The following is a 68,247-nucleotide window of genomic DNA, read 5'->3' as shown; positions in this document are numbered from 1 at the left end:
CCACATCCCCATTATCCCTGACCTCTGGCTGGTCCTCCGTCCACTCTGTACCTGTTAGATTCTGGCAGTTCTCTCAGAAGGATGGGGAGCCCTAGGACAGGGAGAGGGTGCTGTACTGCCCTTTAAACAGCAGCCTAATGCTAGGGGGTAGGTGGGATAAATAGCTCTTGGTATTATAGGATGTGGGTTTGGTTTTGATGGGGTGAAAATACCCTGATCTGAGCCTTTGTGAATGGGAGGCTGGGTTGTCTGGGAGTCCGTGGCCTAGAGGCAAGAGCAATGGAGGATGTGAGGCTCAAGAACAAGAACATCAGGAGAGTCAGGGCATTTTCTAGAGAGACACCCTCCGGCAATTTCGGGCTCAAGTGAGCGGGTGAGGGTGAAGAGTGATCACGGCTTGCACCCTGCAGATGTGGGCTGACCTGGCACTTGTGGTCCTGACGTGGCCCGGCTTGCATCAGTACCAAGCTACAGAACAGTCTCTACCCACGGAGACAGAGTTCTCTGCCCAGGTGCAGGCCTATTCAAATGCTTAGGCCTGAAGAAATGCAAACTAGGAGACCTTCTCCACTGAGGCTAGCCATTCAGCGGCTATTCAGCTAGCACCTGCAATACAGTGGAGGCTAGGGCTCCTGGATACTGGAACCTGAGGCCTGGACCCCGAGAAATTTTCTAATAGAGTAATTATCGGCTCCCCACAGGGTCCCATGCACTGTTTTATGAGATGCCCCTTTGAAGCTCTAGGGAAATATAGTAGCTTGACTACTATAATGGACTGTGTGGAACGCCCGGCCCTGCTAGCTCAGTCTTAATTATCATAAATCCATATATTTTATAAGACTTATCTTATTGGACGCCAGTGGCAAGCATCCTGTCTTCCCGGGCTCACATGGTGACTCTGGAGGAAGAGAGAAGGGGACCGACTTCCTTCCTGCCCTTGTTTATATGAGTTTCCTTGCTATGTCACTTCCTGCTTGGATTACCACTTCTTTACTACATTTCCCAGAATCCTCCTTGACTCCTAGTCCCGCCTAACTTGCTGCCTTATTGGCCAAACAGTACTTTATTTATCATCCAGTAAGACAAACACATACGCAGAAGCACTTTCCCTAGGCTAGGCCAGGAGCCTCCATTCTCCCTAGTGATGTCAGCCAAGACCATGCTCAGAGCCTGAACTGCATCCCCCTGTTGGGCAGGCGGATTGAAGTCAATCCTGGGGGACCGAGCACTCACTTGCTCTCAGGTTTGCTGTGTCACACACCAGGACAGAAGCCAGCCGGGGGGGCCTTACTTGTGCCTAAATTTTCTATCCCAGTTAGAGCTGGTGAGGGAAGAGCTGGAAGCTGTATTCTTGGGAAGTCAGGGTGGGGGTGGGGGGGCAGGACCAGGACCAGGACCAGGACCATATATTATGGTTCCCTCTTCCCGATGTGGCCACACAGGGTGGGAAGAAGTGTCAATATCTGCTAGTCTTTGGAACAAGAATCAGCCCAGGGTGGCTACCAGAGCCAGGACAGACCAGGACTCCAGTCACAACGACCCCAGTGTGTGTGGAGGGGACTGGAGAGGTTTCCTTTACTGCAAAAAGAGCAAGGGGAAGAAGGCCCAGGTCAGCTCCAGGGAAACCCTGAGGGGCCTTCATGGGAGGGGCCCAGCCGGCCAAGGTTGAAGGAACTAACATGGAGGTCCCTGTGAGATTGGTTGTTATCTTGGCATCCTCGGTACTCTGCTGCCATGGGCAGTGGCATCTCAACGTGTTTGAAAATCTTAGACTTGCTCCGAGTCTGTGACCATCCACATGTAGCCTGTGCCACATTTTGTCATATTTCTTTTGTGGTCTCGTCCTCTGTTCCTTCTTTTGTAGCTTATGACCATCCTAGAGGTCCAGTTCTGTGTGTCAGCCTGAGGCTAATTACTAATGAATGGAAACGTTTTTTTGGCGCCTTCTGTGTGCCAGGCACCGTGGATCACCATACTTACACCTCATCCCGTCAGCGATGCCAATGCCACTGTGCAGACTTAGACTCTTGACACTGACTTAAAGCAAAGCAGCGAAACCTGTAGAGTTGGCAGGCGATAGAGTGGAATCCTCCCCAGGTCTGCATCACTCAGCAGCAGATGAGGGTTATGGAGGGTTGTGTTTGATCGCTAGGCTGTACCTTGATCTTGTATAGGATCCTGCATTGAGGGTTTGAGTTCCTTTAACACCCATGGGATGACGGGCTTTGAGCCGGGCGTTGGTGGCGCACGCCTTTAATTCCAGCACTCGGGAGGCAGAGGCAGGCGGATCTCTGTGAGTTCGAGGCCAGCCTGGTCTACAGAGCGAGTGCCAGGATAGGCTCCAAAGCTGCACAGAGAAACCCTGTCTCGGAAACCCCCCAAAAAATGAGAGAGAGAGAGAGAGAGAGAGAGAGAGAGAGAGAGAGAGAGAGAGAGGAAACAGGTGTGGCCCGACGGACTCTTGAAGGCCAGAGAAGCAGTTTAGAGAAAATGAATTGAACATAGATTACCCTTCAACAGTAACAGATAACTTAGGGAGTGAGCCAAGGTGGGGATGGATTCTAACGGATGAGGGAACTCTTGTGTACTAATAAGACTCTCGTGGGCCATAAACTCTGGGTTGGCAATGGGGGGGGTGTCAGAGCGTTTGTAGAGTGAGGCAGTGTGCAGAGAGAAGCTGTGTTGGGTTCAACCCTGGAGGCAGATCTGGGTGGGGTGCCCCTGTGGGAAGCAGAGAGAAATGGAAGCTTTGAAGGAAAAGGTCTCGGGGTGGGGGTGGGAGTGGGGGTTGGGGAATGAGTGGGAGCAAATCACAGATCGGGTGAGGAGGGAACCTGAATGTGACATCTGGAGAAGCTGAGCCCTCATCATCTGGTCAGAGCAGGGGGCTTTGGCTGGAATGATGGGCAGGAGATAGATACAGTGGTCCCTCAGACAGAAGGGGCTTTTCTAGAGGAGCCAACTAGAGACTAGGAGGAGAGATTCATGAAGGAGGAGCGCCTGAAGGGAGGAGCCAGACAAGCCGAGAGATGTGTGAAAAGAGGGAGATAAAGTATTGAAAGCAAGGTACCTTACCTCCCTGTGCTAGTTTGCATGTAACTGGCTGCCATAAGCTCATAGGAATGGCACAATTAGGAGGCGTGGCTTTGTCAGAGGAAGTGTGTCACTGTGGGGGCAGGATTTGAGGTTCCCTATGCTCAGGATACTGCCCAATGCCTCAGTCGATTTCTTGCAAGCCAACACATAAACTCTCAGCACTACCACCATGGCTGTCTGCAAGCTGCCATGCTCTCCATCATGATGATAATGGACTGAACCTTTGAACCTGTAAGCCAGACCCAGTTCAATGCTTTTCTTATAAGAGTTGCCATGGTTGGGGGCTGGAGAGATGGCTCAGTAGTTAAGAAAGAGCCTTTGCTCTTCCAGAGAACCCTGGTTCAATTGCCAGCACTCACATGACAACTTACAACTATCTGTGACTCCAGTTCCAGAGCTCCTACACCTTCACATAGAACATATATAGGCAAACACCAGTGCATATTAAATAAATAAATTAATTAAAAAAAGAAAGCCAGGTGGTGATGATGGAGGCGGTGGTGGCGCACACCTTTAATCCCAGCACTCGGGAGGCAGAGGTGGATCTCTGTGAGTTGGAGACCAGCCTGGTCTACAAAGAGCCACAGAGAAACCCTGTCTTCAACTCCCCCCCCAAACAAAACAAAAAACAAACCCAAAACAAAACAAAAAGGAGTTGATGTGGTTATGGTGTCTTTTCATAGCAATAGAAACTCTAAGACACCCCCCTTTAATTTTAATTAAATTAATTATTTTGTAGCATAGTAGTGAAAGTGCAAGGTCCTTTTTTTGGGAGGGATATTTTGGTCAGGCCATGTCACGGCAGAACATGAGACACTGTGACTTAATGATTAATTTTTGGATGAAACATACCAAAGGAGAGTGTCTGTCAGCAGTTTCAGAGGATTGCTAGCCAATGCCTGTGAGGAGGGCAGCCAAGGAGACTTTTCCTGACCGAAAGCATGCCAGAAGGGATGGTATTTCCAGACCCAGTGGCTCTGTCTAGTCAAGGGCCAGTGAGAGGAGGGGGCTGTCCAGCTGGCACCAGGGTCCCTGAGAAGTCAGCCTGATGAGCTGTAAGCAAGGAAGGAGGGACACACATCTCAAAACTCACCAAAGCCAGGGACTGTGGTATAGATGTAACGAGGTGTCTGGTCCCTGCTAGGGTGGCTCAAGGGGAAGAGGGAGGGAGAAGAAAGCAGAGGAGAAACTCCTATTAGAGAGTCTACACGCTAGCCTCTGATGTGGGCCACCAAATGCAAAGCTGGCAAGGAGGACAGACAGACCAGGCAATGCCAGCAGCTCGATGACAGCTGGGGAGAAAAACATGCAGAAAGGTCTCTGAGGTAAGAATCAGGGACTAAGTCGGGTGGTGGTGGTGGTGGTGGTGGCGGCGGTGGCTGTGGCGGCGGCGGCAGCGGAGGCGCACACCTTTAATCCCGGCACTCAGGAGGCAGAGTCAGGAGGATCTCTGAGTTTGAGGCCAGCTTGCTCTTGAGTTCCAGGACAGCCAGGGCCACACAGGGAAACTGTATTGAAAAACAAGACTGTCAAAGGAGTGTAATGTCTGATGCCAGTATTCAGGAGGCAGAGGTAGACAAATCTTTGGAGTTTGAGGACAGCCAGGGTTACAAAACGAGGCACTCTGCCTCCTGAGTGCTCAGGTGGGTATGGACATATATATATATATATATATATATATTATATATATATATATATTCCTTTAACTAGTAGGTGTCCTGTCACCCCATTACAGGGTGCTTGTCAGTTTCCTGGTGAGCCTGCTGAACTCTTGGGTGAGGGTTGAAGACTCCCACTCACAGTAGAACGCTTGTCTTTTTGCTTGTTTCTTTTTTACAGAAGTGAGGGCAGAGAGAGGACACTGTGGGTGAACACTACCTAAGTATCCCCAACCTAGTTGGGTCAGTACTTCTCTTCCACGTACCAGGAGTTACTTTTGTCACACAAAGTAACAGCATGGGGATATCTACTCCTAGCCAAATGCTTTTTGTTACAAGTGTTACTTTACTCTAGTGACTCGCCAGCTGCTGCACGTTCAGTGAACTGCTCTTCCTACCATGCTCTAATAGGCAAATTCATTCCCCACCAACACCTTCCCCACCACTGTAACGACTGGTACCCAGTCTACTACATCCCTTTCAAGCATCTGTTGACCCTGAAGGACACAGCTTGGAGGGAACACCACCCCTGGGATCCCATGTGTTTAAAGACTGAGAGAGAGTCAGGGAAAGATACAGTGAAGTCAGCAGGACAGATCCCATCAGAGGGATCTTTTTTTTTTTTTTTTTCTTCAAAAAACCTTTCCTGTGACTGTTGGAGCATGGAGGCTGAAGCTGTGGTTTGGGTTGCCGGGCAGTGAAGTCCAGAATGGAATATGTGACTTCATCCACCTGAAAGTATGAGGGTTGATCAGTGACATCAGTCCCATGGGTCAGAGCCTCACCTTGCTGGTGATCTAGCACCACTGTGCTGTGGCGTCCTGCAAGGTGAGCCGTGGTGGACGATTCCTGTCACTCAGTGTCTGACATCCTGGTGCATGATCCCTAGAGGACACAGGTTGGTACCATGGGACAGGGTGAGACAGCAATGGGAACAGAGCCAGAATCAAGAGTCGTCCAGATGGGCTACAGAACAGCGACGAACAGAAGCCAGATGTGGGTCAGGATAGGCACCATCCTGACTGCCACCCCTCTTTGTAGGGAAGTGACGGCAAAGTGTGTTTTGGGAGGAGGGAGAGGTCATGTGTTCCTTGTGGGTGTGTCCCCTCTGACTTAAGGATTTTTGTGTATGTGGGTACTCTATTGTAATGCTAACATGAGAAGACCTCTATAAAGTTATTATAAAAAAGGCACTGGTGTTAGCTAGTTGTGATGAGGCACACTTTCTAGTCTTGTTATCAGAGCAGTTTTGTATTTCATTCTGTGGGAAGGAGTCTGCACCTACACACGGCTAATGGCTTGTTAAGAGCTAACTGCTAGATGGTAACCCTGTGGGAGGCTTGGGAGGAAGACAACACAGTGGCCTCAGTATATCCTACCTAGCTATTCACAGACAACCCTAAAGAGGGAAGTACCACAGCAAACATCTCAGAGAAGACTGGCCATCAGACCACAGGGAAAGACAACTTTGAAAACAAAGTCTCAATTGCTAAGAAGAATAGAGAGTTACAATGTGGCAGCAGCTTTCTGGCAAAGAACAGAGACACAATAGTCCCCTCCTTTAAGAGTCAACCCGCATGGTCTGTCCATGTCCTGCACAGGAAAACACACCTCAGCAAGGCTGTCAGTGCCAGAGACTTTAGAGGACACACACAAGCTTTTTTTTTTTTTAACATGAAGCCCATGGTCCCCTGGCCATTGTCCACTCTCGCTCCTTGAGGTCCTTCCATTTGCTGTGGACCCTTTGCCCGATGTCCACGCTCCCTCTTGAGCATGCCTCCTGTCATTCTCTGAGACCCCGCCAGTCTCCTACACCATCGGAGAGTCCGTCATGTGGAGCAGGCTGAGGACTGGTGACACTCAAAGGGAGAGAAAGCAGCTGTGCGATCCTTGGGGACAGCAAAAAGGAAGGGGTCTGGGAAGAGGAGCACAGGTCATCTCCGTGTGTGTGTGTGTGTGTGTGTGTGTGTGTGTGTGTGTGTGTGAGAGAGAGAGAGAGAGAGAGAGAGAGAGAGAGAGAGAGAGAGAGAGAGAGAGAGAGGCTCTCTCAGTGAATTGAGGTAGGTGAAAGTCACCCTGACAGCTGTCATGCACTTTGAGTCACACTCCCCTAATGGATGAGTACTGAATTTTCATGAGTCTGCTGCCCATTTTCACTTCCCGTACGTTTGCCTGTTGATTGGCCGGATGATTTGAGGTTCTTTTACTACCTGGTTCACTTTTGACACTTTCTATAGACCACGTGTCAATTCCTTGTCAGAGTGTATCTGGCAACCTTCTAGCCCACACCAGTAGAGGGTTCCCACACACATATGGCATTTACTCACACACACACACACACACACACACACACACACACACACACACACACACAGAGAGAGAGAGAGAGAGAGAGAGAGAGAGAGAGAGAGCGAGCTTGCTCTTCACTCTGCTGTTTCCTTTGCTGTGCAGAAACTTCTCAATTTCAATCCCACCTGCTACTTCTTTTTTTTGTCTTTTGTTTTGTTTTATTTCTCAAGATGGGGTTTCTCTGTGTAGCCCAGGCTATCCTGGAACTCACTCTATAGACCAGGTTGAGTTCACAGGGATCATCCTGCCTCTCTCTCCAAGTGATGGGATTAAAGGCCACCACTGCCTGGCTTCATCTGTCAATTCTTTTTTTTTTTTCTGACACAGGGAAACCCATTTAGAAAGTTCTCCATGCTGCACAGCTCTTGAAGTTTCTTCCTTCAGCAGTTTCAAAATTTCAGGTCAAACATGGGTTTTTGTGCAGATGAGGAATAGGGGTCTAGTTTGTTTTTCTATGTGGATATTGTTTCTCCACAAACATTAGTCAGAACCTGTCTTTACTAGGATGTATGTATGCTTTTGTCAATGTAGTTTCTACTGGTGGTTGCTAGTAGAAGGCACCATATCCCTCTTGTGGTGAAAGACAGATACTGGTTTCTATTCCTGTTTCTAGAAGAGACTATCCTTAAAATCTGGGCAGGTTCAGAAAACCGTGGGTCCACAGGTGACATGTGTACACCTACTAAGAAAATCAGTGTCACTTTGTGCGAGTGACTCCATATTGGCCTGGCTGATATGGCTTAGTCCAAAACCACTGGCTTATCACAGTTTTTAATTTCACATTTAGGAGATGCCTGCATCATTCCTAGGGTTCCCTTTCTTTCATAATCCATTTCTTTGGTACCTAATTCACAAGTGGGCACGAATCAAAGGCTATTTTCCTTCTTTTCAAATAACCATGGTTTTCCAGTTTTTCTGGTTGATTTTCCAATGTTAAACTTACCCACATTCCTGAGGAACATAGTTAAGGTTGTTAATTCTAAAATGCATTTTGGTGGGTTTCATTTAAGGGTTTTTGCCTTTCTAAGGTGACAGGGAGCTGAGGTTTTGCCTCCTCATTTGGTCTGGAATGGTTCTGACATGGTTATAAGGCCTCAGGAGATAAGTGCCCTAGCGCTCAGTTGTCTGTTAGAGTTGTGTAAGGAGGGCATGGACTGCTTGATGTTATTTGGGGACTGCTTTTTTTGTTTGTTTAAACTCCTTCACTGGGAAATAATATGATCACTGTCTCCTAGTTAGGTTTTCCATAGCTGTGACAAAGCACCATGGCCAAAAAGCAAGTTGGAGAGGACTGGGTTTATTTGGCTCAGACTTCTATATCATACTCTATCACTGAAGGAAGCCAGGATAGGAACTCAAACCGGAAAGGAACCTTGAGGCAGGAGCTGATGCAGAGGCCATGGAGGAGTTCTGTTTACTGACTTGCTCTTCATGGATTGTTCAGCTGCTTTCTTGAAGAATCCAGGACTGCCAGCCCAGGGATGGCACCACCCACCACGGCCCCTCCCCCATTAATCACTAATTAAGAAAATACCTCATAACTAGATCTTTTTTCTTATTAGATCAAATTAGGAACAAGCTTGCTTCACATGTCAATCCCTTCTCCCTCTCCCTCCCCCCCCCCCCGCCAGGCTCCTCTCCCTCCCCCTTGGCTCCTATGGAGGGTAGGGCCCTCCATGGGGGCTCCCCAAATTCCACAACATCATCCTGGGCTGGGCCTAGGCCCTTCCCCATGTGTCCAGGCCAAGAGAGCATCCCTTCACATGGGATGGGCTCTCAAAGTCCCTTCTTACACCAGGCAAAAATACTGATCCACTACCAGAGGCCCCATAGAGTGCCGAGGCCTCCTCATTGACATCCACTTTCAGGGATCTGAATCAGTCCTGTGATGGCCTCACAGACAGCAGTCTGGGGTGCGTGTGCTTGCCCTGTACAGGCCAGCTGTTTCTGTGGGTTTCACCAGCCTAGTCCAGACGCCTTTGATCTTCATTCCCCATTCTCTGTAACTGGGTTCCAGAGCTCAGTTCACACTGTGTAGCTGTGGATATCTGCCTCTGCTTCTATCAGCCACTGAATGAGGGCTCTAGGATGGCATATAAAGTAGTCATCAGTCTCATTATAGGGGAAGGACATTTAGGTTAGCCTCTCCACCATTGCCTAGATTGTCAGTTGGTGTCATCCTTGTAGATCTCTGGAAATCTCCCTAGTGCCAGATCTCTCCTTGGACCTATAATAGCTCCCTCTGTTAAGATATCTCTCATCCTGCTCTCCTCTATTCTTCCCACAACTCAACCTTTCTGCTCCTCCATTTCCTCCTCTCCCCTCCTCTTCTCCTCCTCTCATTCTGTCAGCTCCCTCTCCCCTACCCTCATGCTCCCAATTAGTGCAGGAGATCCCGGCCCTTCCCATTCTCCCGGACCACGCATTTTTCTCTTAGAGTCCTTCTTGTTTCCTAGTTTCTTTGGTGAGGAGGATTGTAGGCTGGTAATCCTTTGCTCTATGTATAAGATTCATATATGAGTGAGTACATACATGTTTGTCCATCCATTTGTGTGCGAATTTCAAGATTCCATTGTTTTTTTTTCTGCTGAGTACACAGAGACACCCTGTCTCAAAACACCAACGCCCCTCCATAAAAGTAAGTGCAGTTCAAAGTATGTAAATAGATTAACATAACAAATTAAGACTACCCCTCACATCCTTTTAGTTACCAAGCTTTTTCTGGACCAGGTATGAAGCAATACTCTTTGCCTGGACTTTTATGTTCCTTTTCTAGCCTGAGAGTTAGAAAAACAATGTTCACATTTTAGTAAGTGCTTTAACACATTATCAAAATGACCGTGATGTGAGGGAATACTCTCTGTACACAAAACTCAGAAAAGAAGGCACACATAGAGTCAAAAATACTGCCATGTTAGCTCTCACTACAGTTTTAGATCACAGAACACATTGGTTCCCCTTGTTTGAACTAGGATAGAGAGGAACTCTAGCCCCAGAGTAGACAAGTCATTTTCTCCTCTTCTAGTCCCATGCTTAAATCTATTAGAAGTTGCTGGTGTCACCCATAAAAAAGAACTCCAGGCCCTCCATTCCTCTTCAAAAGTCACGAGAGTGATTAGTTTTGCATTTTATCTTGGACACTTTTTTAGGTACCCAAATGTTTTATACAGGTGATGTTTATTAACCATCTTACAATTATTATATTAGATGGAGGGTTTTCTCAGTATTCTTTCCATGGACTGACTGTCATCAGTCTTTTAATTTGATTATTATTTATTTAGTACCTGTCATTCAGAGAATACAGAACACAGAAAACAGTAACATCTGAAAGAACTTGGGAAGGGGCATCAGGAGAATTTTCTTTCCTTAGCCTGTCTATGTCCTTGTAACTGTGAAGTGAATATAAAGGCAAGGTGTGGTGGTGTGAATAAAAATGGGCCCCATAGACATCCTGAAATTGAGAATCTTCTGTAAGGCAAAGGACATAGTCAGCAAAACAAAACAGCAGCCTACAGACTGGGAAAAGATATTCACCAACCCAACATCTGACAGAGGGCTGATCTCCAAAATATACAAAGAACTCAAGAAGCGAGTCTCCAAAACACCAAACAATCCAATTACAAAGTGGGGTTCAGAACTAAATAGAAAATTCTCAATAGAGGAATCTAAAATGGCTGAAAGACATAAGAAAGTGTTCAACATCCTTAGCCATCAGGGAAATACAAATCAAAACCACTCTGAGATACCATCTTACTCCTGTCAGAATGGCTAAAATCAAAAACACCAATGACAGTGTATGCTGGAGAGGATGTGGAGAAAGGGGAACACTCCTCCACTGCTGGTGGGAGTGCCAACTTGTATAGTCACTTTGGAAATCTGTATGGCGACGTCTCAGGAAAATGGGGATGAGTCTACCACAAGATCCAGTAATTCCATTCTTAGGCATATACCCAAAAGAAGCACATCCATACAACAAGGACATCTATTCAACGATGTTCATAGCAGAACTATTTGTAAGAGCCAGAACCTGGAAGCAACCTAGATAACCCTCAACTGAAGAATGGATAGAGAAAATGTGGTACATTTACACAATGGAGTACTACTCAGCAGAAAAAACAAAACAAAACAAAACAAAACAATGGAATCTCGAAATTTGCAGGCAAATGAATTGAACTAGAAGAAACCATTCTGAGTGAGGTTAACTCAGTCACAAAAAGACAAATATGGTATGTACTCACTCATATGTGGATTTTAGACATAAAGGATTACCAGCCTACAATCCACACTGCCAGAGAAGCTAGGAAACAAGGAGGACCCCAAGAGAGACATACATGATCCCCTGGAGAAGGGGAAAGGGACAAGATCCCCTGACCAAATTGGGAGCATGGAGGGATGAGAGGGGAAGCCAGGAGAATGAGAAGGGGAGAAGAGGAGGGTTGAGGAGGACATGAGGGAGCAGGAAGATTGAGTCGTGGGAAGAAGAAAACAAGAAAGGAGATACCATAATAGAGGGAGACATTTTAGGTCTACAGAGAAATCAGGCACTAGGGAAATGTCTGAAGATCTCCAAAGATGACACCAGCTAACAATCTAAGCAACAGAGGAGAGGCTACCTTAAATGCCCTCCCCGATAATGAGATTGATGACTGACTTATATGCCATTGTAGAGCCTTCATCCAGCAGCTGGTGGAGACAGAAGCAGACACCCACAACTAATGACTGAACTGAACTGGAATCCAGTTGCAGAGAAGGACGAGTGATGAGCAAAGGGGTCCAGACCAGACTGGTGAAACCCACAGAAACAGCTGACCTGAACAACAGGGATCTCTTGGTCCCCAGCCTGATAGCTGGGAAACCAGCATAGGACTGATCCAGACCCCAGGAATGTTGGTGTTAATGAAGAGACCTTGGAAATCTGTGGGGCCTCCTGGAGTAGATTAGTACTTATCCTGTTGTGCCAGGTTCGATGAGCCCAGAGACTAACCTAAGGAGTTGACACTCTGATGCAAAAGCAAAAGGTTTCTTTTTATTTCAAGCTGGCCAGCTAGGATCTCACTGCATGGTAGGCAAATGAGAAGCCACCCAGCCAAAAAGAGAAGCTTTTAAAGGGGCAGACCATAAGGTTGAAGGCAACAAATTATAGAGTTTCCATGGTTACTTAAGGTCATATAAAGCACAGAGTTAGTCAGTAACTATACATTTTAAGGGAGATACATTTGACTGAGATAAGACAGGGCAGGGGCTTGCAGGGTAACAGAGTCACAGGGTCTGTCAGTTATCCCCTGGGCTGGGGGATCTTTTGACCAGCAATTAGCAAAGGAATGTTAACAGGAGTGGTGGACAGTTACCTCTCCTCTGAGAGCAGGGGATCAGGCGCCAGTCATGGCACTCTTGATTTAAGGAGTTAAATTTTCCTTTATCATTAGACGTTCCCTTTCAGGGCCTAAGTTTTTAAAACTTTTATTAACTTGAATTTTTGGTCCCTCAATCCCTAGCATAGGTGTAAACTTTAGGAGCCCATTCCACATAGAGGGATACTCCCTGAGCTAAGACACATGGGCCAGGGCCTAGGCCTTAGGCTATGACAGACTCTGATGACCCCCTATGGAAGGCCTCACCCTCCCTGGGGAGCAGCAAGGATATGTGATAGGTAGGGTTTTAGTTGGGGGGGTGGTAGGAGAAGAGGGGGGGGAGAGGGAACTGGGATTGACATGTAAAACAATTTTTTTCTAATTCAAATAAAAATATCTGAAAAAAAGAAACACATAAAGAGGTGAGTGACCCTCTGCTCTTGCCTAACTCCTGTCCAAAGCCCCATTCACCCCAATCCATGGAGGACTGGGGGAGTAGTAGACCCACCCATCCATGGAGGAACTCCCTGAGTCTGGAAACACCTCACTCTTCCGTCCTGCTCCGACGTCAAGACCCCTACCGAAGCCTAACTCCTTCGGAGTGAGGAGACTACCAGGAGAGGTAAGACCATTCAGAGCTACGGACATTGAATCCCTGGCCCACACACACCACTGGGCCACAAGAGGAGATAGAGAGACCCCATCTGCACCCACTGGAAGAAGATATGGGAAGAAGACAGAATAAGAACTCACTCAACAACAGAAAGACCAATATGACACCACTAGAATCTAGGGACTCCACACCAGCAAGACCTGAAAAGCCCAACACAAATGATGAAGAAGAGATGGAACTCAAAATTTATCTCGGGAAGATGATAGAGACCTTTAAAGAGGAAACAAGAAAATCCCTTAAAGAAATAGAAGAAAAAGCAAACAAAAAATTACACGAAATGGAGGAAAAGACAAACCAAAAAGTTCAAGAAATAAACAAATCTCTTAAAGAATCTAAGGAAACCCAAGAAAAAACAACCAAACAAGTGAAGGAAGCACTTGAAACAGGCCAAAGCATGAAAGCTGAAGTAGACACAATAAAGAAAACACAGAACGAAGCGATGCTGGAAATGGAAAGGCTAGATAAACGAGCAGGATCTAAAGATGTGAGTATAACTAATAGAATTCAAGAGATGGACAAGAGAATCTCAGTTATTGAAGACTTGCTAGAGGATATACATTCATCAAACAAAGAAAATCTCAAGTCCAAAAAAATCCCTAACACAAAATATCCAGGAAATATGGGACACCGTGAAAAGACCAAACCTAAGTTTAATAGGCATAGAAGAAAGTGAAAAAACACTGCTCAAAGGTACAGAAAACATACTCAACAAAATCATAGAAGAAAACTTCCCCAACCTACAGAAAGATATGCCTATGAAAGTACAGGAATTTACAGAACACCAAACAGACTGGACCACAAAAAGAATCCCCCCCCCCTGACAAATAGTCAAAACAACAAATCTTCAGAATAAAGAGAAAATATTAAGAGCAGCAAAGGAAAAAGGCTAAGTAACATATAAAGGCAGACTGATCAGATTCACACCTGACTTCTCAATGGAAACTCTGAAAGCCAGTATGTCTTGGATAGATCCTACAAGCACTAAGAGCATGGATGTCAACCCAGACTACTGTACTCAGCAAAACTTTCAATCACTATAGATGGAGAAAACAAGATATTCCACGACAAAACAAGATTTAAACAATATGTATCCACAAATGCAGCACTACAGAAGGTTCTGGAAGGAAAACTCCAAGCCAATGAACATAATGACACTCACAAAATCACAGGCAATAGATAGTCTAATTTTACCAAACACAAGAAGAAACAGGATGGCGAAATCCACACACAATGACACCACCAACAATAAATCCCAAACAAACAAGAACAAACAATCAATGGACATTAATATCCCTAATGATACAGGCTAACAGAATGGATACGAAGACAGAATCCATCCTTCTGCTGTTTACAAGAAACACACCTCAACTTCAAAGACAGGCGTTAACTCAGAGTAAAGGGTTGGGAAAAGATTTTCCAATCAATGGACCCAAGAAACAAGCTGGTGTAGCAATCCTAATATCTAACAAATTAGACTTCAAACTAAAATCAATCAAAAGAGATGAAGAAGGGCATTTCATACTCATCACAGGAAAAGTCCATCAAGATGAAGTCTCAATCCTGAACATCTATGCCCCAAATACTAAGGCAGCCACATTTGTAAAAGAAACACTGCTAAAGCACAAACCACAAAGCACACACTCTTATAGAAGGAGACTTCAACACCCCCCTTACACCACTAGACAGGACGACCAGACATAAACTTAACAAAGAAACAAAGGATCTAACAGAAGTTATGACCCAACTAGGTTTAACAGATATCTGTAGAACATTCCATCCAAACACAAAAGAATATACCTTCTTCTCAGCGCCACATGGAACCTTCTCTAAAATTGACCACATAGTTGGCAGCAAAGCAAACCTCCACAGTTACAAAAGAATTGAAATACCCCCTGTATCTTATCAGATCACCATGCTTTAAAGCTAGAATTCAACAGCAATACAAATTGCAGAAAACCTACATATTCGTGGAAATTGAATAACACCCAATTGCATCATTCCTGAGTTGAGGAAGAAATAAAAAAAGAAATTAAAGACTTCCTAGAATTTAATGAGAATGTAGACACAACATACCCAAACTAATGGGACACTCTGAAAGTAGTGCTAAGAGGAAAGTTCATTGCACTAAGTGCGCACATGAAGAAACTGGAGAAAAGTCACACTAGATAATTGACAGAACAATTGAAAGCTTTAGAGCAAAAAGAAGCAAACTCAACCAAGGAGAAGTAGATGCCAGGAAATAATCAAACTGAGGGTTGAAATCAATAAAGTAGAAACTAGAAAAACATACAAAGAATCAATTGAAACAAAGAGTTGGTTCTTTGAGAAGGTCAACAAGATAGACAAACCTCTATCCAAACTAACCAAAAGGCAGAGAGAGAGCATGCTAATTAACAAAATCAGAAATGAAAAGGGGGATATAACAACGGACACTGAGGAAATCCAGAGAATCTTCAGGTCATAATTTGAAAACCTGTACTCCATAAAATTAAAAAAATCTAAAGGAAATGGACAGTTTTCTGGATAGATATCACTTACCAAAATTAAACCAAGAACAGATAAGCAGTTTAAATCGACCAATAACCTCTAATGAAATAGAAGCAGTCATCAAAAGGCTCCCAACCAAAAAAAGCCCAGGGCCAGATGGCTTCACTGCAGAATTCTACCAGAAATTCAAACAAGAGCTAATACCAGTACTCCTCAAAGTGTTCTGCACAATAGAAGCAGAAGGGACATTGCCAAACTCTTTTTACGAGGCTACAATCACTTTGATACCCAAGCCACACAAAGATACAAGTAAGAAAGAGAACTACAGACCATATCCCTCATGAACCTCGATGCCAAAATACTCAATAAAATATTGGCAAATCGAATCCAAGAACACATCAGAAAAATCATCCACCATGATCAAGTAGGCTTCATCCCAGGGATGCAAGGATGGTTTAACATACGAAAATCCATCAATGTAATCCACCATATAGACAAACTGAAAAAGAAAAACCACATGGCCATCTCACTAGATGCTGAAAAAGCCTTTGACAAAATCCAACATCCCTTCATGATAAAGATCTTGGAGAAAACAGGAATAACAGGAACATATCTAAACATGATAAACGCAATATACACCAAACCAACAGCCAACATCAAACTAAATGGAGAGAAACTCAAAGCGTTTCCTCTAAAATCAGGAACAAGACAAGTCTGTCCACTTTCTCCATATCTCTTTAATATTGTTCTTGAAGTTCTAGCTAGAGCAATAAGACAAGAAAAGGGGATCAAAGGGATACAAATTGGAAAGGACGAAGTCAAACTTTCACTATTTGCAGATGACATGATAGTCTACATAAGTGACCCGAAAAACTCTACCAGGGAACTCTACAGCTGATTAACACCTTCAGCAAGGTAGCAGGATACAAAATTAACTAAAAAAATCAGTAGCCCTACTATATACAGATGATAAATCCAATGAGAAAGAAATCAGAGAAACATCACCTTTCACAATATCCACAAGCAACATAAAATATCTTGGGGTAACACTAACCAAAAAAGTGAAAGACCTGTACAGTAAGAACTTTGAGACTTTAAAGAAAGAAATTAAAGAAATACCAGAAAATGGAAAGATCTCCCATGCTCTTGGATAGGTAGAATCAACATAGTAAAAATGGCAATCTTGCCAAAAGCAATCTACAGATTCAATGCAATCCCCATCAAAATCCCAACACAGTTCTTCACAGACATTGAAAGAACAATACTCAACTTTATATGGAAAAATAAAAAACCCAGGATAGCCAAAACAACTCTGTACAATAAAGGAACATCTGGAGGCATCACCATCCCTGACTTCAAGCTCTACTATAGAGCCATAGTTCTGAAAACAGCTTGGTATTGGCACAAAAATAGACAGATAGACCAATGGAATCAAATTGAAAACCCTGATATTAACCCACACACCTATGAACACCTTATTTTTCCGACAAAGATGCTAAATCTATACAATGGAAGAAAGATAGCATCTTCAACAAATGGTGCTGGCACAACTGGATTCGTACATGCAGAAGATTGCAGATAGATCCCTACCTGTCACCATGAACAAAACTTAAGTGCAAATGGATCAAAGATCTCAACATAAATCCATCCACACTGAATCTTCTAGAAGAGAAAATGGGAGCTACCCTTGAACAAATTGGCACAGGAGACGGCTTCCTGAACCAGTAGTACAGACACTGAGGTCTGCAATTAATAAATGGGACCTCCTGAAACTGAGAAGCTTCTGCAAGGCAAAGGAAACAGTCAGTAAGACAAAACGACCGCCCACAGAATGGGAAAAGGTCTTCACTGATCCCACATCTGACAGAGGGCTGATTTCCCAAAATATACAAGAATCTCAAGAAGCTAGCCACCAAAACACCAAACAATGAAATTAAAAAGTGGGGTGCAGAACTAAATAGAGAATTCTCAACAGAGGAATCTGAAATGGCTGAAAGACACTTAAGAAAGTGCTCAAAATCCTTGGCCATCAGAGAAATGCAACTCAAAACAACTCTGAGATACCATCTCACGCCTGTCAGAATGGCTAAAATCAAAAATAGCAATGACAATCTATGCTGGAGAGGATGTGGAGAAAAAGGAACACTCCTCCATTGCTGGTGGGAGTGCGAACTTGTAAGACCACTCTGGAAATCAGTATGGCGGTTGCTCAGAAAAATGGGAATCAGTCTACCTCAAGATCCAGCCATTCCTCTCTTGGGTATATACCCAAATAGTGCATGTTCATACAAGGACATATGTTCAACCATGTTCATAGCAGCATTGTTTGTAATAGCCAGAACCTGGAAGCAACCTAGATGCCCCTCAACTGAAGAATGGATAGAGAAAATGTGGTACATCTATACAATGGAGTACTACTCAGCAGAAAAAAGCAATGGAATATTGAAATTCCCAGGCAAATGGATGGAACTAGAGGAAACCATCCTGAGTGAGGTAACCCAGTCACAAAAAGACAATCATGGTATGTACTCACTGATATATGAATTTTAGACATAGAGCAAAGGATTACCAGTCTTTAACCCTCTTCACCAAAGAAACTAAGAAACATGAAGTTCTCTAAGGGATAAATGAATGGACCCCAGGAATGGGAAGGGGCAGGAACTCCTGAGCTAATTGGGAGCATGAGGGTAGGGGAGAGGGAGCTGCCAGAATTAGAGCAGGAGAAGAGGAGAGGAGGAAATGGAGGAGCAGAAATATTGAGTTGGGGGAAGAATAGAGGAGAGAGAGCAGGATGAGAGATACCACATTAGAGGGAGTCATTATAGGTCCGAGGAGAGATCTGGCACTGGGGAGATCTCCAGAGACCTACAAGGATGACACAAACTGACAATCCAGGCAATGGTGGAGAGGATAACCTAAAAACCCTTCCCTTAAAATGAGATTGATGACTTCTCTTTATGCCATCCTAGAGCCCTCACCCAGTGACTGACGGAAGCAGAGACAGACATCCACAGATATACACTGAGCTGAACTCTGGAACTTAGTTGCAGAGAGGGAGGGATGAAGATTGAAGGGGTCTGTACCAGGTTGGAGAAACCCACAGGAGCAGTTGACCTGAACAAGTGGGAGAGCATCCACCCCAGATGCTGTCGGGGAGGCCAGTACAAGACTGATCTAGACCCCTGAACATGGATGTCAATAAGGAGGCCTCCGCACTCTAGGGGGCCGCTGGTGGTGGGTTAGTATTTTTCCCTGGTGCAAGAAGGGACTTTGAGAGCCCATCCCACGTGAAGGGATACACTCTGGCCATGGACACATGGGGAAGGGCCCAGGACCAGCACAGGAAGATTTGGTGGACTTTGCAGAGTCCCCTTTGAGGGCCCCACCCTGCCTGGGGAGTGGAGGGTGGATGGGGTGGGGGGTAGGTCGTGGGTGGAGGAGGGGGAATGGGAGTGAGGGGAGGGAGAGGGAGAAGGGGACTTACATGTGAAGCAAGCTTGTTCCCTAACTAGAACTAATAAATAAATTTAAAAAAAAAAGAAACACAAAAATGGCCCCCATAGGCCCATATTTTCAACCAGTTAGTCACCAGGGAGGGACACTATTTGAAAGGATTAGTAGGATTAGGAGGTGTGGCCTTGCTGGAGGAAGTGTGTCACTGACGATGGGCTTTGAGGTTTCCAAAGCAGACGCCCATTGTCTTTCTCTCTGGCCCATAGATCAGGATGTAGACCTCTCAGCAATTTCTCCAGCACCATGTCTGTCTGTGTGCTGTCTTGCTTCCTACCCTAATGAAAATGGACTAACATCTGAAACTGTTAGCAAGCCCCGATTAAATGCTTTATTTTTTTAAGAGTTGTCTTGGTCATGGTGTCTCTTCCCAGCTGTTGCACGGCAACTAAGACACTGGGTACCCAGGCAGCAGGCACCCAAGTAGACAATAAACGTGGAGCAGAGCAGTCTTGAGAATGTAAAGAACGTTTTTACCTTTGAGAAAAGCAGGTCTAGCAGAGGCAGGATCTTAAGCCTCCTGCCCAAGCATGCTGCTCCTCCTTTGCACTGGTACCCAGCAGCAGCAGCTTGTCTGGTGCCTGGCAATCTAGCCTATGGGTCCTGTGTAATTGGTTTGTGCTACCTCAAAACTCAGCCCTTTTGGCTACTAAAACTGCCTTCCAAGGTCTAACCATTTCGAAGTGTTAGCTCCTGCTGTAGAGTTGAAGGCACATGGCTGGGAAACTCTTAAGTCTTCTCTAGAGAGCAGTGAATCTATCGTGCAAAACAGTGTGTCAAGCCCAAAAATGCACCATGCATTTTTGGATATTACTGGAAATCTGGAGATGGTGGTGCACATCTTTAATCCCAGAGTGTGGGAGGCAGACACATGCAGATCACAGTGAGTTCAAGGCCAGCCTGGTTTACAAATCAAATTCCAGGACATCCAGAGCTGTTATACAGAAAATCCCTGTGTTGAACCACTCCTTCACAAAAAAAAAAAAAAACCAAAAAAAAAAAAAACAACAAAAAAACCCTACATAAAACAGGAAATACTTTTGACTTTTTGTCCTGTGGTAATAGAGCCATGCTGGAGTCTCTCAATTCCATGATCCCACTAGGGATACAGGAAATGGAATTTAAATAGAAAAAATGGGGAGAAGAGGATTGGGGGGTGTGGTGAGTATTGTGTATGTGGTGTGTATGTATGGTGTGTGTATGGTGTGTGTGTGTGGTGTTGTGTGGTGTTGTGTGATGTGTATGTGTGTGTTGTATGTGTGTGGTCTGTGTATATCGGGTGTGTGTGGTGAGTATTGTGTATGTGGTGTGTGTGTGTGTGTATGTGTGTGTGTGTATGTGTGTGTGTGTATGTGTGTGTGTGTGTGTGTGTGTGTGTGTGTGTGTGTGTGTGTGTGTGTGTGATGTGTATGTGTGTGTTGTGTGTGTGTGGTCTGTGTATATCGGGTGTGTGTGGTGAGTATTGTGTATGTGTGGTGTGTGTGTGTGTGTGTGTGTGTGTGTGTGTGTATTTGTGGTGTGTGTGTGTGTGTGTGTGTGTGTGTGTGTGTGTGTGTGTGTGTATGGTCGTAGTGATGGGGGTGGTAGTGGTGATGGTAGTGGTGAGTGGTGGTGGTTTGTCAGCATTTCTGTCTATATATCATGTGTATGTCTGGTACCCACTGAGACCAGAAGATGGCATCAGATCCCATGACACTAGTTACAAAAGGTTGTGAGCTGTGTGTTTGATGGAATCTGAGTCCTCTGGAGGAGCAGCCAGTGCCTGTATCCACTGAAGCACCTCTCCAGCTCCTATCCCTGGCATCTCTTGAGTCCTCTCTACTGTATGAAGTCAGGTGGGGATGGACTTGTAATCTCCTTTGTCACCGGCCTTCTTTGCTGATGCAGCCTTTTCCGTCTCTGCTCTCCTGCACAGTAGTGAGGCAGAAGTGTCCAGGGAGACAGACAGAGGGAGAATGGAGGATCACACAGAGACTGGTGGTGACAAAGGGGAAGTGTGAGCCTGAGGCGAATCTGGAGTATGTGCTGGGACCCTGGACATTCCCCAGAAGGAGAAGGAGCTGGTCTCAGGGAGCTAAGGAGACAGCAGTGTGTGCAAGGAAGACCTGAGAGCAGAGTGGGCAAACGTCAGCGCACGGGCTTGCTGGAGGCCTGGCCACTTAGCTTTGTGGGACTAGGGAACAAGTCACAGCTGAGACGTGAAATGACTTCCCCGTGGGCATGCATTGGAGATTGTGGCTCTCCACCATGGATCTGCAAATGTGGCCAACCAGATTGTTCCTGTTGGCAGGACCCTGGATTTCATGGCCTGCCATTTATACAGCAGAATGGCGATGGCAGGAAGCAGGTGCAGAGTGGCTCCCACTGGACTCCTAAAACTGTACACAAGCCTATCTGTATTGTCACCCTTCTGATGGCAGAGATCACACGCCAGGAACCTGCACACACAGTCACCTAACTGTCAGAGGACTTTCCTCAGTGGATGTCACTGCCTACCGCAGCCCATTATTCTCTGCCACGGCAGTTATCTGGTTACTGATCAGCCGGCTCTCCTGCTACAGTGGACTCCATGAACCACTCTTGCTGTTGTGGTCTAAAGGTGCAGACCTTCCCCCACAATCCCTTTCCTGCCAGCCCCGGCCACCTAGTCCATTAGCTGCCTTTCTCTCTGCTGACTCTGAAGGCTGGGGCTGCAGGGTTGTGTCAGTGAGGGTATCTTCTCCTCCCCCTCCCTCCCCGCTAGTGAGGGTCAGGAGACTGGGAATAGATGAACAGCACAGCTAACGGGACAAGTCCCATCGCTGTGTTTTTACTTTGGAAGATGGTTGCTGGTGCTGGTGGAGATGGGCAGCCTGAAGTTAGCGGTTCTGGTTGCGAGGCTTTGATCTTCAGGATACAACATGAAGCTGTGTTCATCTGAAAAATATGATCATTACTGATTTAATTTTGGGAAGTGATATCTACCCAGAAAACTGTCCATTTCCTTTAGATTTTCCAATTTTGTGGAGTACCTGTTTTCAAAGTATGACCTGATGATTCTCTGGATTTCCCCAGTGTCTGTTGTTATATCCCCCTTTTCATTTCTAATTTTGTTAATTAGCATGCTCTCTCTCTCTCTCTCTGCCTTTGGTTAGTTTGGATAGAGGTTTGTCTATCTTGTTGATTTTCTCTAAGAACTAACTCTTTTTTTCATTGATTCTTTGTAATGTTTTCCTAGTTTCTACTTTTATTGAAATTTCAGCCCTAATAATTCAGTTTGATTATTTCCTTGTGTCTACTCCTCTGTGGTGAGTTTGCCTTTTTGTTCTAAAGCTTTCAGTTGTTCTGTCAATTCTCTAGTGTGACCATTCTCCAGTTTCTTCATGTGGGCATTTAGTGCTATGAACTTAGCACTGCTTTTAAAGTGTCCCATAAGTTTGGGCACGTTGTGTCTTCATTTTCATTAAAGTCTAGGAAGTCTTTAATTTCTTTTTTTTCTTAGTCAGAAGTCTTATTAGAAAGGGGAGGGAGGAGGAAGGAAAGAGAAAAGAGGTAAAGAGACATGGAAGAGGGAGACAGGATAAGTCCCATCTGCCCCGGGGAGCAGCAGGAAAGAGAGCTTTAATTTCTTTTTTTTTTTTTTTCTTCCTCAACCCAGAAATGGTGCAATTGGGCATTATTCAATTTCCATGAGTTTGTATGTTTTCTGCAGTTTGTGTTGTTGTTGAATTCTAACTTTAAAGCATGGTGGTCTGATAAGATACAGGGGATTATTTAAATTTTTTTGTAGCTGTGGGGGTTTGCTATGTTGCCAAGTATGTGGTCAATTTTAGAGAAGGTTCCATGGGGTGCTGAGAAGAAGGTATATGCTTTTGTGTTTGGATGGAATGTTCTATAGATGTCTGTTAATCCCAATTGGGTCATAAATTCTATTAGATTCTTTGTTTCTTTGTGAATTTTCTGTCTGGTGGTCCTGTCTAAAGGTGAGAGCAGGGTGTTGAAATCACCTACTGAAGTGTGTGTGGTTTTATGTGTGGTTTGAGCTTTAATAATGTTTCTTTTACAAATGTGGGTGCCTTCATATTTAGGGCATAGATGTTCAGGATTGAGACTTCAACTTGATGGACTTTTCCTTTTTCCTGTGACAAGTATGAAATGCCCTTCTTCATCTCTTTTGATTGATTTTAGTTCGAAGTCTAATTTGTTAGATATGAAGATTGCTACACCAGCAAGATAAGCAGCTTAAATCGACCAATAACCCCTAATGAAATAGAAGCAGTCATCAAAAGTCTACCAACCAAAAAAAGCCCAGGGCCAGATGGCTTCACTGCAGAATTCTACCGGAAAATCAAACATGAGCTAATACCAGTACTCCTCAAATTGTTCCACACAATAGAAACAGAAGGGACAATGCCAAACTCTTTTTACGAGGCTACTATTAACCTTGATACCCAAGCCACACAAACCAACAACTAAAAAAGAGAATTACAGACCAATATCTCTCATGAACATCAATGCAAAAATACTCCACAAAATACTGGCAAATAGAATCCAAGAACACATCAGAAAAATCATCCAGTATGATCAAGTAGGCTTTATCCCAGGGATGCAAGGATGATTCAATATACGAAAATCCATCAATGTAATCCACCATATAAACAAACTGAAAAAGAAAAACCACATGATCATCTCATTAGATGCTGTAAAAGCCTTTGACAAAATCCAACATCCCTTCATGATAAAGACCTTGGAGAGAACAGGAATAACAGGAACATATCTAAACATGATAAACGCAATATACACCAAACCAATAGCCAACATCAAAGTAAATGGAAAGAAACTCAAAGCATTTCCTCTAAAATCAGGAACAAGACAAGTCTGTCCACTCTCTCCATATCTCTTCAATATTGTCCTTGAAGTTCTAGCTAGAGCAATAAGACAAGAAAAGGGGATCAAAGGGATACAAATTGGAAAGGATGAAGTCAAACTTTCACTATTTGCAGATGATATGATAGTCTACATTAGTGACCCGAAAAACTCTACCAGGGAACTCTACAGCTGATTAACACCTTCAGTAAGGTAGCAGGATACAAAATTAACTAAAAAAATCAGTAGCCCTACTATATACAGATGATAAATGAAATGAGAAAGAAATCAGAGAAACATCACCCTTTACAATATCCACAAGCAACATAAAATATCTTATGGTATATTAACCAAAAAAGTGAAAGACCTGTACAGTAAGAACTTTGAGTCTTTAAAGAAAGAAATTTAAAGAAGATACCAGAAAATGGAAAGATCTCCCATGCTCTTGGATAGGTAGGATCAATATAGTAAAAATGGCAATCTTGCCAAAAGCAATCTACAGATTCAATGCGATTCCCATCAAAATCCCAACACAGTTCTTCACAGACCTTGAAAGACCAACACTCAACTTTATATGGAAAACCAAAAAAAAAAAACCCAGGATAGCCAAAACAACTCTGTACAATAAAGGAACTTCTGGAGGCATCACCATCCCTGACTTCAAGCTCTACTATAGAGCCATAGTCCTGAAAACAGCTTGATTTTGGCACAAAAGTTGACAGGTAGACCAATGGAATGGAGTTGAACACCCTGTTATTAACCTGCACACCTATGAACACTTGATTTTTGACAAAGAAGCTAAAGTTACATGATGGAAAAAAGAAAGCATCTTCAACAAAGTGTGCTGGCATAACTGGATTCTGGCATGTAGAAGTTTGCAGTTAGATCCATATCTGTCGCCATGCACAAATGGATCAAAGACCTCAACACAAATTCAGTTACACTGAACCTCTTAGATAAGAAAGTGGGAGGTACCCTTGAACGAATTTGTACAGGAGCCACTTCCTGAACATAACTCCAGTAGCACAGACACTGAGATCAACAATTGATAAATGGGACCTCTTGAAACTGAGAAACATCTGTAAGGCAAAGGACACAGTCAGTAAAGACAAAACGACAGCCCACAGACTGGGAAAAGATATTCACCAACCCCACATCTGACAGAGGGCTGATCAGCAAAATATACAATGAACACAAGAAGCTAGCTACCGAAACACCAAAAAATGCAATTAAAAAGTGGGGTGCGGAACTAAATAATTCTCAACAAAGGAATCTAAAATGTCTTAAAGACACTTTAAAAAAGTGCTCAAAATCCTTAGCCATCAGAGAAATGTAACTCAAAACAACTCTGAGATAACATCTTACACCCCTCATAATGGGTAAAATCAAAAACACCAATGACAGTCTATGCTGGAGAGGATGTGGAGAAAAAGGAACACTCCTCCATTGCTGGTGGGAGGGCAAACTTGTAAGACCACCTTGGAAATCAGTATGGTGGTTTCTCAGGAAAATGGGAATCAGTCTACCTCAAGATCCAGCAATTCCTCTCTTGGGCATATACCCAAAGAATGCGCATTCATACAAGTTCAACTATGTTCATAGTGAAGGAACCGGCTTCCCTTTTGGCAGCCATAATGGTCGAACATGTGCTTCTATGACCTTGTCCTAGAAACCAGAAAGTCAGATGCCTGTCTCGTGACAAGGAACCAATCAGAAGTTAGCTGGTGGCGCTATGCTTTATGGCTCTGGGTGTGCTTTACGGACAAGCGCACAGCAATGACGTAGAGAGCATAGCAACCACCCTGGGAGGGCCTATGAGCCATAACAACCAGTTGACCAATCAACACAGGGCAAGCCCTCCAAGCCTGGAAGCACACCAATCGTAAGCCTGTGCGTACCCCTAGACACTCCCCTTACGCTGCCCTATAAGATCTTTTGGGAGCCCGTAGGAGCCGTCTTTTCTAGCCGTCTGCCATGGCGGGTGGGTGAAAGGCCCGAGCTAACATGGGGTTAGTTCGTTAAATTACAATAAAGCCTCATGCAGTTTGCAGCAAGCTCTCGAATCCGCCTGGTGATTGGGGTGACCGCGAACCTGGCCTGAGACCCCGGATACTTGAGTTTTCGGGGGTCTAACAATAGCAGTGATGTTTGTAATAGCCAGAACCTGGAAGCAACCTAGTTGCCTCTCAACTGAAGAATGGATAAAGAAATTGTGGTACAAACTCAGCAGAAAAAAGCAATGGAATCTTGAAATTCACAGGCAAATGGATGGAACTAGAAGAAACCATCCTGAGTGATGTGACTCAGTCACAAAAAGACAAACATGGTATGTCCTCACTCATATATGAATCTGATACACAGAGCAAAGGATTACCAGCCTACAAAACACATCACCAGAGAAACTAGGAAACAAGGAGAACTCTGTAAGAAGAATGCATGGACCCTGGAGAAGGAGAAGGGGCCAGGATCTTCTGTGCTAATTGGCAGCATGAGGGTAAGGGAGAGTGATCTGGGAGAATGAGGGGAGGGGGTGTGGGGTGGGAAGAGGAGGGGAGAGGAGGAAGTGTGTAGGGAGCCGTCCCTGCATTCTCCATTACAAGATGGCGCCTGCATCCGGCAGGCACCGAATGTAAACAAGTTATTGCGCAGGCGCTGGGTAACTTTCCATTCCTTGATCTCTGCTTCTTCCATGACGTCATATGGTCCGATGAGCTACAGCCAATCATGGGGTGACACGTCCAAGGCGGCGGTTGCCAGCCTTTATTAGGGGACGGGATTCTTGGCTCGGGGTCTCTGCTCTATAAGCTTATGCTCTCTCTCTCAAGACGCATTAAAGCTTTACTACAGAAGGATCCGAGTGTCCTATGTCGTTCTTGCCGGCGAGACGATCGCGCGGGACAGAAGTGGGGTTATAGAAAGGTTGAGTGGGTAGAAGAACAGAGGAGAGCAGGATGAGAGATACCATAACAGAGGGATCCATTATAGGTTTGAGGAGAGATCTAGCACTAGGGAGATTTCCAGAGATCTACAAGGATGACACCAACTGACAACCTAGGCAATGGTGGAGAGGATAACCTAATTGCCCTTCCCCTATAATGAGACTGATGACTGCCTTATATGTCATCCTAGAGCCTTCATGCAGTGGCTGATGGAAGCAGAGGCAGACACCCACAGCTCAACACTGAACTGAGCTCTGGAACCCAGTTGCAGAGAGGGAGGAATGAAGAGCAAAGATGTCAAGACCGGGCTGTCGAAACTGACAGAATCAGCTGGCCTGAACAAGGGGGAGCGCATGGACCCCAGACTGATGTCTGGGAGCCCAGCACCGGACTGATCCAGACCCCTGAACGTGGATGTCAATGAGGAGGCCTCGGCACTCTATGGGGCCCCTGGTAGTGAATCACGATTCATCCCTGGCATAAGAAAGGACTTTGCGAGCCCATTCCACTTGCATGAATGCTCTCTCAGCCTGGAAACATGGGGGAGGGCCTAGGCCCTGTCCAGGATGATATGACAGACTTTGGGGAGCCCCCATGGAGCCTTACCCTCCCTGTGGAGCAGAGGGTGGATGAGCTGGAGGGCTAGTGGGGAAATGGGGGAAGAGAGGAGGGGTGGGGAGAAGGGATTGACATGGGAAGCCGGCTTGTTTATAACTTGAAGCAATAAAAATTGAAAAAAATATGATTGTTTCAGCCATTTCAAAGACAGACTGAGAAACAGACAGAGAGAAATGGACGCATCTCAAGGACAACAGGCAGCTGTGGTGTCTCCTTTGACATCAGGATCTATAGATTGAAGTCAGGTATCAGATTTGCAAACGACACTTTACCCACTAAACCATCTCATCTACCCGGACCCTGGTTTGTGTGTGTGTGTGTGTGAACCAGCTCCCATGGAGGCCAGGAGTCCCCACGTTCTCCAGGTCCCAAGTGCTGTGAGTGCAGGTGGGCACCCGTTTTCCTGCTTTCTGTGCTGCTGTGGATCAAACCTAGGCCAGGTCCAGCCAGGCACCTACATTTCCAGCCTTTTAAATTCTTGAAGTAACCATCTCAATTGCTAAGAAGAATAGAAAGTTACAATGTGGCAGCAGCTTTCTGGCAAAGGACAGAGACACAATAGTCCCCTCCTTTAAGAGTCAACCCGCATGGTCTGTCCATGTCCTGCACAGGAAAACACACCTCAGCAAGGCTGTCAGTGCCAGAGACTTTAGAGGACACACACAGGCTTTTTTTTTTTAACATGAAGCCCATGGTCCCCTGGCCATTGTCCACTCTCACTCCTTGAGGTCCTACAGTTTGCTGTGGACCCTTTGCCCGATGTCCACGCTCCCTCTTGAGCATGCCTCCCGCCATTCTCTGAGACCCCGCCAGTCTCCTACACCATCAGATGTGTCTGGTCTGAATCCATCTGCCAGACATCAAGGGACTAGGGCCTTGGGCACAAGAGCTGATCTGAATGGAGTCCTTCCTTTGAAGGCCAGAGCAGTTTGAGATGAGGAGAGACAAGGGAGAGGGGCGTGGCCCCTCCTCCTTTGGGTCTGTGCCGGGAGCTATAGTAGCTAACTCATGCACACCTATAGCCTCTGTAGCGGGCAGATGCAGGTGAGCAGGCTAAGGATGAAAGAGGGAAGCCCCTCGTCTGCTGCACGGGGAACTAAGGGCACACACTTGATCTCACAGTTGTGGCTCCAAGAGTCCCCAGTCCCTCCAGAGACATCTGAGAGGAAACAGGCAGGGAAATTGGCAGTGCTTACCTTGTTAGGAGAGTGGTCATGGGGGCTGTGACCTGTGGAAACCAGAGAAGAGTCACCAGAGCATGGAAATGCAAAGTGATCGAAGACTTGTGCTTTGTAGCTGAAGGTGGTGGCAGGAGGTGGTGGCAGATTTGGGGTTGGGGTTGAACAGGGGATGCCCGTGGCCAGTTAGAGGAATTGCCTCTACAGAGTCTGCTTTGCAGACATAGGTTATTAGGACCAGGGGAGAGGGAGCAAGGACAGAGACCTGGATTATTCAGTTCAGGAGACCTGCTGGTTCACAAAGCCTTGATTATCCCTTCCTCAGTGGTGGTCATCAGTGACATGCTCTGACCCCACCCCACACAGCAGAGAGTCTCCTAAGGGAGAATGAATGCTGTGACCTTCACATGCATCAGGGAAGGAATTAGGGCGAGAAACTTGCTCCTGGACACGTGGAACCCTCAGGCCAGTCTAGTCTAGTTGTACTGAGTCTCCCTTCAGCACTGGCTTGGTCTCCCGTGGCTGGGAATGGGGTGAAGACCTACAGCCCCTGAGGGCTGGTGTCACACAGTATTTGCTTAACTATGTAAAGATGTGCTGCTGTTTTACTTTGCCTGCCTAAGGCAGCTGATTGGGCGAATAAAAACCTGAAAGTCCAATAGCAAGGGAGGAGGTATAGATGGGACTTCTGGGCAGGGAAAATAAGTAGGAGGAGGAATTTAGCCTCAGAAAGAAAGAAAAGGAAGCACCAAGGAGATGCCTCGGGCCAGCCAGACACAGAGGAAGCAGGAAAGAAGGACATACAGAATGAGAGAAAGGTAAAAAGCCCTGAGGCAAAACGTAGATGACCAGAAACAGGTCACATTAAGGTAAAGGAGTTAGTGGGATAAGACTAAGCTAAGGCGGAGCATTCGTAACTAATAAGTCTCCATGTCTTTATTTGGGAGCTGGTTGGTGGCCCAAAGAAAATTCCAACTAGAGGCTGGGAAGAGAAGATCTGCTCTGTAAATCAGACAGGAGACCATGGCTGGTGTTTAGGATGCTAAGGAAGGACAGGTAGGTGGTGGAACCGTCTGGATTCCCTAGGGTCAGTGCCTTTACTTACTGTGGGGAGATGGTGTCCCGATTGTCCTCACTGAGATTGCTCTTATATCTTGGCCTAAATAAAGAGGAGACACTGTCACCGTTGTTTGGTTCCTGAGTTGGCCAGGACCCTGGGAGCTGCTTGGTGTCCTTGCTGTGTGTTCACAGCCTGGTGAGCACACTTCCTTTCTTGCTGCTGCCTCCTTTCCCAGCCTAAGGAGGCCCCTCCTAGTGTTTGATCCTTTCACCCTGTCACCCCTGCTGTCTTCCTGACTGGTGCTGGGGGTGGGACTTTGGTCGAGTGGGACATCCCGAGTCCTAAGAACTCTTCTTCTTTTCAGTGCTCATCACATTCTATCTTGACACCCACACCCCGTTTGTGTCCCCTGGCAGGATCTTTTTCTCACTGGTTGCCCCAGGGGGCTCTGATGCTTCTGCCTCCACTGGGCCATCTCAGTCCCTTCCTCCATCCCTGCTGCAGTGTTAATAGAGTATAGAGGACTTACTTTCTACTTCTTTCCCTTTTTTCCTTTGGCGTCCTTCTTTTTTCCTTTGGCGTCCTTCTTTTTTCCTTTGGCGTCCTTCTTTTTTCCTTTGGCGTCCTTTTTCTCTTTTTTCCCTTTGGCGGGTCCAGTGTCCACCTTGCCTGCCATATCCTCTATTTTTTCCTCCTTCATTTGGTTTTCTCCTTCCTCCTCATTTGGCTTCCTGGTGAAAGAGGAAGACAACGTTTCAACTTCACAGGGAAAGGAGCGACCATGACCAACAGACAGTGGGGTACAGGACACAGGAAGGCAGTGATGTGAGGACCACAGAAATTACTGAGAAGCAGACAAATAGCAAACAGAAGAAGATGAGGGGCGAAGGGCAGGTGGAGGAAGCCCTTCTCCTTCCCAAGCATGGAGAACATGGCATTGTAGGCAGAAGAGTGTAAGTCCCTGTACCTGCCACGACGGATGCTTTTGGTTGACAAGAAAATCAGTAGAATTATTAGCCCAATAAGCGCCAGCAGACATTGACCAACAATGCCAGTGATAACCCGTGAGGAGAGCCCACGTTTCATTTTTTGATGTTTACCTCTCATGGAGAGAAAAGATAAAAGCATCACAGTAAACTCATCCTCACTGGCCACCTGGAAAAGAACTCTGTGATGTTTCGAGATATCTGTGTGTTCCTTTGGGGGATGCACTTCCTATCAGTAGTTAGACTAGGAGAGATGAGGCAATCCCCAAGGTATGCTCTCCCAGTTTTCCCATAAGTACTGTGTTTCTAGGTTGACAAAGTATCTTCCCTCAAGTCCTTGCCTGTGGAGGGAGAAGGGAGTGTGCTTTAGCCGAAGCCTAGATCATATCCACTCTGGCAGTTCTTGGAAGGCTCTGAAGATGGGAAAAAATTCATATGGCTATTTTTATGTTAATACTAGTTTTTTAAATGAGCTAATCTTTTTTCTCGTTGTCCTAATTGTGGTAGATGTGAACAGTCACCTCTCTGGTTTCTTGTGGCCAGGAGTTAATAGAAAGAATGTCAAGGCTGAGTGTACTCTAAATGGCCACCTTTTCCTCTCAGGAACTCTGTCTTAGTTACTGTCTCTGCTGAGGTGATAAAATGCCACAATCCAGGGCCACCTCCCCAGGCTTGGCAGTATTTCCAGTGAGCTGGACCCATCCACACCAATCATCATTGAAGAAAATGTCCCACAGGTTTTCCCACAGGTCAGTCTGGTGGAAGGAAGGCGTCTTTTCTCAACAGGGGTTTCATGTCCCCAGATGAGTTAGTTTTTGAGTCAAGTTGATATAAAGCTTGCCAAACAGACACCCACTCCCAGAGTTTTCAGCCAGGGGTATGAAGACAAACCTTCTTTGGTGACTGACACAAAGTTGTAATATAGTGGGTGACTCTCATTTCTGAACCCAGCCTCCACCTGGACAAGACTGTTAGGCCTGTATTGCAGCCCAAACCACACTCCCTTCTCCCGCCAGAGGCATCAGAGCTGTGGGCACAACCCAGGGACTCTCCAGGCTCCTCCCACCAGTGAACAATCACTAAATAGATACTTTGTTTAAAACTATGAAATACGATGCCATCTGTGGGGTTTCATTCCTGTAACCCCAGGAGTTGAAAACTGAGGCAAGAGGATTGCCATGAGCTAAGGATCAGGCTAGATTACTGAGTGAGTTCCAAGGCAGACTGGGCCACATAGTAACACCCTGTCTCAAAAACAACCTCCTGCAGCAAAACCCATCACAGCACCAAGTCAGGCACCAAGTCAGAATATCCCTCCGTCCAGCTCCCCTGGCCAAATGAACTTTGACGAGTATGGTAAGAGTTGAGCAGTACAGCAGGTGATCAGGTGTTACGATAAATCTTTCTGCCAAAAGCTGCCTGAGCCCCACCATCACGTGTGAGGTTTACGCCAGCCGCCAGCCTGAGTTAGGCCCAAATGAATCACAGAAACTTGTATTAGGTACAACGCTGCTTGGCCAATGACTAGGAATCTCATCTGTTAGCTCAGTCTCAATTATCATACATCTATATATTTTATAAGACTTATCTTATCAGACACCTTATTGGCGTCCCTCCTTGCCGGTGGCTCACATCCTGCCACTGGAGGAGGTGAACGGGAAAAAGGGGCCCTTCCTGTTTCTCCTGCGCTTAAATATGAGTCTCCTTGCTATGTCACTTCCTGTCTGGATCAGCATTTCTCTACTACATTTCCCAGAATCCTCTTTGACTCCTAGTCCTGTCTAACTTGCTGTCTCATTGGTCAAACAGTATTTTATTCAACAATCAATAAGGTAAACATACACAGAAATACTTCCCCCATCACCTCCTCTTTTCCGTCTAAATAAAATGGCTAACTTATCTTTTATAATAACTGAAGAAAACTATAACCAACTCTATCTTCAACTCTATCAAAGACCACAGAAGGATAATATATACACTCTAGAATTGACAAAGACATCTCACTACCTGGACAGTCACCCAAAGTTTCTCTGTATCGTTGGGGCATCCATCTTCAGCCCATAGGCCACAGTGTGTCTGGCACACTTCTCCATTTCAACAGGAACCCTTTAGGGGCTGGCTGCAGGTGTGCCTAACCATGCTTGTGAGGGCGTGGTCAGGGTGACGTAGAGCGATACTGCGTTTTCTCTTTCAGTTTCTCTTTTGGGCTTGCGTACAGACCACTGCCACGCCGGCTAGGTCGCTCTGTAAGTAAGGCTTTTCCCTATTAAATACCCTTATATTTCTACTTGACTCTGTATTGGTAATTTCCCACTATAATCAGGGGAAGGGTTGTTCCATGCCCAAGTCCCATACTTTACTGCCTTATAGGAACATTTATTCTAAGTGGATCCAAGACCTGAATGTAAGAACTAAAATTATAAAATGTTTAGAAGAGAATGTGTGATGTAAGCTCCGTGACATTGGATTTGGTAACGATACTCTTGGCTGTGACACAAAGGCAGAGGTGGCAATAACAACCAAACAACACATTTGGCCCCTGAAGAGTAAATTTTTCTGTGCATCAAAGGCATTGCCAGCTGTGTGATCCAGCTGTCCCATTCTGGGGTGTGTAAAACCCAGGGACTGATGATCCGTTGAAGAGAGAGAAAAATCTATACTATTTCTTGCTTTATCACTTGAAGAAGGAAGACATGGAACGTTAAGTGTCCATCATTGGATGGGCGGATAAAGAAAATCTGACATATAAACAAACTGTAACACAATTGAGTTTTTAAAGAAGTAAATTCTGCATTTTGAGAACATGGATGGACCTTGAAAATAATATGTTAAGTGAACTAAGCTTTGTACAGAAAAATAAACACTTCATGATCTCAGTTCCAGGTGGAATGATAATGTGTGACTTTCCTGGGAGCTGTGAAGAAATGGCTTTCACCAAATATTCCGTAAGACAAAGAAAGTCTCCCCAAGGGAGATGTCCACATCCATAACACAGGCAGGAAGGAAGGCATCAGGATGATTCCTGGAAACATGACTTGTTTAGGCCTGCCTAGCCTAGGTGGAATGAGCTTCTCCAGGACTCTCTCAGGCAACTCCTCTGTAGCTAGGAAGGGTACGATTTATGGGATCCTTAGTGCTGGGAAGTGGAGACCCCTTCTGTAAAAATTCAGAAAGGAAGGCGTGGTCTGTGAGCCCAGGATCCCCTGACAGAGCAGGATTCGTGGTAGAACACCGACTCTCATTCTGTGAGTGGCTTTACTTACTGTGGTTGGAGGCTGAGGGTTTGTGCTCTGTGAGATTGCGCTGGTCAGTTCCCCTAAATAAATATCAGACACTGTGACCACTATTCCCACACACAGGGCCTTCACTCCTGGAGTCGGGAGGACTCTGTGGGCAGCTCATTCCTGGGCCCCTCGCTGACACGGATGCTCTGTCACTCCATGCTTGGCACTGCCTTCTCTCCTGGGGCCTCATTCTTTAATCTATTTGATCCCGCTACAGTTTGTCTTTGTCTTTGCTGGACTCCGAATTTGCTCTTTGTTTCCTGGTGCTGGGAGCACACCCAGGGCTGGTGCTTTACTTCTGAGCTGTATCCCTGGTGCTGTACCTCTCTTATCTTTGATGCTGTTGCACCTGTCCTACTTAACACCTACCCTGTTTTGTTTTACACAGGTGGTTCTTTTTTAATATACTTTTTTTCTTTCTTTTTTATGTGGGTGGGGGTTGGTTTTTTGTTTTTGTTTTGTGTTGGTTTTTGATTTTTAAAGACAAGAGTTTTTCCATGTATCTCTGACTGTCCTAGAGCTCACTCTATAGACCAGGCTGGCCTTGAACTCACAGATCCCCCTGTCTCCCGAGCACTGGGATTAAAGGCGTGTGCCACCACCGCCCAGCTTTTTGCTACTCGTTTCTACTTTACTGCTTTTGCTGCTACATCTTAGGGTCTCTGGTTCCCCTATCCCTACATCCTTCCTCCTGCTGCAGTCACGGGGCAATGCCTCCTGTATCCTCTTGCTGCTCCTTGGAGTCCCTCACTTCTCTTTCATCTGGGACTTTGGCTTCCTGACTGGAGAATAGAGATATAATTGCATCTGTTCTCTAGGTGGGAATAGACTCCAAGAAACAGGAGTACGGGGATCCTGAAGACAGGGAGTCTGAACCCACAGGGTCAGTGCTGAGAAGCAGAGGATAAGGGCAGAGGGCAGAAGAGGCCCAGCTGAGAGGCAGAGGGAGAGAAGTCCTTGCCCAATCCCAAGCATGATGCTAAAACTTGGAGAACACAGAAGAGGCAAGTCGTTCCTACCGGCCAGTCTTCCTGAAACAAAGGAAATACACCAGGGCTGCTAACAGAATCAACCCAGCCAGAGATTCAATCGCGATGCTGGCGATGGCACTCGCAGAGAGACGAAAATGGTTTTTTTGGGGGTCAGCTGTCGGGGAAAGAAAAGACAAGAAGGAATAAAGTGTAAGTGTTTTCCAGTGGTGTGTCCTGGGGAATTCTCAGCATGAACTGATTTCTGTTCTCCCTTTTGGGGAACATCTTTTCTGTGGGGAGGTTTGCTGGGTGAGTTGAAGTGAGGGGCTCTACCCTCACTGCGTTTCTAAGTCCCCTCTTCCTTCCAATCCGTGATGCCACCAGTCACATCCAGGCAATCTTGGGAAGCTGTGGGGATGTGAGACAGGGCGTCTTTATGGCTGCATGTTTTCTTTCTGGGTCTCAGCTGTGGCAGCCATGAATAAGAGGTCTCTTGTGGCCATGATCTAAGTGACTGAAGGCCCTGGCTAGTGACTCGCCATGTACCAGCTCCTCTGCACAGAGACCATGGTTTCTGCAGTGGGGTAGGGAAGCAGGGCAGACCTTGTAGGGCCCTGTTCCCCTCTGCTGGGTGACTGTGGGGAACTCAGCCCCAACCTTGCAGCAAGTCTGTTGGAACCGTACTGTGATCTAAGATGCATCTTCTCTGCCTCCACAGGGATCATATCTGCATGTGGCCCGAGGGCTAGCTCAGGCTCACCTTCACAAGTGTTTTCCTCCACTAATACCATGCTTGTCTAAGTCCATCATGGCCACATCCTGGAGGATGAAGTCTAGTACCTAGCCAAGTCTGAAATTTTGCATCACACCACCCCCTCCTTTTTCTCTCCTCTTTTTCTTCAGTAGCTATGTTACAGTGGTTTCACTGTTTGGATAACATGTGTCTCCCCACACCCCTTATGTAATAATACCTTCCTCACCTCTTTACTCCTTGTTGTAACCACCTGAGGCTCAACCCTCACCAGCCTGCTGAAAAGTGGTTATTAATATTAATGTTGACCAGTGTGGTATGGTATTTATGATGCGGCTGGCTCTGTATTTGTATATGGTTCCATCTATATGATGAGTCTGTCACATAAAAGCTATTTCCATTTAAAGGATAAAAAACCTGAGGCTTAAAGTACTTTTTAATAAGTGCTTAAATCTGTATGGTTAATTAGAGATAGACCTGGCTACCTGACTGCAAGGCTAATACTAGCGGTAGGAATAATTGCAGGTAACCATTATTTTATTTCCTGTGTGTGTTCTATTTGCCAAGAAGTCATTTGATTATTATATGTAGTCTTTAAAAACTGCTATGAGGTAGATGAAAGATGTAATGTAACCTAGAACCCTAACATCAGAGGCTGGGGCAGGAGGATTGAGTTTGAGTTGAGTCTGGGTTACACAATGAGACCCTTGCCTCCCTAAAAGCTCCCCCAGGCTAGTGGAAGGAGGGAAATAAGGATCAGAATGAAGATAAACAAAACAGAGATGAGAGTAACAGCAGAGAAAGTGGATTCACCAAAAGTTGGTTCTTCAAACATGACTAACAATATTGGCAACCTTTTCCCAGATTAACTTTGAAAAAAAAAAAGAGATGGATATTACTAAATTCTGAGACCTTACCATCAATTCTCAAGAATACTAAGAATTTCAAGAGCACTCAATAGTTATATGCTAACTGTTGGGTGGCCTAGATGCACCGGACAAATTCCTAGAAACCTGGATTCTTCAGAGATGGAACTGTGAAAGTTCCATTATAAAATCGAATAGATGCTTAACCAATAAGACTGAATAAAAAAATTGACAAAACTTCCCAGACTTTAATCGAAGTCCAGCTTAGTGTAACAAAGGCCACATATGGGAACCCAGAGCCAACAATATTCTGTGGGGACACAACAGAGTTCCCTCTAAGATCAGGAGGAACACAGGACGTTGCTGTGATCACTTCTGTTCAAGAGACTCTTAGGAGTGTTATACAGAGCTATTAGGCTGGACAATGAAATAAAAGGTGTCTGATTATAAGGTGGTTATAATATATGTATATATGACATGATCTCGTCTGTAGAAAATCCTTAGCATTCTAAAGAAAGTTCTCAGAACTAAATGAGCAAATCTAGCAAAATTGTCAGCTCACAAAATGAACATGGCCAAGTAAACTGTATTTCTGTATACTAATATTGACCATGGACAATTAGATTTCTATTGTTTCCTGGTTGTAGTGGAGCTTGAACCTAGGGCCTCACGCATGCTAGGCAAGTGTTCAGCCACTGAGCAATAGTCTCAGCCTTAAAATAGTCAGAATTAACTCTACCAAAGAATTAAAAGACTTGTGCCCAGAAAACTACCAAATAAGAGGTGATGAAAGGAGACAAGAAAGGAGTGCCACTGGGGTTGATGGGTGGAAGACTATGTTGTTATTGTTGTTGTGCAGTACTGGGGATTGAACCCAGGGCCCTGTGCATGGTAAATGAAGCTCTACCATTGAGCTATATTCCAAGCTCTGCCTTTTAATTTTGATTTTGAAACAGAATGTCACTAAATTGACCAGGCTGGCCTTGAACTGGCTGTGTTAGGCAGTCTTTGACTTTGGTACTGCTGCCTCAGCTTCTTGAGTGGCTAGAATTACAGGCATGAGCCAGTTTGCCTGAAAGACTTGTTTTTAACAGATGACAATATTACTGAGTAGTCTATCAGTTCTATATGCACATCAGATCAAAACCCCAGTGGCATTTTGTACAGAAATAGAAAAGTCCATTCTAGCTGTCCTGGAACCTACTTGAGACCAGGCTGGTCTCAAACTCTTGGAGATCCTCCTATCTCTGCTCCCAAGAGCTGGGGTTAGAGGTGAGTGCCACCACACACGACCTTAAAAGTATCTGGAAAAAGAAGAAAAAAAATTGTGCACGTCCTTCATGATTTCATAATTTCAGTACAAAGCTGCAGTAATCAAAACAGTATGCTACCGACATAAAGGCAGACAGACAGGTCAGTGAAATAGAATCGGAAAGCCCAGAACCGCTCATGTACACTGGCCAGTGATTAAATTAAAGATTTGTTGATACGATGAATATGTGTGTTTATGGAGAGTTTCTGCATCTATATTATAATGTGCTGTCAGACATGAGCAGTTGGCGTATCATCACTTCATTTGTCACTTTTTCTGTTTGTTAGAACATTCATCTCTGCTGGATGAATTAGTTTGTGTAACCCAGAGTTGTCCTATTGAGTTACACAACTTGGGAAGGCGTTCTGGAATCCAACTGCACCTCCGTGACCAGATGAGTTTTGATCAGGCTGCTAAGATTGTTCAATGATGGAAAAATGATGTTTGAAACAAGGGATGTTGGGAAAATAGTTTATCCAGGCAAAAAGAATGAAGCTAAGCCTTCACCTGACATCATATAAAAATCAACTCTAAATGGATTAAAGATCTAAAAAAGTGGATCAGGAGCCAGGGTGAAAGCATCTTGAAATTAGATTTGGCATGGTTTCTTTGTTATGAGGCCAGATGCATAGGCAACAACCAAATGGATATTTGGACTTTAGCACAATTGAAAATGTTTGTGCATCAGAGGATGTTGTGTGACATGTGACCCAGCAGGTCTCTGTGACATTTATTTATTTATTTATTTATTTACTTTTATTTTTACAATAATCAAGGGCACTAAATGTCTATCTGAGGAGGAAAAAGTAAAGAAAATGTGATGTGTATTTGCACGGCAGTGATGTTAAACCTTTGAAAAGAACACGGTTCTGTCAATGTGACTATGCGCAAGACCCTAGAGGACTTGATGCTGAGTGAGAAAACCACGCACAGAAAGACAATACCACATGAGCCCCCTCAGGAGAATCTGAAAATCGCTGTGGAAGTAGAGAGAAGAATGATGACAGTTACAGAGACTGATGGCAGCAGGAGGGAATGGGGAGTTGGTGCCCAAGGGACACAAGGTTTCACGTAGACCAGGGGTTAAGTTTTGAGAAGTCTGACACAGCAGGAGAATTGTTGTCCACTGTAATGGATTGCAAAGAAATGAACAATAAATTTCAAATGTCATAGCCTAAAATGATAAGGGAAGAAACATGTGTTGATTAACTTGGTCTAATCATTTCTAATTGTATCTAAATATTATTTCTCCTATATGTATTCAGTTATGATATCAATTTAAAAACCATTAGTAACACTAAACAAAGAACTTCACCAGGAAAGTGAAAGTCTACTTCCAGAATGACAGAAAATATTTGTAAATCAAACATCTGGCAAGAGGTTAATGTTCAGCGTGTACAAGAAATTCCAGCATAGCAAACAAACAAACAAACAAACAGAAAACAAACAACCCAACAGAAACACAGGAGGGCTGGTCCAGGTAGGCCAGCAACTGTTTCCGGCCCCTGATCGTCTCACTGCTCAGAGTCACCTGACGCAAGCGACCTGTTTGCCGCCAGACCAGTTCGACGGTGGGTTCCGAACTCCGAACACCCAGAGGCAGCCCGCCTCCATCCGCCGCCCCAGGACCCTGCTTGCCCGAACACTGCCAACACCCTGGGAACAGTGACACCTCCATTCACGAGAAGAGGACCGACATCAGAGTATTGGATCTTTTTGCATCTACCAGAAGAGAACCTTGGTCCCACACCCACCAGGAGAACAAGAAACTCTTGCTACACCCACCAGAAGAAAGGATGAGAAGAGGACAAGGTAAAAACACATCCAACAACAGAAAACCCAACATGACACCACCGGAGACTAGGAACCATACACCAGTAAGACCTGAACATCACAATGCAGATGAACCAGAAGAGAATGAGAGAGGATCTCAAAGAGGACATGAGAAAATCCCTTAAAGAAATGGAAGAAAAAACTAACCAAAAAATACAAGATATCAATCTTCAAGTCAATCAATATCAGTCTCTAAAGGAAACAGTTCATGACCTAAAATCTGAAATAGAGACAATGAAGAAAGCACAATCTGAGGGAATGCAGGAAATAGAAAAGCTGGGTAAATGATCAGGAACTACAGATGTAAGAATAACCAACAGAATACAAGAGATGGAAGAGAGAATCTCAGGGGTTGAGGACACACTAGCGGAAATAGATTCATCAACCAAAGAAAGTCTTAAGTCCAACAAATCCCTATCACAAAATATCCAGGTACTATGGGATACTGTGAAAAGACCAAACCTAAGAATAATAGGTATAGAAGAAGGTGAAGAAAACCAACTCAAAGGCGCAGAAAACATATTCAACAAAATCATAGAAGAAAACTTTCCCAACCTAAAGAAAGACATACCAATGAAAATACAAGAAGCCTACAGAACACCAAATAGACTGAACAAAAAAAAGGTCACCTCGCCACATAATAATCAAAACACCAAACATACACAACAAAGAGAAAATATTAAAAGCAGCAAAGGAAAAAGGCAAACCTATCAGAATCACACCTGACTTTTCCTTGGAAACTCTGAAAGCCAGAAGATCCTGGATAGATATTCTACCTACACTAAGAAACCATGGATGCCAGCCCAGACTACTATACTATACTACTATACCCATCAAAGCTGTCAATCATTATAGATGGAGAAATCAAGATATTCCATGACAAAAGCAGATTTAAACAATACATATCCACCAATCCAGCCCTACAGAAAGTATTGGAAGGAAAACTCCAATCTACGGAAGTTAACTACAACCAGAAAAACATAGGCAATAGAGAATCCCAACTTACCAACAGTAAAAGAAAAAGGGATAGAATCCCACACAATATCTCCACCATCACCAAATCAAAAACAAACAAGAATGAACAATAATCAGTGGTGATTAATATCCATCAACATTAATGGTCTCAACTCCCCTATAAATAGACACAGATTAGCAGAATGGATAAGAAAACAGAATCCTTCCTTCTGTTGCTTACAAGACACTCACCCCAACCTCAAAGACAGACTGTACCTAAGAATTAAAGGTGGGGAAAGATCTTCCAAACAAATGGACCCAAGAAACAAGCAGGAGTAGCAATCCTAATATCCAATAAATTGGACTTTAAACTAAAGTTAGTCAAAAGAGATGAAGAAGGTCACTTCCTACTCATCACAGGAGAAATCCATCAGGATGAAGTCTCAATTCCGAACATTTATGCCCCAAATACAAAGGCATCCACATTTGTAAAAGAAACATTACTAAAACTCAAATCACACATAAAACCGCAAACACTTATAGTGGGAGATTTCAACACCCCACTCTCACCACTGGACAGAAACACCAGACAGAAACTTAACAAAGAAACAAAAGATCTAATAGAAGTTATGGCGCAATTGGACTTAACAGATATCTATAGAATATTCCACCCAAATACAAAACAATTTACCTTCTTCTCAGCGCCACATGGAACCTTCTCTAATTGACCACATACTTGGCAACATAGCAAACCTCAACAGGCACAAAAAAATTGAAATAACCCCCTGTGTCTTATCAGACCACCATGTTTTAAAATTAGAATTCAACAACAACATGAACTGCAAAACACCTACAAACTCATGGAAATTAAGTAACACCCAATTGCACAATTCATGGGTCCAGGAAGAAATAAAAAAAGAAATTAAAGATTTCCTAGAATTCAATGAGAATGCAGACACAACATACCCAAACCTATGCGATACTTTGAAAGCAGTGCTAAGAGGAAAGTTCATAGCGCTAAATGCCCACATGAAGAAACAGGAGAATAATCACACTAGAGAATTAACAGCACAACTGAAAGCTTTAGAAAACAAAGAAGCCAATACACCCTGGAGGAGCAGACATCAGGAAACAATCAAATTGAGGGCTGATATCAATAAAATGGAAACTAGGAGAACAATACAAAGAATCAATATAACAAAAAGTTGGTTCTTGGAGAAAATCAACAAGATAGACATACTTTTATCCAAACTTACCAACCAACAAAGAGTGAACATGCAAATTAATAAAATCAGGAATGGAAAGGAAAACATAACAACAGACACAGAGGAAATCCAGAGAATCATCAGGCCATACTTTGAAAACCTATATTCCTCAAAAATTGAAAATCTAAAGGAAATGGACAATTTTCTGGACAGATTCACTTTCCAAAATTAAATCAAGATCAGATAAGCAACTTAAATAAACCTATAACCGCTAATGAAATTGAAGCAGTAATTAGAAGTCTCCCAACCAAAAAGAGCCCAGGGCCAGCTGGCTTCAGTGCAGAATTCTACCAGAAATTCAAAGTACAGCTAATACCAATTCTCCTCAAAGTATTCCACACAATAGAAGCAGAAGGGTCATTACCAAACTTTTTATGAGGCCACAATAACCTTGATACCCAACCCACACAAAGACACAACTAAGAAAGAGAACTACAGACCAATATCCCTCATGAACATTGATGCAAAAATTCTCAATAAAATATTGGCAAATCGAATCCAAGAACACATCAGAGAAATTATCCATCCCATTCAAGTAGGCTTCATCTCAGGGATACAAGGATGGTTCAACATATGAAAATCCATCAATGTAATCCACCATATAAACAGACTGAGGAAAAAAATCACATGATAATCTCACTAGATGCCTAAAAAGCCTTTGACAAAATCCAACACCCCTTCATGATAAAGGTCCTGGAGAAATCAGAGATAATAGGAACATACCTCAACATTTTAAAAGCAATATACAGCAAGCCAACAGCCAACATCAAATTAAATGGTGAGAAACTCAATGCAATTCCTCTAAAATCAGGAACAAGGCAAGGTTGTCCACTCTCTCCATACCTCTTCAATATTGTCCTTGAAGGTCTAGCTAGAGCAATAAGACAACAAAAGGAGATTAAGGGAATACAAATCGGAAAGGAAGAAGTCAAACTTTCACTATTTGCAGATGAAATGATAGTCTACATAAGTGACCCGAAAAACTCAACAAGAGAACTCCTACAGCTTATAAAACACCTTCAGCAAAGCGGCAGGATACAAGATTAACTCAAAAAAATCTGTAGCCCTACTATATACAGATGACAAATTGGGGGAGAAAGAAATCAGGGAAACATCACCCTTTACAATTGCCACAAACAACATAAAATACCTTGGAATAACACTAACCAAAAAAGTGAAAGACCTGTACCGTAAGAATTTTGAGTCTCTAAAGAAAGAAATTAAAGAAGATACCAGAAAATGGAAAGATCTCCCATGCTCTTGGATAGGCAGGATCAACATAGTAAAAATGGCAATCTTACCAAAAGCAATCTACAGATTCAATGCAATCCCCATCAAAATCCCAACACAGTTCTTCACTGACCTTGAAAAAACAATTCTCAACTTTATATAGAGAAACAAAAGACCCAGGATAGCCAAAACAACCCTGTACAATAAAGGAACTTCTGGAGGCATCACCATGCCTGACTTCAAGCTCTGTTACAGAGCTTGAAAACAGCTTGGTATTGGCACAAAAATAGATAGGTAGACCAATGGAATAGAGTTGAAAACCCTGATATTAAACCACACACCTATGAACACCTGATTTTTGACAAACAATCCAAATATATACGCTGGAACAAAGAGAGCATCTTCAACAAATGGTGCTGGCATAACTGGATGCAAACATGTAGAAGACTACAGATAGACCCAAGCCTTTTGCCCTGCACAAAACTTAAGTCAAAATGGATCAAAAACCTTAACATAAACCCAGCCACACTGAACCTACTAGAAGATAAAATGGGAAATACCCTTGAATTAATCAGTACAGGAGACTGCTTTTTCCTGAACATAACACCAGTAGCACAGACACTGAGATCAACAATTAATAAATGAGACCTCCTGAAACTGAGAAGATTCTGTAAGGCAAAGGACATAGTCAGCAAGACAAAACGACAGCCCACAGACTGGGAAAAGATATTCACCAACCCCACATCTGACAGAGGGCTGATCTCCAAAATATACAAAGAACTCAAGAAGCTAATCTTGAGTTCCAAACAATCCAATTAAAAAAGAGAATAACAATCCAATTAAAACAATCCAATTAAAATTAAATTAAAAAATTAAACAATCCAATTAAAAAATGGGGTACAGAACTAAATAGACAATTCTCAATAGAGGAATCTAAAATGGCTGAAAGACACATGAGAAAGTGTTCAACATCCTTAGTCATCAGGGAAATGCAAATCAAAACAACTCTGAGATACCATCTTACTCCTGTCAGAATGGCTAAAATCATAAATACCAATGACAGTTTATGCTGGAGAGGATGCAGAGAAAGAGGAACACTTCTCCACTGCTGGTGGGAGTGCCAACTTGTACAGCCACTGTGGAAATCAGTATGGCAACTCCTCAAGAAAATGGGAATGAGTCTACCACAAGATTCAGCAATTCCACTCTTAGGCATATACCCAAAAGAAGCACATTCATATAACAGGGACATCTGTTCAACCATGTTCATAGCAGCACTATTTGTAACAGCCAGAAACTGGAAGCAGCCTAGATGCCCCTCAACCGAAGAATGGATAGAGAAAATGTGGTACATTTACACAATGGAGTACTACTCAGCAGAAAATAAACAATGGAATCTTGAAATTTGCCGGAAAATGGATGGAACTCGAGGAAACCATTCTGAGCGAGGTCACCCAGTCACAAAGAGACAAACATGATATGTACTCACTCATATGTGGACCTGCTTTATTATCATAGCAGTGACCATGCTTTATCAGAGCTGTTTTTAATGATGTTGTTCAGAATGGTTTCCTCCCAGATGATGATTGAGAAGCTAATTAAAAAAAAAATGGTGCCAAGTACCACAAGAGTAACAGAACTGTGCTGTTTTCTGGGATTTTGTTGTTTTACTTTCTTTTTCTTGTTGTTGTTTTTGTTGTTTGTTTTTTTTGTTTTTGTTTTTTTTTTAAATGGAGTGTGCTGGATGTCTCTACAATTTTTTTCAAAGGACTGCAGAACCTGGAAAAGCTGTTGCTGTTATTGATGCATAACATACTGCCATTATTGGTCTATTGAAACTCAAATATGTGATGAACCCAACGTGTTACAGTGAGTGCTCTCCTGTGCATGCAAATTTGATGTCATCTTTAGTAAGTAGTAAAGTTATATGCTTGCCAAAAAAAAAAATAAGTGACACACTGAAAAAAAAAAAAAGAAACACAGGAGGAGGTGAGTGGTAAGGAATAGACTTGACAGGAAGTGTGTGCATGGCCAATGAGCACAGGGAAAGATGCTCCACTTCCTTCTCAGTCATTGGCAAAAGGGAAATGAAAATCACAGTAAAGAACCAACTCCCATCTCTTAGGATTCCCTCCATTAAAAACAAAGATGGGAAACAGGAGTTTTGAAATATAAAGCAGTTAGCACTCTGGGGCATTGCTGAATGGTAGGATAAAATGTAACCAGGAGACATGGCACTGAGGCTCCCCAAAGAGTAAAGACATGCTTGCAACTCAGTAAGTCTACATGCAGGATTGTAGGGGGTGGAGTGGATTCACAAGAAGTGTTTGCAATGGACAATGATGGTGGTTACACAGAAATAGGAATAGACCTCATGACGCTGAACTATACATTTCAGAATGTCTAAAATCTTATATATCAAAATATTTATAGGATGGGTGTTTTGCCTGCTCGAATTTCTCTACACCACATTCTTTCATGGTACCTGAGGAAGACAGAAGAGGATGCTGAATTCCTTGGAGCTTCAGTTATAGACAATAATAAGCTATAATAGATAATGGGAATTGAACCCCTATCCATCGGAAGAGAAGCTAGTGCTCTTAACTGTTGAGCCACCTCTCCAGTCCCATAACACTCTCTCTCTCTCTCTCTCTCTCTCTCTCTCTCTCTCTCTCTCTCTCTCTCTCTCTCTCTCACACACACACACACACACACACACACACACACACACACACACAGAAACCCAACACACTACTACACACTGCCAAAAATATCAGAAAAAGAGTCTTTGCAAGGAGGTCATGTTGTAAATGTCAGCATGAGGATAAGAAACTTATGGGCCAACAAGATGCTCATTTGGTAATAGTGCCTGCCATGCTGCTTCCCAGTACCTAACCCCCAGCTGCCACAGATTAATAAATGTACAAACAAATTTGGGCCAGTCAAGTGGCTTAGCAGACAAGGAGCTTGCTCAGCCTCCTGAGTTCAATCCCCAGTCCCCAGAGAACTGGCTCCCACAAATGGTCCTCTGACCTTCACATGGGCATGGAGCATGCACAGAAAGTGAATAAATAAGCAAATGTAGTGAGAAACTCAATACAGGTCCTTTCTATGCATGGACTTTTTATTTATGGATCCAACAAACCTTGGAAACAAACTTCTTGGAAAAAATGTGTTTCCAGTGAAAAATGTATTGTTTCCTTCTTTATTTCCCCCTGATTTAACACAATAACACTAGTGCCTATGCAGTATTCTTATTAGGTGTTGGAAATAATCTAAAGAGGATTTGAATGTTTGTGAAGGTGTGTAGAGTAACATGAATATTTGACTAGATTCTGAGAGTTGACTGTGTGTTGGACGCAGACCCTAAACTCTGAATCCCTGTGTGTTTCTATTTGCTGTTTTGATATCTATTTTTGTTGTTTTTGACAGGCTATCTCAAGGTTACTTGGGCTGGCCTTGGAATCCATTTCTACCTGCTTCCTCTGCTCTCTCGTTCTGTCTCTCATTCTCTCTGTCTCCTCTTTCTGTCTTTGTCTCTCTCATAGACATGGTTTGCTTCATAGCCCCGGCTAACCTGGAGCTCACTACAGTGACCAGGGCGATTGGGAACTCATAGAGATCCAGCCGTCTCTGCCCTGGTTTGCTGGGTTAGAGGCATGGGGCACCATGCTCAGCTTGCTTGGTGTGTTATCATGAGATGAACGTGCCTCCATCACCAAGCTGACTGTTTTTGTATCTTGAGCAAGGGTTTTTCTCCTTGTGACTTTTGCCCGTTTTGTTGATAAAGAAATTGCCCCACCCCAACACTGTGGAGTAAATGAGGGAGGAGAGGGCACTCACGTATTACGTCCAGCTGGATGGGATCACTCTTCTTGGAAACGGCTGAATTGAAGACCTCACACTCATACAGCCCAGAATCCTCTTCCCTAACAGATTGGATGCTGAGGATGCCACCATTCTGGTACAGCATCATCCTGTCTGGTAATTGCAGGACATGGCCATTGAAGTGCCAACGGATGGAGTTCTTAGGGTCGTCTGTGACACAGGTTATGTTCACAGCTTCATATTCTTTGACTGTGGTGTTGAAGATTTGGATGGTGGGCTTAGCCATTGCATCTGTGGAGAAATAGTAGAGGGGGCCAGTTGAGAGTCCTCAATATCTCAAATATCTCAGCCAGCTCACAGGGACGACAGAATGAAGGGGCCCCCTGCAAGATCACCTGCCCAGGTGATGCACAGTGACTCCTGACTCGGGGTGTGTGTGTAGATTCCACACTCAAAGCCTCTTATCCAGAAACCTCATAGTGGGGGGGATGTTTTGCCAGTTGATTTTTGTGCCAATTCTTGTCTCACACTTTTTGTGAGTGTGAACAGTCAGGTCCCTCCGTTATAAAATAGCCTTCGGTTGATTTTTCATGAAATAATTTGTCATAGGGTCAAGATGGCCCACCTAATTTTAGAGGTGTTAAATCCTAGACATGAGGACTGGGAGAAATCCCAAAGTTAATAATTTCAGCTGGAAGAAAGATTTTCTTTTCTGCCCCATGGATATGGATTAAACACATGGAGAAGTGGTGATTGCCAAAGTGTTGATAACACCCTGTTACTTTAATCCTTGACTCTGACTTTTTTTTTTTTTTTTTTGAGGCCGGTGTCAGTGTATCATGCTGGCTAACCTCGTTCTTGCCATGTTGACCACACTGTCCTTAAACTCAAAGAGAATTACCTGCCTCAGCCTCCCAACTGCTATAACTAGAGGTCCACCATCCTTAGATCTTACCATAGAGATCTCCTGGTGCTTTCCTTGTGCACTCCTCTACATGGAGACTCCACAGAGGGGTGTCTGTTCTCCAAACCAGTGTACTCCACCGTTCTCAGTGATTACCTCAGGTGCTGGTGCTCAGAGCTCACATGGACTTTCAGAGCCAAGACAGTTCAGAGCCGGCTAACCTGTGGCTCCTCTTTCCACTTTCCCATCTCTGAATTCAAGGACTCTTGAGGTTCATCACTGAGACTATTTTACTTTTATTTTTGATTTTTTTTTCAGGCAGGATCTCACTTGTAGCTTTGAGTGACCTGGAACTTTGTATGTAGACCAGGCTGACCTTGAACTCATCCTACCTACATGCATCTTCCTCCTTAGTGCTATTATTAAAGGTGTGCTCAACCACTCTCAGCTGACATTTGTTTTTTAAACCTTGAGAAGAGCAAGCACTATCAAATAGTCAGTGACATGGTTCACTCAGGCTCAGAGCAGGGCTCCCAGGCACCTTCTCCACCCACCCTTCCTATACCAAGGAGTCAGAGTTGAGCCAGACAGCTATGAGATAGGAGCAGAGCTCTGTCCCCATCTGTGCAGAGTTTCCCCCTCACATTTGGAGAAAAAGAATGTGAGCACAGTTGAAAGCCCTGGATGTTTCTTCTAGGTCATGTTGACCATAAGAAGAAAATGGAGGGGACAGGAAGGCTTGTTTTAGTGACAGAAAGGTATTAAGGGACATTAAGGGGAGGGGCATTAAGACTGTCCCTCCCCTGGGAGGTCTCTCACACAACCTGAGGTTTTCCAAGGCTGGAAGAACCCTCCTCCTCACCTTCCAAGCTCCATTCCTATCAGCCAAGAGAGGTCAGAGAATCAGGAGGCCATTAGACATAGGGATAGAGCAGGAAGCCAGGGGGGTGGGGGGAGGATTGGGTTTTGCTTCTTCCCGTAGACATGGGCTCAAAATTAAATCCTTCTGCATCTTCCCAGAAAGTCAAAAGACTCCACTCTAAACCTGGTGCTGACATTACAGAGATCCAATGACAAAGAACTGTAATGTTCTTGACTGTGGTCCTATTGAGGCCAGTGCCAGAGTTATAGACGAGGCAGGTATAGGATCCACTCTTATTAGTAGAGGTGTTGGGATAAAGAGGCCGTGGGACCAAGATTACTGTGCAGGTGGGTTAGCGGCTTCCTGACAGGAGAGGCTGAGGTTGTCTTTGAATGGAAATGAGTATTTGAGGGGGAGATGATGGGGACATATGGGCCATCTGGAGCCACATGTGATGTCATCAGAGGGAAGGGGAAACCCTGGTCTGCAGAAGGCCATTGTATCTCTTTATCTGCGCTATAACATTAGATGAACAGCCACCATCCAGAAGTAGGTGCCGATTAGTAGAAGAGTCTGCCTGCAGCATGCACAAGCCCTGGCCTATCCTGAGCACAATGGACAAACAGCCCCACGGTACGTCATGTGTGTACTGAGCATGAGTCTGAGATGTCCCTTGTCTCCATCACCCTGAGTCTCTCTAAGGCAGGAGTTCCTCCAGCCATTCCAGCTCAGTGCTATGCCTAGGATGACCTGGGCCAGCCTAGGTATGTGTGTCCTGGGCCTTTCATGAACACAAGGGGACCGAGAATCCTAACTCTAGCTTATGTGTATTTAGGCAGTCTTAGCCAGGATGAAACAGGCAATTCTCAGAGGTAATGGTCACTTCGGGAGTTGCTCACTAGATTCCGGGTTTCACCCTTAGAGGGTTCTGTGTCAGGTATCACAACAGTGAATAAAGTGAGAGTCCTGTTACCCTCAGACAGCTTCAGCCTATCATCTTCTGAGAGTCTTTGGCCATTTATCCGCCACAAGTAGGTTGTCTTCTTAGTCTTGGGCTCACTCATTAATGTTACTGAGTCCTCACCCTCCATGGCATTGGAATTGTTGCTTGTGATGTTGGACAGGGGTGCTGTGCAGACAACAGAGAAGATTGTCTTGTTTGGTACCTCTGATTCTTGCAAGGGCCTCCCCCAACCAGACACAGTCTCTTATCACCCCGCCTACCCTGATCTTTAAAGAATCATGTAGGAAACAATTTACATGCAGATGGAGTATCTGAGTTCTCAGAGATAACGAGGCCTCCTGAGCTATGCATGGGAGAAGCAAGGGCTTTCTCATGAGTGAGTTGAGCTGCAGTGTTTGGGGATGGACAGACTCAAGCCTTGGAATCAGGGACCTCATTTCACCTCCTGGTCCTCACCGACCCATTGCAGCCTTGACACACAATGCTCGAGTCCTCCCAGCTGCAGTGACCTCCACTGCTCAGTGTAGACCAGTGTCCTCCAAGCCTTTGCTGTTCAGGGCTGTCCTACACATACGTCATGATTAGTCTTCCCATTGGGTTCCCTGAGAAACCTGACAGGCTGTCAGAGATCTCACACAGATCACCATCTGGCTAAGCAGTATCTGTTACCATTTGCCTGCATGAAATAATCCCTGGGTTGGACCCCTAGAGGCCAAGGGGCTACACTTTTCCTCCTATCTCTTTAGGGAACTTGACCTTCCTGTGAGGTCTCAGAAGACCATCAGATCAGCTGGCTGACTGCCTGGAACACCTCCTCACCTAGGCTGAGCACACAGATTCTCAGGAGGAGTTGTCTGGGTGACCTACCTCAGACATGGCTCTCATAGGTTGACAGTCAGCAGCTCACCAGCCTACAATCAATCATTGTCCCCTGTCAGCTCCAAAGGGAGGTCAAACTCCAACCCAGTCTATAAGCTTCCCAGGTTTCCTGGTCCAGCCTGGGATGGAGGTCTGGAGCAAACCTTTGGGTGCTCATCTCTCTGTGAGAATTGGATGGTTTCCTCAGGCATGCCCTGCCTGAATCTTGAAGGGTCTTTCTGAAGGCCATGTTCCCCATGAGCATTTAAGGCCCTGGACAGAGTCTGTCTTGCCTGGGTTCAGGAACCAAACTCCCTCTTCTCTGAGGGCGGATTCCAGTGAGACATCCTGATTTATTTCTCCACTCTGTGTCCTCTACTAAATGTTGAATCACAATGTGGGGACCATAACAGAGTCATCCAGGACTGAGACCCCTATGTGTGAAGTAGGATTACCTCCACCCCGTCCCAGAGGTTACAGAGAATTACTTACCGTTTACTTTTAAGTTCACAGTCCCCGTGAGAGTATCAAAGGATTTCAATAGAAGATGTACTGTGTAGGTTCCAGCGTCTTTCTTAGTGACTTTCTGTAAGAGCAGGGATCCATTCTGGTATACTTTCTCTCTGCCACTGTTTAGAGGCCCTGGAATAGATTTACTACTGGAATTTATGAACCGTGCAATTTCACTTTCTGCATTGTCTTTGTTCCCCTTGTACCAGTAAGTGACTTGGGCTTCCGATGGCAGATTTGGGATCTGTAGATAAACGTTTTCCCCTTCTTCAACTTTGAGTGGATTTACTTCAACAATGACTTGGGCAGTGGCAAGAGAGATCCAATAGGTTAAAAGTGAGGCTAAGAGGGAACAGAGAAAAATCATTAACGTTAGGACCTTTTCATTTGGTAGAAATATGAAACCTGAGTACACCCCATCTCAGTCTTGGTGTGTGTGTGTGTGTGTGTGTGTGTGTGTGTGTGTGTGTGTGTGTGTGTGTGTCCTGTGGGGGGAGGTCAGCAGCATCACCTCCATTCCTCAGAACCCCCGAATTTGTCCCCTGAATGACAGTGTCTTCTTGGGTGTCTACCCAGCTCACCCCTCACTCCCTCAGATCCCTGCTCAGAATCTTGGCAGTGTAGGCATGTCTTCTCTGACCTCCTCCTATACAGACTCTGTGCCTTCATTTTCTGCCCTTTCCCTACTCTTTGTCTTCTTATGTGCTTGTCAACCCCTGAGGCCACCTTCTAGGTGTCCTTGCTGCTCTGTCCTCGTGCCCAGTAGCACTAGGACTGTGTGAGGAGAACTAGTTTGATGCTGGTTTAAACCCCACTGCCTGAAACAGGCTCAGATACCTGTGAGCAAATCAGTGTCCCAGAGCCTGGGGTTTATTTGCAGGTTTCTCAGGGTCATATGTCATGTTGCTGTTTACTGGCCCCAGTTTAGGTTTACTTGGAGAGTCACCCTGACAGAGTTGTGATTGTCGTCTTCAGGGTACAGTGGCCAGTGCTGATAAACTTACAAGGGGGAACAACTGACTTTTCCCCCCCTAGTTACCAATTTGCATTCACGGCAAGCTTCCTGTTGCTCTCAGGCTTCAAGCAGAAGCCAGATGGCCTTTCTCAGACCCTTTCCCTCTTCCAAAGACCCCACCCAGTCTCTGAGCTCCCCTGCTCTCCACCATGAGGAATGTCTCCTTACCTGCAAGCAGGAGTCCCTTCCAGGGGACCTGCCCTTTATGGAGAGATGCTAAGGTGAGCTCCATGGTCTCTGCTGCCCTCTAGGCTCTTCCTCAGGAGATGTCTCAGGCTGCTGTCAAGCCTGGCTGCTCTGGTGTCTGCTCTGTGTTTCTTCCCAGACCTGAGCCTCCTCCCAGAGGAGGGCACCTCCTGCAGTCACATGGGCTGGGGGTGGAGTCTGTGTGCCAGTTCTGCCTCCCATCCTTCTATTCCTTTCTGGTTCAGTGTTCTAGAACCTCTTTGAGTCACAAGACTGAGAAGTGTCCTGTGTCCCGAGAGAACAGCAGCTCACCCCAGGGCTGCCCTCTGCTGTGTCCTGGCCTGGTCTGTTACCACCAGAGGGAGTCCCTGCATTTCTATAGCCAAGAGTGTATGGCACAGAAACCCAGTAGAGCCCAGTCTGCTCTGTGTTTCCAAAGCTCTGGGAAGGAGGGAGTTATCTCTAGTGGTTGGAAAAGCTAGCTGAGCGATGACTGTGGAGGACCCAGATCTGTCATCGCTGCTGTTACCAGTCAGGTGTCTGATCCAGGGATACGAGTTATCTCAGGGGTTGCATATCCTGGCGTGTAAAAGGAGTCGACCTGTGTGTCCTAGAACGAGGACTGTGTGTTCAGACTTCCTATGGAGGGCACCAGGGAGACACCCCTCATCCCCATCCTCCTGTGCTGTCTGAATGTAACTCAGGTCTGCCCATGAGTCTCCCTGACCTTTCTGGGATGACTTAGTTCTCCTTAGTGTTTTCCCTGTGATCTTCCCACCTTTCCTCATGGATGAGGTGAGTGGGGAGGGGACTACATAGTGTCTCCTTGCAGAGTGGGCTTCTCAGAGACACAGGAAATGACTATGTGAGGGAGCTCCAGCTCTGTTGAAACTGGGATGGAGCCAAGGCTGCAAGATAGCTTCACACCTCAGGTTTTTTCCCGTTGATTTGTGGTTTATTGTTGCCCCCCAGTGTGCATGAGGAGACCTGCAGCTCACGTCTGGGCTGCCACAAGGATGATAGCCAAGCTCCAAGTGCTGTTAGGAGCGGAGCAGTAAGTTTCCCAGGATAGGTCCCAGTTTGAGGATCTAGTTAGATTTTTGCTGAAGTTTTATAACACCTGCCATTTTGATCTGCAGTTCCATGAAGACTGGTGATGTTGAAACCCCTTTTCCTGTGTATTTATCAGCTTTTTGTACATCTTGTTCCGGGGCAGGAGTATCCAAGTCCATTTCTCACTCTAAAATAGTTTTGTTCCAGCTTTTACATTAAAAAAAAAGTACATTCATCCATCAACAATACCACTTTTTAGAAGTATAAGGTAAAATGAAAACCAAACCAAACCAAACCCTGCAATCTTCTCAGTGTGTTGGTTCAGGGTCAGCAAGTCGGTATTCTCAGGAGTTCTCAAAAATCCCCAATGATGATGGTATAATCACACTTCTGTCAGCCTTCAGTCTCTATAACTTTTATAGCTGGAATTCCTATTTAAATAGGAATGCACCCTACATTGGTCGTACTTATAAGAACTGCATTGTACAGGGATATTTAAACAACTTAAACCATGCCTTTACATGTGGGAATTGCTGGCTAAGGATTTACCTTAACACTGTTTTACCTTAACACTGTTTTACATGTTGAGAGAGCATTCAGAGGACCCACACAAAGTACAGCATTGTGCGAACTCACTCTTTAAAATTTCCCTTTCATGTTCTCCTTGCTTACTGTTGTACTATACCTCTGAATATTTAATCACATATGTGCATGCATACATTACATCTTGGAATCAGATACAAGAAAGAACATTCTCCCTCTCCCCCGAGATTGGGTGAGCTCATGTGACATTATATATTCTAAGTTCATCCACTTCCCTGTCAATTTTGTGATTTCGTTTTTCTCCAGAGAGGACTATTTCTCCTGCTCTATGCACTAGACTTGCATTGTGCAGTCATCTGTTGATGGGCATCTAGAGTGAGGGGCTCCATCTCCTTGCTATACTGAATAGAGCAGCAGTAATCACGGGGGTGCAAATATCTCTATGGTAGGGTACAGGATCTCTGGGGATATGCCCAGTGAAATCACTGAGTCACATGGCATTTCTAATGATTTGAAGGACTTCCACAAGCTTTATATAGCGACTGTAGTAATTTGCACGCCCACCAACAGTGAACAAGTGATCCTCTTCTCCACATCCTCTGCAATCTGTGTTGCCAGTTATTTGGATGAGAGCCATTCTACCTGGGGTGAGCTGGTGTCTCACAATAGTTTTAATCTGCGCTTCCCTGATGACTTAGGGATCACTTTTTCTCCTGTTATTTATTCCGAACACAAAATCCATATCATATATATGACTTACAAATATTTTATTTTTTTCTGTTCAGTTTAACGCATTAACTTACTCTCTTAGGTTGACTATTGCTGTGATTAAACACATGATCAAATGGAATCTGGGGGAGGAAAGGATTTAATAACTTACACTTCCATATCATTGTTCATCATTGAAGGAAGTCAGGGAAGGAACTCAAACAGGACAGAACCAGGAGGCAGGAGCAGATGCTGAGGCCATGGGGTGGGTGTGGCTTACTGGCTTGCTCCTTATGGCTATATCCATCGGCTTTCTTATAGAACCTAGGACTTTGAGCCCAGGGGTAATTCTACCTACAATGGGCTTGGTTCCCCCATTAATCACCAATTAAGAAAATGCTCTTCAGGCTTGCCTATGGCCCCATCTTATGGAGGCATGTTCTCACATAAGTCTAGCCTGTGTCAAGTGGATGTAAAATTAACCTGTACACCTACTAAGTAAATTTGACTAAAGCATGAATGTTAATACTCATTCACAAAACCAACTTTATGCCTTTATAATAAATTCTTCCAGAATTTAAAAGCAAATTAATTTTTCACATTTGAAAATCTTTAAAAATATTTGTTGTGTCCTTTTGCTTCTCAGAAAGCCTTTGGGAGGTAGAGCAGTTCTCTGTTCTTATTTTTCAATGTTTTATAGGAAGGGTTAGGGGAGGCAATTTTGTGTTTTAACTATTTTTCTTTTCTTCAAAGAGTGAAGAGAATGGGTTCACTTACTTTACAAAATATTTAAAATTCATTATTTGACAATTCCATGCACATACAGGTGTGCACACACGGGTAAAGGTATTTTGGTCATATACAAGCCTATCACTCTCTCAATACCTCCCACTCCTGCTAATCCCTTCTTCCTAAAATGCTCTCTTGTACATGCCTCATGTGTGCACATGCGAGTTTTTATTGTTCTGTGTATACTTGTGTGTGTGCATGTGTGTGTGTGTGTGTGTGTGTGTGTGTGTGTGTGTGCGCATGTGCGTGCGTCTATGTGTGTCTGTGTGAAGGAGTGTGGGCATGCACCATAGTGTGCAGAGTTCAGATGGTCACTTTCAGGAGATGCTTCTCTCCTTCCATCTTTACATGAGTTCTGGAGATTAATCTCAGGTCATCTGGCTTGCGCAGCAAGTGCTTTCACTAGGTGAGCCATCTCACTGGGCTTCTATCTTTTTCTTTGTGTTCCACACTGTGTTTAATTAAGGTTTCTTGCATGGTGGGGTGCTTAGTTACCATAGTATAGGCAATTAAGCACTGAAGAAAATTATTTCCCACCCCTTGGTGACCATCAGGTGCCAATGGGATATGAGGAAGGAGTGTGGCCCCTCAAGTACCCCCCTGGTCCATGGTGTGCTGTTGTTGGGCCAGTCTCACACAGGTCTTGTGTTGCTGTGTTTTCATGAGTTTATGGGCATACCGTGTGCAAGCGTCAGAGGCGTACCTCACTCTTCATCCGAAGCCTTACCTTATGTCATCTCACCTGCTCCACCATGTTCCCTGAGTGGGTTATATAGACGTTCTGTTCATGGCTGAGTACTCAGCTGTCGTTTATTCTCCGACTGTTCACCTTGCCTGAGGTGTTCCTCAGACACAAGAGAAGCAGAGTGGATTCCTGACTGGATGGGAACTGTGCTGCCTTTTACAAAAGGCCTAGTTCTGCATAGGGCCATATGTCTGCAACTCCACATCCTGCAAGCAGAGAGGATGGGTGCTGAGGGGTCCCTCTTGCAGGAAGGTCAGGGTCCTTGCCTCTGAGAGCATTAGTGGTTATGGAGTATCGACTGGGAGGAGACATTCTGAGTGTGTTAGAGGTCAGTGAGGAGGGGAGGTGGAGGCGGCTCCATTTCCACAGGAAGAATGGACTAGCAGTCGGGCTCCTCTGTGCTGTTTATGACAGGTGACCTTGCTGCTCCAGGGAAGGCTCAAGTCCCTAGCAGAGTGACTATTTGAGAGGACATTGGGGTGCCTTGGGGCCTCCATAGTAAGACTGAAGGTGTACTCACCAGAGTTGGACCCCAGTACTTGTGGCTTCCTAAGGTCATGGTGGACAGTGGCCCTGGGCAAGGGAAGAATTACCCTTGTGGTGAAGGAGAAATCATATCTTTAGGGGCAAACAGTGTATAAGGAAAGGGCACTGCATCCCCAGAGAATCAGGGAACCTCCCCTCTCTCTCAGGTGTCTGTTTGGAGGAGATGGCTAGTAAAGGGCAGTTGAGGAGATGCAGTACGAAGCCTCTTCTGTCATGGGCCAGGGTGTGACAGTTCCTCAGCATGGATAGGTCTCCAGTAACATTCATCCAGGAAAGGGACTCAGGAGCTAGGAAAAGGTCAACCCTGCAGGTTTGCCTGAGTGGAAATGTCCAGTCCCTGAGACAGAAGCACGGCCAGCAGATAGAACTCAGTGCATGTCACTTCTCAGGCTGGGCCTTCTTCCAAGGACAGCATGTGACAGTGGTCCATACAAGATATACTATCCAGGATTTGTCCTAGCTGATCCCCAGGATCATGTGCTGTGGTTCCTCAGGTAGTTTAGAAGGAGTTTCTAGAAGGAAAGACAAAATCACTGCTTCCAGGAAAAATGGGGAATAGGTGTGACCAGGCCTCCCAGGACTCTGTGTGTAGGTTCCAGGTTCCAGTTTCTAGGTCATTCATTCATCCTTTTTAAATCATTCATTCCTTTCTTCCTCCATCATAAAAGTGTTGGCTCCACTGTTACCTTTGAAGGTGGCAGGGTGCAGTGGGAGAAAGCAGAGTCCTCTTCTTTATCCCTCCAAGAGGACTGGCACCGTCACAGCAGAAACATGGGATTTCTAGTCCAGTGAGTGGAACTGTGGGTTAGAGGATTCTGTTGGGTCAGGTGATTTAGTTTTAGAATCAAAATTTATTATTTGCTTGTTTTCACTCTCTGGACCAGACGTCTCTTCAAGCTGCTGATGTCCAAGATTAAAGTCCCAAACCCCAACTTTTCTCTGGTCCAGAGATAGCTAATGAAGCTCCTAGGGTGGAGAAGCTGGGGCTGCTGAGATGTGACAAGGGTGTCAGGTGACACTGGTTTGCTCTCCAAGCAGCCTTTGGGTCTGGGTCCCTGGCGTCTTGGATGTCATTAAGCCTTACCACTACTTTTATACACATTTCTGCTGTTGCTGTCCCTTCCCTGACCCCATCTCCTCAGCTTTCTTTCAGGCAGGTCCCCTGCCCCGTCCAGCTCACTGCTCCTTTATCTTTCCCACACAAATAGTGCTGGCCCTGGTTCTGTCTCACTGACACTGGGATGCAGACCTGCTTCCCATGTCGTAGTGAAGGGCACAGAAATCAGTAGAGACAGCTACTTCCCTGGGGCTCCATAAGGTGCCAGATTCCCACACTGTGTAGGATTTCCCACTGTGTTGAGTCCAGGGCTCTTGGTGTCTGCAGTGGTGGCCTTTGGAATAAGACTAACAGAGGAAGACTCAGAGATTACAACTCCCAAAGTCCCTGGGACTTTTTTTGGCTTTGTTTCCTTCAACCCTGTCTGGGCCCTTCATGGGTTTCCTGGGGGTGATATGGGCCTTATTTCCCTTCATCTTCTTACAGCAGAACAGAGCTCCCCAGGTCTCCCTATGGGGACTGTGGTAGGCATTGGGACTGGGTTCCCTGTTGGTGTGACTCTGGTGGCTTCCCTGGGCTTCAGCCTGTTTTTCGGAAAGACTGGCAGGTGCTAAGGCTTCCCTCCATAGGATCCTTCCTGGATGGCTAGACCAGGAGGAAGGAGAACCATCCATGGACTGTGAACCTGACTTCCTGATCCTGGGCCTCCAAGGATGCTTTCAATCCACACTGCCAGCTCCTCCCTAATCAACTGGTTCCTGTGACGTTTCCTCAATAGCTTCCTCACAGATAATTTCAGTGCTCAGCATCTGGAGTCCCCCAGTGTTTCTTTCAGTCCATCTATTCAGTAAGGGGGTTACACTCAGAGTCTGAGCATGGTGCTGGCTGAATTTCCTAGAAGGAGTGGATGCACCTGAACAGGCTATTCGGGGGAGCTGCTCACATCAGCAGCCTCTGTAAATATTTATTTATTTATTTATTTATTTATTTATTTATTTATTCCCCAGGCTAGACCCCTGAGGACAAGGAGCTGCCTGGAGAACTGCAGTGCCTTCTGTCCTTCCCCGTGGGGACCTGACATTCCGGTGAAGTCTCCTAAACCCATCAGGAGAGTTGGCTTATGTCCTGGCACCTGTGCACCAGCCTCAGGGGAGGGAGTTGCTCAGGTGACCTATGTAACTGCAGCTGTCATGGCAGTGCACAGCTCGTTCCTCACTCTAAGGGACTCGACAGTCATTAACGCCTTGTTCCCTGTCAGCTCTGACAGGAGGTCACATTCTAGCCCTGGCGACAAGCTCTCCCTGGTCACTTGGAGCTGAGTATGGAACAGAGGTCTGGAGCCAGGCTTCCTTCCAACCAGCTACCTCTCTAATGAAATACCCCGGTCTCCTCAGCCAGACCCTGCCTGAGTCCCACAGGGTCTTCCTCAGGCCATGCTGGTGGGGAGAACCCCAAGGGTCTGTGCTGAAGATAGTCTCCTTTTGCGTTGCCCTCTAGGATGCATTCCGGTGGGGATCTGACCTTTGCTGTTTGTCTGCTCCGTGGCCCACACTGTTCTGGAGTGTGTGGCACCTGGGAAAAAAAACCACAGTCTCAGTCTAATTATAATTAAAACATTTACTCATTAGCTGCTAGCAGGACAAAAGCCTCCAAATCAAACTTGAGATTGTCGCGAGAAGTGGGGTGAGGGAGAATTTTATAGGCCCAAACCAGAATCCTTTCAGTATCTACTCAAGCAAGCAACAAATAGTCTTTTCTGCCAAGCTAAGCGGTCAAGGTGATCTAAAACAATTTTTGGGTGTCTGTATAAACAAGTTACAGAAGCCAGAAAATCATTTAGTCATAACAAGCAGGTGGTCACAGCTGTCCAATTTTGGGTGTGGGGAGTCACCATGACAGGGTCACTGGAAACTTATCTTCCAGGGATTGGAGTCAGCGACAAATAGAGTGAGTAGAGTACCAAGACACAAGCCTTGCATAAAATGGAGTTACTTTAGCCATCACGGCACTGAATGTTCAGACCCCAACATAGGATGTGTATGCAAGGAGGAATTGGAATTCATCCCATCTGGCACCCAGAGGTCACAGGCAGTCATTCTCAGTGTACATGGAACTGCACAGCTGTCTCTTGATCACTGTTTGGGAGTGTTCTCCCTGGTGACGTTCTGGAACAGCCAGGCTTTACGATATATTGCTTGTCCCACTGTGCGCAGGTCCTGGCTTACTTGGATGAGTGCTTTTTATATAACGTGCAATTTCTTGGCTGTTGCCTAGAATTTTCCTTTTTTTTTTCCCAGCAAAAAGCATACGCATCTCAGCTGACTGTGGAAAATAGAAGCGTGTTCTTCCCTTGGGTGGCATTGATTTAGTAAGGACCTGGGCAGCAGTGGGAGAGCTCCACAATGTTAGAAGTGAGAGTAACGGTGAGAAAAGAGAAACCCACTGTGGCAGTTCCAGAGGAGCCGGCCCCATAAGCTCACAGGGAGCGGCACCACTAGGTGTGGCTTTGTTGGAGTAGATGTGGCCTTGCTGGAGGAAGTGTGTCGCGGTGGGCGTGGGCTTTGGGAAGGTCTCCTATGTGCTCAAACCATGTCCAATATCTCAGGCCACCTCCTGTTGCCCTCAAGTCAAGATGTAGGACTCTCAGCTGCTTCTCCAGCTCCATGCCAAGCCACCACAGTGCTCCATGCTGACAATGGACTCAATCTCTGAAAATGTTAGCCACCCCAGTTAGGTGCTTTTCCTTCCTAAGAGTTGCTGTGCTCGTGGTTTCTCTTCACAGCAATAGAAACCCTAACTGAGACCACAACAGCCTTTGTGTATTAGAAAGATGGGCTGCAGTGTTAAGCAGGTGTGTTCACCACTCTGCTTTGGGTGGTGTGTGCGTGTGTGCGTGCGTGCGTGCGTGCGTGCGTGCGTGTGTGTGTGTGTGTGGCGCGCGCGCGGCGCGTGTGTGTGCGTGTGCGTGTGCGTGTGCGTGTGCGTGTGTGCGTGCGTGCGTGCGTGCGTGCGTGCGTGCGTGCGTGCGTGTGTGTGTGTGTGTGTGTGTATGTGTGTGTGTGTGTGTGTGTGCATGTGTGTGCTTCTTCCCGGGATGAAGTCTGGCATGGCCTCTATCCCCTCAATGCCTCTGGTCCTGTCAGTTGTTCTGTATGGGACTCTCTCCTTAGATTCTCACCCCTCACTGTCTTCAGATCCCTGCTCACACTCAGAGTCTTTGGGGTGTATGTAAAGCTAGGGGATACCTTCCCTGACTGTTTCATCTAGTCCCTGGGTCTTCACTTTGGAACTTTCCCAGCTGTTCCCACTAAGGCTTTTCTCAACCTCTGACCTCACCCACTAGATATCCTTCCTGGCCCATCTTCCTGTCTCCTAGAACTCTGGCTTTTCGAGGAGAGGACTAGCCTGATCTTCACTGAAGCTGCTGCTTGGACCAGGCTCAGATACCTGTGGTGAATGAATGAGTGCCCAGGCTCAGACACCTGTGGTGAATGAATGAATGAGTGACCAGAGCGTTGCTACTAGCGAAGGACAATGCTTCCTGCCCGGGTAGTTATGGGGAGAGTCACCCAGACACAGCTGGAACTGTATCTTCAGACTTCAGGGACCAGTGGGGATGAACTTACCACTGGATCACCTATGCTTCTCCTCCTTGTACTGGTCAGTTCTTGGTTGTTTTTGTTTGCTTTGTTTTTGTCCATTGACACAGACTAGGTTCATCTAGGAAGAGGATGTCTCAACTGAGAACACACCTCCATAAGATGCAAGTCTGTGGGAGCATTTCCTTGATTTACATTTGATGTGGGATGTCCCAGCTCACTGTGGGTGGTGCCACCCCTGGGCAGGTGGTCCTGGGCTGTATAAGGAGGCCGAGTAAGCTGTGAGGAGCCAGCCAGTCAGCAGCACTCCTCTGTGGTCTCCGCTTCAGCTCCTGCCTCTGCTTCCCTCAGCAGGCTGTGACTTGACATATATGAGCCAAATAGCCCTTTGCTCCCCAAGTTGCTCTTGGCTGTGGTCCTTGTGACAGCAAAAGAAAGCAAACTAAGACATTCCCTGCCCACACCAATGCCTGTTCGGGGAGAGCCTCCGTTGCTGAGCCTCTATGCCTCTGTGTCATCTCCTTTGACGCCCCGAGAAGAAGCCTTGTGTCCCCTCCTAGACTCTTGTCCTCTCTTGAGACCCAGCCTCTCTCTGTGCCTCCTCCTCCCACCACTCCCAGGGAATGGTCCCCTCACCTGTGAGTAGGAGTGCCTGCCAAGGGGCACACCCATGCCCTACAGGGTTGAAAGGAACAGCATGCTCTCCGCCTAAGGAGAAGAGCTTCAGCTCAGATCCAGTCCTGCTCCCACACCCTTTGCAGTCCTGTCAACTCTGTCGTCCTCCTCGAAGCTGAGCTTCCCGGCAGGAGGCAGCAGCCCCCCAGAGTCACTTGGGCTGAGGCCTAGGTCTGTGTCCCTGGCTCTGCTCCACCTCGTCCCCTCAGCGTGGGCCTTCCATTCCTCTCTCCCCTCTCTGTTTACGGTGCAGTCCTCCAGATCGCACTTTGAGTAGAAAGGCTGAGCAGGACCCCTTGACCTGAGAGAATACCAGCTCACTCCAGGGCTGACCTCTGCCATGTCCCTGTCCCTGTCCCCGTCAGCACCAGAGGGAGCCCCTGTGTTTCCTAAACCCAATGGTGTGTTTCCTCTCGTGACACAGAAACCCAGCTGAGCCTCTCTTCCCTTTGTCCTCAATGCTCTGGGAAGGTGGGGTTTGCTCCCAGCGGAAGGTGACAGAGATAGATGTCTGTGAGGACTGGAAAGGAAAGAGCTGAATGACGACTGGGGAGGGGATGAACTCACTGTCACTGATGCCACCAATCAAGTGTCTGATCCAGGAATTAGAAGTTCCGTGTCCTCGGCGTGCAGGAAGAGGTGACCTGTGTGTCCTAAAGAGAGCCCGTGGATTTCCTCATCCCCTGCATGGTGTCAGGGAGACTGGCTGACTTCCTGTGTGAGCTGAGCGATGGCTGTGGTCTGCCCATGTTCTCTTGACCTTTCTGCGATGTCTTTGTCATCTGTCTGTCTGGGCGACTCCCCTTTGATCACCCCATCGTTCCCCATGAGTGACACCAGGAGGGAAGGGACTGCCAGGAGGTAAAGTAGCATCCTCAGAGACATGGGGGAACTCAGAACGTGAGAGTAGGCCTGTGGGAGGAACATCTGGGTGTCCAGACTGGTTGGAAATGAGGTGTGTTAGTTTGCTTTGTGTTGCTGTGATAAACACCATGACCAGAGCCTCGTGGGGAGGAGAGGGTCCCTTTTGTCTTACGGTTACAGTCCTATGAGCAATGTGGGGAGGAGAGGGTCCCTTTTGTCTTACAGTTACAGTCCTATGAAGGGAAGTCATAGCAGGAACTGAAACAGAGGCCATTGAGGACTGCTGCTTACTGACTTGCTCCCAAGGCTTGTTCAACCTTTTTTTTTTTTTAAATCCAATTTAAGTACACCTGCTCAGGGATAGCATTACTCACAGTGGGCCAGGGCCCTCCACATCCATTATAAATCAAAAAATTGTCTACAGGCTGTGGAGGTCTCTGAAAGCACCATGACCCGCAGAGTAACGATCCGTGTGAGGCAAGAGGGAAATCCTGTTCAAGAGGAATTAGGTGACTCTAGTTTGTCTTTTTAAAAATTACTACTGCGGTTCTTAACTGGGGCCATCTCTCCAAGGCCAGGGGCAGTTTAGAAGCTTTGCTGTCTCTGGTGTTTTTGGCAGGGGTGCTGGAGAGACGAGCCTGCCTCCCATAAAGGAATGCAGAGTCTTGAATCACCTGTGCCCTGGGAAGGGCAGCATGAGCTTTGGCCATTTTGGAGATTGGTCTTTCTGCATCCCTGCCACATGCTGTGGGATAGACGAAGAGATGCTCTGGCAGATGTTTGACCTCTGCTGAGCACTGGGACTTGGCAGGGTGAATACATCTGGGAAATGCTAGGCCTGGAGCATCCCTCAGGACAGATGGGCTGTGTGGGTGTCTTCTGCTGTGGACTGGAGGGGGCTGGAGGCCCTGGTGTTCCACACCCTCTCCCAGCTCCCCAGCTGGGGATTTGGCCCTGGGTTGGTGCTGTCCCTGCAGAAGGCAGAGGTAGACAAGGATAGCTATATGTGGGTCTCACCCTTCCCAGACAGATGTGGCCGAAACCGTCTCCATCTTGCCCAAGGCAGTGGCTTAATTTACAGAAAAGCTGTACAAAATCGGGTGTTAGATGTGCAGAGCTGAGGGCTAGTCACTGCAGCTGTTCGTTGGGAAGTCTTTCTCCTGCTCCAGAGCGCTCGGTATTGATGGCATCACTCCCCCCATGTGAAGTTCTCACAGAGAGACAATGCCAAACCACTCTAAGGCGCTGACCGTCCCCAAAGAATGACCCTGCCAAAGTATCCACAGGGACAATTCTGCTGAGAGAACCAGCTGTCAGCAGGTCAGAGAAACTGGAGAGGAGGTGTGGGGTCGGCGAATCTATAGACACACCCAGGAGACTTTATCCTAGGTGTCAAAGTTAATTCTTCATTTCATGTTTCTCTCTGCTGCTGCTGTTCTGTTTTTTTCCTTCTTATTTTTCTCTTACTTCTTTTATACCTCCCAAGACAAAAATTTCTAAGCAAGAAAAGATTACTTTACAACCACAAGTTATATATTTTTGAAAAGCAAATAAAAATCTTTATACAGAGAGAAACAATTTGATCATGATCACAAGTTATGTGTTTCCTTCAGAAGCCCACAAGCAGTTAAACATTTTCCTTTGTGTTAATTTCCCCACCATAACATCTTTACACCAAATCAGTGATTCATTTGTAATTGGTTAACAAAGATTTAAGCAAGCCAAGTATATTTCAGCCAGTTCTTTTGTAACGACAAGCAGCTTTTTGTGGCTTCAGTGTAGCAGATTCCTACAAAAGTTTATTCAAGCCATCAGCTAGCCATCTGTTTTTCTTTGCACACCATAGGGTCATTTAATTTCCTTTCACAACTTGGTTTTTCAAGGTACATACTGGGGCCTGTGATTAATTCTGTGAGCGACATGACCAAGCAATGGAACGCAGGCCTAAGCTTGGGTGTAAAGACATAATTGTTTTCTACAGTCACCAGCCTGTCTTTCCACAGGCAGAATTCATGGGTCTGTAATGCATGAAGCTTCCTTATTCTTATTTTCCATCTAGTGCAAATCTCATATCTAAAAGGAGAAGGTGTCTTTTAGCCTGTTATTTTTTTTTTTATCTCTTATTGGAACAATTAGTGGAATAACCCAAGCCATTTCCGTAGTCATCTTCACTAACTCTCGTAGCCACCTGTATCTTTTAGGCTAACTCAGAAAGTTCAACTAAATCACAGGTCTAACTAAGCATCATTGCTCTTATAAACATCATCTTCACTATGATCTGCAAGTAAATTGCCCAGTGAGGAGTGGGGTTTTCCCAAGAAACAACGACAGTATATTAGATACAGTGGGGTCCTTTCACATAGTAATGTCACCGTGCCAACTACAGCAGAGACACAGCAGCAATCAGAAGGAGCATGGCAGAAGCAAGGGGAGACTACTCCCCCCAGGTGGGCAGGACCTTGCCTCTCCAGGGTTCAGCTTTGCTCTTTGGTGAACTGAACTCTATATAAGCTCCATTGCTAATGGCAGCTCCTCTGGTATGGCCACTGGCAACATTTGCACCCACTGTGCCCCTTCCAGTCTCCTGTGGATACTCCCTTCAAACCGTACTGTTTCTCCCCGTTTCTTCCCATTGCCCCCCAACACACACACACACACACACACACTCCCTGTTTCTTCCCATTGCCCCCCAACACACACACACACACGCACACACACACACACACACACACCTACCTTAGCCCTGCCTGGAACCTTCTGTTCGGTCTTCTGAAGGTGCTCTTTGTCCAATGCCTGCCCTCCAATGTGCACTGTCCTGACTGCTCTGCCCTTGAAGCATCCACTAGAGCAGCAACCTGTGGGTTCGTAACCTAGAAAGAGGTTCTGAACGACCCTTTCACAGGGGTCCCATGTCAGATATCCTGCATATCAGATATTTACCTTATTATTCATAACAGCAGAAAAATTATAGATATGGAAATAATTTTAAGATTGGGGGTCACTGCAGCATGAGGAACTGTATTCAAAGGTCACGGCATTAGGAAAGTTGAGGACCAATTGCTCTAGAGGGCAAACATGCTCCTTTTTGAGATCATGTCATCCCTGAGACAAGTGTGGCTGCTTTTACAGCCCCAATCTTAGTTCCCAGATAGATCCAGAGTGAAACTCCTGGTATAGTCAGTGGCCCACAAACCCCGGAAAACTCAAGTATCTGGGGTCCCAGGCCACGTTCTCGGTCACCCCAATCACCAGGCAGATTCGAGAGCTTGATGCAAACTGCATGAGGCTTTATTGTTTTTTTAACGAGCTAACCCCATGTTAGCTCGGGTCTTTCACCCACCCGCCATGGCGGATGGCTAGAAAAGACGGCTCCTAGGGCCTCCCAGGAGATCTTATAGGAGAGCGTATGGGGAGTGTATAGGGGTACGCACAGGCTCACGATTGGTGTGCCTCCAGGCTTGCCCTGTGTTGATTGGTCAACTGGTTGTTATGGCCCATAGGCCCTCCCAGGGTGGTTGCTATGCTCTGCGTGTCATTGCTGTGCACTTGTCCGTAAAGCACACCCAGAGTCGTAAAGCATAGCACCACCAGCTAACTTCTGATTGGTTCCTTGTCACAAGGCAGGCATCTGACTTTCTAGTGACTAACTTCTGATGGGTTCCTTGTCACGAGACAGGCATCTGACCTCTAAGTGACCAAGGCAGGTTTATGGCAAGCACAGTGTTCGGCTGTTATGGCTGCCGAAAGGGGAGCAGGTCCCTTCAATGTGAATGGTGTGATTGCATAGTCTGGTGATGGGAACCAAGGCAGGGCCCAGGTCACTTGGAGGGGCAAAGTTCTAGGCACAATGACAAGACACTCAGAGCCCAGTATGTCTGTCTGGGCTCAGCCCTTCAGTCTGTATCCATGGGCCTTGAAGGGGAATCCTGTGGAACCTTCTACACTATGTTAAACAGTGGGAGCGAGGTCTTCCCAAGGACTTGAAGTGGTACCTCAGAGGGGTGGACAGCCATAATGGGACACACTCTATCTGGGCCTGAGGGAGCAGATGGCTTCTGAGTTTCCTGGTCATCCTAGAAGGGCCAGTTGTGGAGAGCTGCGATGCACCACGCCAGAAGATGGCGCCGGTTTCCGCCTTCCACAATCCCGAGGGTGAGCGCTCTCTGGAATAAACAACTCCTTATTTGGCTTGGTCTAAGATTCAAACTTGCATCAGCAATTGCGAGCCTATCCGCCTTAGCCACGTGGCATTCTGGGGTTGGCTGGCAAGAGTGCTTTCAAGCCGTGGGGGGCCTTCCCCCGGGGTCAGAAGATTGTTTCAGTTTCCTGAGTAAACTGCTTACGGAAGAGTCTCGGTGTTGCGTCCTCCTTGCTGGTCCAGTGTGTGGTCCTGCACACTCCACCTCAGCAGACCCTAACATGGTTGTCTGTGAGAAGCTGTGTCTCCCACCACAGAGTCAGACAATGGAGAATGCAGGTGATGGAAGAGAGACTCTCAGTTGTTGAAGACTCGCTATAGGATATGCAGTCATAGGCCAAAGAAAAGCTCAAGTCCAACAAATCCCTAACACAAAATATCCAGGAAATATGGGACACTGTGAAAAGGCCAAACCTAAGAATAATAGGTATAGAAGAAGGTGAAGAAATACTGCTCAAAGGTACAGAAAACATATTCAACAAAATCATAGAAGAAAACTTCCCCAACCTACAGAAGGATAGGCCTATGAAAGTACAAGAAGCTTACAGAACACCAAACAGACTGGACCACAAAGAAGTCCCCCCGAAACATAATAATCAAAACACCAAACCTACAGAATGAAGAGAAAATATTAAGAGCAGCAAAGGAAAAATGTCAAGTACATATAAAGGCAGACCTAACAGAATCACACCCGACTTCTCAATGGAAACTCTGAAAGCCAGAATGTCCTGGATAGATACCCTACAAACACTAAGGGAGCATGGATGCCAACCCAGACTACTGTACCCAGCAAAGTTTTCAATCACTATAGATGGAGAAAACAAGATATTCCATGACAAAACGAGATTTAAACAATACATATCCACAAATCCAGCACTACAGAAAGTTCTGGAAGGAAACTCCAACCCAGTGAAGACAACTACACTCTCAAAAATATAGGCAATAGATAATCCAACTTTACCAAACATGAAAAGCGCCCAACTTTACCTTCTTCTCAGCGCCCTATGGCACCTTCTCTAAAATTGACCACATAGTTGGCAACATAGAAAACCTCCCCAGATACAAAAAATGGAAACAAGCCCCTATATCTTATCAGACCTTCACTTTTTAAAGTTAGAATCCAGCAG

The 68,247-nt window shown here is 45.4% G+C and overlaps 1 protein-coding gene across 1 annotated transcript; it reads right to left on the bottom strand.

Annotated features, from left to right (window-relative positions):
- Positions 1-28,542: 28,542 nt before the first annotated feature.
- LOC100775099 (CEA cell adhesion molecule 21) lies at positions 28,543-49,901 on the bottom strand. Its single transcript, XM_035449101.1, is given in 6 exon segments — positions 28,543-28,754; positions 47,060-47,335; positions 49,024-49,125; positions 49,128-49,199; positions 49,202-49,249; positions 49,784-49,901. Coding segments are annotated over 6 exon segments (828 nt in total).
- Positions 49,902-68,247: the final 18,346 nt, after the last annotated feature.

Source organism: Cricetulus griseus, chromosome 9, assembly GCF_003668045.3.
Source record: "Cricetulus griseus strain 17A/GY chromosome 9, alternate assembly CriGri-PICRH-1.0, whole genome shotgun sequence".
NCBI lineage: Eukaryota > Metazoa > Chordata > Mammalia > Rodentia > Cricetidae > Cricetulus > Cricetulus griseus.
The sequence above is the reverse complement of the archived record's forward strand: the minus strand, read 5'-3'. Positions and strand labels throughout refer to the sequence as shown.